The sequence below is a fragment of the Tasmannia lanceolata genome, unplaced genomic scaffold, assembly GCF_043159265.1.
Source record: "Tasmannia lanceolata isolate RefF3 unplaced genomic scaffold, GAP_Taslan_0.1 ptg000008l, whole genome shotgun sequence".
NCBI lineage: Eukaryota > Viridiplantae > Streptophyta > Magnoliopsida > Canellales > Winteraceae > Tasmannia > Tasmannia lanceolata.
The window spans coordinates 34,528,110-34,600,198 of record NW_027518685.1 but is presented as its reverse complement, the minus strand read 5'-3'; the positions used below and the strand labels follow the sequence as shown (position 1 = coordinate 34,600,198).

The 72,089-nt window shown below is 39.9% G+C and overlaps 2 protein-coding genes across 6 annotated transcripts; both read left to right on the top strand.

Annotated features, from left to right (window-relative positions):
- Nucleotides 1-26,869: 26,869 nt before the first annotated feature.
- Nucleotides 26,870-29,081, top strand: LOC143883588 (protein ROH1A-like). Its single transcript, XM_077386929.1, has 2 exons — nucleotides 26,870-27,391; nucleotides 28,292-29,081. Exons 1-2 carry the CDS (start codon nucleotides 26,930-26,932, stop codon nucleotides 29,015-29,017), a joined length of 1,188 nt encoding a protein of 395 aa, XP_077243044.1. The 5' UTR covers nucleotides 26,870-26,929; the 3' UTR covers nucleotides 29,018-29,081.
- Nucleotides 29,082-34,548: 5,467 nt separating this feature from the next.
- Nucleotides 34,549-56,400, top strand: LOC143885268 (glycolate oxidase 1-like). Of its 5 annotated transcripts, none has more exons than XM_077389345.1 (12): nucleotides 34,549-35,272; nucleotides 48,019-48,188; nucleotides 49,002-49,126; nucleotides 49,302-49,348; nucleotides 50,132-50,209; nucleotides 50,347-50,471; nucleotides 50,542-50,608; nucleotides 50,688-50,750; nucleotides 54,943-55,012; nucleotides 55,111-55,211; nucleotides 55,654-55,758; nucleotides 55,966-56,400. In XM_077389345.1, exons 2-12 carry the CDS (start codon nucleotides 48,052-48,054, stop codon nucleotides 56,149-56,151), a joined length of 1,104 nt encoding a protein of 367 aa, XP_077245460.1. In that variant the 5' UTR covers nucleotides 34,549-35,272; nucleotides 48,019-48,051; the 3' UTR covers nucleotides 56,152-56,400. The 5 variants fall into 5 exon arrangements, with proteins under 5 accessions (XP_077245460.1, XP_077245461.1, XP_077245463.1 ...); XM_077389346.1 differs by lacking the exon at nucleotides 34,549-35,272 and adding an exon at nucleotides 47,109-47,227; XM_077389348.1 differs by lacking the exon at nucleotides 34,549-35,272 and adding an exon at nucleotides 47,489-47,589.
- The last annotated feature ends 15,689 nt before the right edge of the window (nucleotides 56,401-72,089 follow it).

Below are 72,089 nucleotides of genomic sequence, written 5' to 3'. Positions count from 1 at the left end.
CTGTTACTATTCAAGCAGCCTTTACTATTCATTTATTTATACCTTTACTATTCCTATATTTTTGAAAAAGCATTTAAGAGAAGCATTTAAGAGGGTAGTTGTGAATTTAAGAATGTAGTATCTATAAATAGCGGCTCTCATTTTGTTATTTCGACAAACCTTAGTAGAGCTAAAAATTCAGAGAAGAAAGAGTAAGAGAGAGAGGGAAAAAGAGAGAGAGGAGAAAGAAAAGGAAATCCACTTCATCACTACCAAGGTAAGTCTTTCATATAGTATTTATTATGGGTAATATGGTTGGTTCTACCACCTATGTAAATAATAGGATAAAGCATGCATAAGAGGCGATAACTCGCTATAGATTATGCAAGTTTTATCATCTTATTTTAACGGTGAAATGCTAGCATAGTAACCGTAAAGTAAACTTTAATCAAAGAAAGGCGAACTGCTGAGCATAGTAGCCCATCTTATTTGAACGGTGAAATGCTAGCATAGTAACCGTAAAGTAAACTTTAATCAAAGAAAGGCGAACTGCTGAGCATAGTAGCCCATCTTATTTGAACGGTGAAATGCTAGCATAGTAACCGTAAAGTAAACTTTAATCAAAGAAAGGCGAACTGCTGAGCATAGTAGCCAAGAAATAAACTAAATCAAAGAATGGTGAACTGCTGAGCATAGTAACCTATGGGGTCCACATGAATAGTAACATGTGGGGTCAATATGAATAGTGCATGCTGGGCCCCATGATTTTAAAAATTTAATAGAAAGAACACTGAACACAGGGAACATTATTTTGGACATAGATGGACATTACCTGGACAGAAAGGACACTGCCTTAAAATATGAATTTGATAAAATTATAATATATTTACAGGTTATCCACTCCAAGGTGTAAGCTCAAACAAACCTGTGATCGAAAAACTATATGTAAGGGTTTTCGTCCATTGATTTTCTTTTGATATATGTAAGAGTTTTCTCCATTGATTCTCTTTTGATATACTGGATGTGAATATTTCATATTCTTTGATTCTCTTTATACGCAATTGCTATAAGAGTTTCTATCCTTCTAAGATCCACAACTGATGAGAATCCAAGGGGGATCCTTTCTTTCAGATCACATTCCTTTCAGATAAATAATTTTACTGATAAAGCTATAATTCTATTTTGTATCCTCGAAACTTGTTTCCGTGAGATATGTTTATGTTTAGGGTTTATCTTGTGATACCCTAATTCTGGATATGGACTGAGTTATGATATGATGACGGGTGGACGCGTTATAGTCCTCCATGTGCACGTGGGTAAAGACGACTCTAGAGAGTGTAAATCTAGAGGATTATGAGCCGAGGTATGGCTATGAATGGGCCGAGATATGGCTATGAATGAAAGCATCTATGCTTAATGAAGTCTATATATATAATTCTATATATATCAAGTTCTGTAAGTTTTCTCTATACGTTTGGAAAGTATGTTGTGCTTATTCTTTCTTTCCATGTTTATAATGTGAGATGTCCTATCTGCAAAATATCATGTTCTTATGAGCTTGACAATTCTACATCACTTGTTGTTTATACCCTACTGGGCTATTTGAGCTCACCCCTTTTTCCTTGTTTTATTGTTCCAACCCCCAGGTGAAGTATAGATGAGAGATTAGGAATGCTAGAGTTGAATGCAGAACTGTTCTAAAGGACAAATATGTTTAAATATGTATCAACTATGTCTTGAATTAAGATGTAATAAGTTAGACCTAATTTCTGTAAACCCTCTAAACGTAGTTGTTGTATTTGAGATCTTGGGAATAATGAAAGTTTTTGAGAAAGATGATGTAATACACCTAGGACACCTTAACAAAATGGGGTTGTAGAAAGAAAGAACCGAACCCTCCAAGAAATGGCTAGAACTATGTTGCATGAAAATGATCTCCTTAGATACTTTTGGGCGGAGGCGGTTAGCACCGCTTGCTATATCATAAATAGGGTATATATAAGGCCAATTTCTAAGAAAACACCTTATGAGCTTTGGAAAAACTTGAAACCAAATATAAGCTATTTTAGAATGTTTGGATGTATACTTTATCTTAAACATTAAAGATAATTTACACAAATTTGATAAGAAGTCGGATGATGGCATATTCTTAAGGTATTCTTCACATAGTAAGGCATATAGAGTATTTAATAGAAGAACCCTAGTTGTAGAAGAATCCATGCATGTGACATTTGATGAGAGAGAGCCAACACCTCAAGAAATGCCACATGATGAGGATGAACCTATTGAATACCTCTTACCTAAGTCAAATGCTCCTCCCCATGCATCTACAAGTAATACTTTACCTAGTGAGGAAGTAGAGAATGAAGATGATGACTCATTACCTAGGGATAGGAAAATATTGGTAGATCATCCTGAATCCCAAATCTTGGGTGATGCCACATCGCCAGTAAGAACTAGATCATACTATCATAGTGTGAGCAATAACTTGGCTTTCCTATCCGAATTAGAGCCTAAGTCCATCAAGGAAGCCGAAAAGGATGAATATTGGTTGATGGCTATGCAAGAAGAGTTGAGTCAATTCGAAAGGAACAAGGTGTGGAGGCTAGTTCCTAGACCTAGTGATCATCCAGTCATTGGCATGAGATGGGTGTATAGAAACAAATTGGATGAAAATTGAATTATCACTAGAAATAAAGCTAGGCTTGTAGCCCAATGGTACAATCAGGAGGAGGGAATAGACTATGATGAGACATTTGCTCATGTTGCCCGTATGGAAGCTATTAGGATACTCTTGGCATATGCATCTCATAAAGGATTTAAACTATATCAAATGGATGTCAAAAGTGCCTTCCTAAATGGCTATATCCAAGAGAAAGTGTATGTTGAGCAACCTCCAGGTTTTGAAGACTTCAAACATCCAAATCATGTCTTCAGGCTTGATAAAGCTTTATATGGATTAAAGCAAGCTCCTAGAGCTTGGTATGAGAGGCTTTGCACTTTCCTGGTGGAAAAAGGATTTGAGATGGGAAAGGTGGATAAAACTTTATTTATCAAAAGAGAAAATCAAGATATCCTCCTTGTACAAATCTATGTAGATGACACCATGTGTAGCTCAACTAATCAAAAAATGTGTGATGAATTTGTAACTCTAATGAAAAATAAATTTGAAATGAGCATGATGGGTGAGTTAACCTACTTCTTAGGACTCCAAATTAAACAATACCAAAATGGGATATTTATAAATCAAGAAAAATATACAAAGGAGTTACTAAAGAAGTATGGCATGGATAGCAGTAAGACATCAAGAATTCCCATGAGTACAACTGCTAAGCTAGAAAAGGATGAATTTGGCAAATCTATAGATCAAAAGATGTATAGGGGTATGATAGGTAGCTTACTCTATTTGACAGCCAGCAAACCAGACATTATGTTTACTGTCTGTCTCTGTGCTCGATTTCAATCGGATCCAAAAGAGTCTCACCTATCGGCAGTCAAGAAGATCTCCAAGTACTTACGAGGAACCCAAAGTCTGGGACTATGGTATGAAAGATCATCTGCCTTCACTCTCATTGGATATTCAGATGTAGACTTTGCTGGATGTAGAGTGGATAGGAAAAGTACTAGTGGGACTTGTCAATTCTTGGGAAAATCACTTGTTTCATGGTTTAGCAAGAAACAAAATTCAGTAGCTTTGTCCACAACAGAAGCAGAATATGTGGCAGCTGGAGCTTGCTGTGCACAAGTCCTATAGATGAAAAGCACATTGATGGACTATGTAATTAAAATGGAAAATATTCTCATCCATTGTGACAATACTAGTGCTATAAGTTTGACAAAGAACCCCATACAACACTCTAGAACAAAACATATTGAGATTAGGCACCACTTCATTAGAGATCACTCACAAAAAGGGGATATTTGCTTAAAATATATCAACACTGAGGATCAATTGGCGGATATCTTTACAAAACTCCTTAGTGATGATAGAATTTGTTATATCCGAAGTGCCTTAAACATTTAGAGTGCTGATCAAGTCAAAGAAATTGCCAAATAAATACTTTGTGCCTTTCACCAGCTTATCTATATAGTATTTATATATATATCATCTTTGTTTGGTAGTATCTGCATGAATGATATGTCAAATATTAATCTTAAAAATCACTCAATTGGTACTCTTAGCCTTCTTAGTTCTCTAAGATGGAGAGGTACCTTCACTTTAATTAAAAATACCTAACAATTTGACATTTGTCAACATCTCGATCATGAACAGGTATATGTACGTTTAGCCATAAGCAATGATTTAGGGGGAGTACCTAACTCAATCTTCATTTACTCCTAAATTGCTTTATATTTTAGTTCACCCTTTCTGTCGATGACAAAAGGGGGAGAAGATTGAAATTGATTATCTATTCAATTGACTATATGCACCATATGCTTTTAATTGTTATAATTTATCTGTGTTCATATATTGAGGGGGAGTTCCAGCATTCACTTGCCTACTATGTCACTCCACACACACCTCATAATCAATTTTGTTTGTCATCATCAAAAAAAGGGAGATTGTAAGCCCAAGGGTCTACTCTCCTATCTTGTTTTGATGATTCTAAACATATGTGCTATTGAATACTAATCAATTTGCCTAGAAGTGTTGTGTTTAAGATAGGATTGATCAATTGAAGAAACCAACACACTACATGGTCATGCTTGAAGACATACCAACACAAGAGTCAAAGAAGCTAAGTGGAGCTCACATCATCTCTCAAGCAAGCATACAAAAGATGGAAGATCAATTGAAGACCAAGACTAAACAAAAGTTGAAGGTTACATAGGTATCATTGTACATCATTTCTCTTTAGATTTCCAAGTCAAGGCAAAGTGTTTTAAAAAGAGTTTTTCAAACACACATAAGAACTTAAAATGGATTAGTGAATGGTTATGTGGTGGACCAACATGTTGGGACCATCATAAACATTCGAAAATTATCATAGGAGTTGAGTTCCAAAAGCCCAAAATCAGATAAGCAATAAAATCTCAAAATTCTGTTTGTTTTAGGCTTCTCGGAGCTCCGAGCTCGGAACTCCGAGAAATGGTCCAGTAGCTTCTGGCAATTTTCTCGGAACTCCGAGAAATTTCTCGGAACTCCGGGAAATGGTCCAGTAGAAAATTTCATCTTCTGGCCGTTCTCTCGGAACTCCGAGAATATGTCTCGGAGCTCCGAGAATGGTTCTCGAAACTCCGAGAACCTCGCGACAGCTTAGAAAATAGCTGTTGGAATTTGAATTAATTTGTGGCTTTTGATATCAACATCCCCAAACGGTCATTTTTTCTAAGGAAGCTATATATACAACATCAAGAGGATTATTTCCTCTCTCTTGAATTTTTTGAAAACTTCCTTAAGCCTTCAAACACATTTGCAACCCTTTCAAGCTTAAGAATTTGTTTTTCCCAAACTTGCCTTGCACTTGCAAATCTATTGAGTTTGGATTTAGAGCTTTCACTTGCAATCACTATTGAAGAGCAATCAAGGGACTTCAAAGAGCATCAAGCTTTCAAGAAGAAGCCAAGCTATTTATCTTCAATTTCTTGTAAAGGTGGCTAGGGCATCCGACCTTAATACCCTAGGGAGCATCGCTTAGAACTCGGCGAAGAAGGAGAGTCGGTGTAAAGGTGTAAGGGCATCCTTATTTAATATCCCTTGGAAGTGTAATCGCCTCGGAGCCGGGCATCATGGAGGTCTCCAATAGTGGAAATCCTTAAGGACGATCTTAAGAAGAGTGGAGTAGGGCTTTGCCCGAACTACTATATATCGGTGTGTTCTTTCTTATTCTTGCACTTTCATTCTTATATTTGGTTTGGTATTTCTATTTATGTTGATCTCATTTGAACTAACCAAAATCTAATTAAGAGAAGAAAATTCAAATTAGGGTTCACTAATTAATTTTCAAAATGGCTAATTTAGTGTTGAAATCAATTCACCCCCCCCTCTTGTTTATTTCAACGTCGTAGGTGGTCGTGGAGGAGGTGAAGGGGACCGATCTTTGTCTCGAACACGTTTTCCTTTGTTCCTTCTACGAGAGGATCCGCCGTGAGTGGTGCAAGAGCGAGGCATCATGAAGTAGAGAAGAATAGGAATGATAATGAAAAAGAAAGAGAATGAAGTGGAAGAACAAGACGGACGATGCGATTTTGCCGAAGGAACGAGATCACCGGAGGAAGGATGACGCCGGACGAAGTAAAAATGAAAAAGGAAAGGAGAGGTGAAAGAGACAAAGTGAAAAATGAGAAGTAAAGAAGGGTTTTTAAACCCATTCGTCCGCTGGGCGAGCGCCTCTACCGCGCGTCCCCAGATGTCCGTAAGATGGCGGACGTCCACCCGCCCAGAAATTGCGATTTTTGATGTTTTTCACAGATTTGATCAATTTCGGCCTAGAATATGCACATTTTGAGAGAGCTCATGGTACATAGAGGTGTAAGACATGAATGTTACTTAGATATATGCACATACACAATCGTTTATCATAAACAGTAGCCAAGGAGACTTGCTTACGCACATCATTCTTCATATTTTCATGATAAGGATGCCGACCCAAAGGTCAAAAATCTTAATGTTTTGATTTTAAGGTGATAGTGCCGTTACCACAAGTGGGCATGAGCACAAATTGATTGAATTTTAATTAATAGTTTAGGCATCTTTAGCATGATGAAGACTTTAGTGGTGACTATCAAATTCTAACACCTGAGACATGCTCAAAATGTTCAAACCGCTACAGATATCACAAAAACGATCTTCATTTAGGGGCTTTGTAAAAATACCTGCTAGTTGATCATTTGTGTGAATGTATTCAATTGATATATCTCTTTTTTGTGAATGATCTCTCAGAAAATGATGTCTAACTTCAATGTGTTTAGTTCTTGAATATTGAATTGGATTTTTGGTGAGATTGATAGCACTCGCATTATCACGGTGAATGGGTACACATTTGATGTTCAAACCATAATCCATGAGTGTGTTTTTCATCCAAAGAACTTGGGCACAACATGCTCCAGCCGCAATGTATTCGGCCTCAGTAGTAGATAGGGCAACAGAGTTTTGTTTCTTACTGAACCAGGAGACTAGTGATCTCCCAAGAAACTGACATGTTCCACTTGTGCTTTTCCTATCTACTCGACAACCGGCAAAATCGGCATCTGAGTAACCCTCTAAGTCAAATGAATCAGATTTTTCATACCATAGACCAAAAGAGGGGGTTCCTCTCAAATATTTGAAAATTCTTTTGACTGCAAACAGATGGGACTCTCTTGGGTCCGAATGAAATCTTACATACAAACAAACACTAAACATTATTCAGGTCTACTAGCAGTCAAGTACAAGAGACTACCTAACATACCTCTAAATTTCTTTTGATCTACCTTTGAACTACTTTCTTCTTTAGATAGTTTTGAAGAGGTGCTTATGGGAGTAGGTTTCACAGGAGAGGTATCCATGCTAAATCTTTTCAAAAGTTCATTTGTGTACTTTTCTTTATTAATGAAAATTCTATTGTTTAATTGATGTATTTGGAGTCCATGAAAAAATTTAAGTTCATCCATCATGCTCATTTCAAATTTATTTTTCATGCATTGGGAAAACTCTTCACACATGCTTTCATTTGTTGCACCAAAGATGGTGTCATCAACATAAATTTGCACAATCAAAATGTCATCTTTCTTTCTTTTAATAAAGAGAGTTTTATCAACTTTTCCAACCTTTGTTTAGCAAAAAAGATGTCAATCTTTCATACCAAGCTCTAGGAGCTTGTTTCAAACCATACAATGCTTTATCTAGTTTGTAAACATGATTAGGGTATTTAAAGTTTTCAAACCCAGGGGATTGTTCAACATACACTTCTTCTATTATATACCCATTCAAAAATGCACTTTTAACATTCATTTGATAAAGTTTAAATCCTCTATGACATACAAAGGCAGGGAGCATTCTTATAGCTTCTAGTCTAGCAAGCGGGGCAAATGTTTCATCATAATCAATGCCCTCTTCTTGGTTGTAGCCTTGAGCAACAGGCCTCACCTTGTTTCTTTGAATATTTCCATGTTCATCTAGTTTATTTCTATACACCCACCTTGTACCAATGACGGATTGATTGTTAGCCCTAGGAACCAACTTCCAAACTTTGTTTCTTTTGAATTGGTTGAGTTCCCCTTGCATAGCAATCATCCAAAATTCATCTTGTTCGGCTCCAGTTATGGTTTTAGGTTCAATATGTGATATAAATGCCAATTCTCCACATATAGTTCTATAATGAGATCTTGTTTTAATTCCATGAGAAGGATCACCTAATATTTGTGATTTGTCATGATCCTTTTTCCTTTGTTGTTTAGAGTTTCTTCTTCTTCTTCTTCTTCATTCATTTCTTCATTTTCAAGACTTGTTTTCTCTAGTTTCTTAGTTATATCATTAATTTCATTGTTTCCTAGATTTTTGGGAAACTTCTTCTTCTTCATCATTAATTGTTGATTTAGGATCTTGAGATTCATCAAATTTTACATGAATTACTTCTTCCACAATTAAGGTTCTCTTGTTATATACTCTATATGCTTTACTACGGTTAGAGTAATCTAGAAAGATTCCATCATCCGATTTTTGATCAAATTTATGGAGATTATCTTTAATATTTAGAATATAGCATTTACAACCAAAGACTTTAAAATGACTTATATTAGGTTTTCTTCCTTTCCAAAGTTCATATGGAGTCTTAAGAGTTTTTGGTCTTATAAGAACTCTGTTAATGACATAGCATGTTGTATTAACGGCTTCGGCCCAAAAATGTCTAGGAGTGCCATAGTCATTCAACATAGTTCTTGCTATTTCTTGAAGAACTCTATTCTTTCTTTCCACTACTCCATTTTGTTGGGGAGTTCTAGGTGCAGAGAAGTGTGGTCTATTCCATAATTTTTGCAATAATTTTCAAAGTCTATGTTTTCAAATTTTGTTCCATGATCACTTCTTATAGATGTGATAGAGATTCCCTTTTCATTTTGAACTTTATTACACAATTTGAAAAATATTTGAAAAGTCTCATCTTTGCTACTCAAAAACATAACCCATGTATATCTAGAAAAATCATCAATAATAACATATACATATTTCTTCCCACCGATGCTACAAGTTTTTGTAGGACCGAAAAGGTCCATATGAAGAAGTTATAGAGGTCTAGCGGTAGACATAATGCTTTTGGGTTTAAAAGAGTCTTTGGCTTATTTTTCTTTTTGGCAAGCTCTACAGACATGATCATTAGAGTACTTGAGCTTAGGCAAACCATTGATTATTTCTTTATTGCAAAGTTTAGACAACAATTTCATATGTGGATGTCCTAATCTTCTATGCCAAGTCCAAGAGTTATTATCAATAGAAGAAAGACATTTAACATTTTTGGCTTGTGAGTTCTTCTAGTGCAAGAGTGTAAACATTCTCATTTCTAGTGGCAGTGAAGCTAACCGTGTTACTGTGTGTGCCTTTGACAATGCATTTATCATTTCTAAATGTAACCTCGTTACGAACATCACAAAGTTGACTTATGCTAAACAAATTCATAGCCAAACCATCAACAAGCAAAACATTGGATAGAGTAATATCTTTAAAAGTAATTGTACCTTCACCGATGATCTTTCCTTTCTTGTCATCTCCGAAGGTGACTTTATCTTGATTCCCCATGGTAATCGACGAGAACTTTGAGGGGTCTCCGGTCATGTGTCTTGAGCACCCGCTATCCAAGTACCATTTGTCGATGTTGATTCCTCCTTTCAAACAAATCTACAAGGCAAAGTTCATGTTCTAGACTTAGGTACCCAAGTTCTCTTGGGTCCTTCAATGTTAGTATCATACAATTTATCTTTTCTAACCCATATTTACTTCAGATTTGTTTATTTTCTCATTCTACAGGCATAGTTGTGGTGTCCAAATTTTCCACAATAATGACAAGTAGGAACAAAAGTGTTAGATTTTGCATATGACTTGGGTATCTTCTTTTGTCTATGAGGTTGGGCAAACTTGTTCTTGTGAGACTTTTTCTTTTGGAATTTTTGGTATCCCAAACCGGCCATTCCATTGGAAAAGTTCCTCTCAAGTATTTCATCAAGTTTGGACTTTTCTCATGAAAACTTTAATTGGAGCTTATCGTTATCTTGTTTCAATTCTTTGTTTTCAAGATAGAGTTTTTCATTAGCTTCATATATCTTTTAATTTTCTTCTTTCATTTTCTTATTTTTCAAGACAAGATTATCAATTCTTTGATTCAACGAGTTATTTTCATTGGCGAGAAGATCTTGCTCCCTTTGTTACAATTCCAAACTCTTAGGTAATTTTCTCAACTGAACTCTTTAAGTTCTTGGTCCTCGAAACTTCAAGAAGAAGACCTTCTTGAAATTTTTCACACGCATCAAAGAGTTCATCATATGTAAATGGTTTGTTAGGGTCATTTTCATTTTCAATTAGCTCATTTTCGGAGTTAAGAGATTCGACATATACCTCTTCCTCAACGGATTCAAGTGCCATGAAGCATACATTTGGATCTTCTTCTTCGCTTGACTCACTTGCGGATGAGCAACTTAGGCCGTCCCAAGTTGCACTGAAACTCTTGTTCTTTTCCTTCTGCTTCCTTTTTGAGTTGTCCTCTTGTTTGTTTAGGAGACAATTAGGCCGGATGTGTCCGACTTTCTTGCATCTATAACATCATGGAGGATCATCTTCTTTTCCGTCTTTCTCTCTCCATGATGGCTTGTCCTTCTTGAAGTTTCCTTTCTTTCTCCTCGAAAAGTGGCGGAACTTCTTTGTGAGAAGAGCAAGACCTTCTCCTAGATTTTGAAAGTTTTCTCCTTCACTTTCGCTTTCACTATCCGCTTTGGCTTTGAAATCGACACCCTTCTTCTTTGTGTCATCTTTTTTACCTTGTTGATCCGCTCTCTTTTTTATCTTCATCTCATCGGTAATGGGAGATCCAACAAGCTCTTCTAGTAGGATAGTCAAGGTTCTTTGCCTCTTCAATAGCGGTAATCTTTGGATCCCATGAAGCGGGAAGTGATCGAAGTAGCTTGTTCACAATTTCTTCATTTGAGTAGACTTACCTAATCCTTCCAACTCATTGACAATGTTAGTGAAGCGGGTATACATTTCGAAAATTGTTTCATCATTTTTCATTTTCAAAACTTCAAACTCACTAACAAGAAGATTTATTTTGGTCTTTTTAACTTGAGTGGTTCCCTCGTGAGTAGTTTCGAGGGTGGTCCAAATTTCTTTGGCCAATTTGTAAGTAGAGACTCGATTGAACTCCTCGAGAGATAACGCATAAAAAATTGTGTTTACCCCTTTGGCGTTTAAGGCTGCTCTCTTCTTTTGAGCGGCCGTCCACTCACTTCTTTCGGTTGTGGGATTAATATATCCATCTTCAATTAGCTCCCACATCTCATAATCATGTGATTGAAGGAAAAAGGTCATTCTAGTTTTCTAATATCCATAGTTTGAGCCATTGAAATAAGGTGGTCTAGTCACGGATTCTCCTTTGATATTTCCTTAAGGGGTTGCCATGATCTTTTACTCTTGTAAGATTTTGAGATTTATGTTAAGAGTCCAAGCTCTGATACCAATTGAAAATAGACTTGGCAACCTAAGAGGGGGGGGTGAATTAGGTTTTATAAAAATTTGTTGCTTTGAAAACCTTGTTTTAAAATATTCTACCAATTAGTTTAAAGTTATCTAATCATGCACTTGTAAACAAAAAGGGATTAAGATATTACCAAGAGGATTGAGAGATGAAAGAGAGTAGAAGGCAAACCACAATGAACACGAAGATTTATAGTGGCTCGGTCTTCTCAAAAGACCTACTCCACTCTTCCAAGTTTGTCGTCCTTGGGTTTCATTACTATCCGGACACCACACTATGGCTGCGTCCAACGCCTCCTTACAAACATCGAGTCTTTAAACTCTCCAAGGGTCACAACCCTTCTTTACAATGGTGAAAAGAAGTAAAAGCTCACTAGCCTTTTGTTTAGGCAAATACAAATGTAAGAGCTCAAGCAATAACTCTTGTCTCACTCAAAATACAAACCCTAATAAGTCTCTCTTAGAGGAATGAATGTAATGGCACAAAAGAGAGATAAATGCAAGTTATTCTCACAATAAATGGCAAGAAGAGAGTAGGTGAGAGTTAGGGTTTTGAAAATGGTGGCTAAGACTTTTTAAGAGCACAAGAGTATCTTTAGGGTTTTCAAAATGATGCATATATAGCTAAGAGAACCAAAAAGCCTATTTTTTTGTCTTTCAAGGCGTCGTGGATGAAGCCTGGATGTCCGACAAATAGAGCCGTTTGAAATTCAAAGCGCACGCCAAAGTCTGTCCACGGACGTCCACAATATCCCGGACGACCACCATATTCTCAGTTATTTTAATTCAACCTTTCAGGTTTCAGATGGACGCCTGCCAATATCCCGAACGACCGCAATATTCTCAGTTATTTTGTTCAAACCCTCAGGTTTCAGATGGACGTCCGCCAATATCCCGGACGTCTGTAATTTCCTCAATTATCCAGCTTTAAATATTCGGGTTTCAAACAGACGTTCGTCAGAACCCCGGACGTTCATAATTCCTATAGACTCTTAAATTCATAATTCTTAAGGAAATTTTCTACGGACTTTGAGTCTAGTATAGGGAGTGTGAATCCTAGAGATGTCTTAGTTCATTTTAAACCTCCCTAAGTGCCAAGAACACTCAAACACCCAAGAGAGACTACATTCTAAACTACATGTACAATATCTTCTTCTCTAGACTTCTTGAGTCTTCGATCTTAGATTGTCTTCGAAGATTGTGTGCGTCAAGGTTCCATAGATCGCTTGTAGTGTCCAAATCGTCTTGCTTGACTACGATGTACTGAACCTATTCATTTCATAGGCAATCGACATTGGCGTGATCAATCAATATGGGTTTGGTTCCAATCAAAATGTTGGTGATCGATAGCCTTCCGGCTTACATTGATGACATCCTACTCATTGGGAATGATGTAGGAATGTTATCAAGTACAAAGTTGAGTCTTCGAAAGTATCATGTGATACGGGAGATCATTGACAGAGGGGATGTGGCTATTGCAAAGGTTGCCTCAGCGGATAACGTGGCAGACCCTTTTACCAAACCCCTTAGTCAAAAGGTGTTTGACAGGCATGTTGAGGGGATGGGTCTGAGATATATGCATAACTAGCTTTCAGGGCAAGTGTGAGACTGTTAGAGTTGGTGCCCTAAAATCTAGTATATTTCTGTGGACCCCGATCCGAGGACGATGCCGAGAGACGTGAGATCCCTCCTGCAATCCTCTAAGATCTCCACAAAGTGAAGGAGAGCTCTGCCAAGAAACTCTCGAAACGGATGCCACCCTCACAGCATAGCATGAGTGGCGATATAAAAGGAAAGAGATACATCCTGATCCGGAGCCAGGGCTTGAAACCAAGATATATCTAAAAATAACTCAGAGTCGTCATCCATGGATGCGCCATGGAACCAAAACAAATGCTCTGTTTGCAATGGAAAACCAGAGATACTAAAGGTCCGTGCCTGGTGACGAATGGAGAAGGTCCGAAGAGCGCCCCCAATTCGCCCGAGTGCGAACACTTGGTCTCTTATGCCATTTATTATTAACCTCGAAGAGTTTTGGGCAAAAATCATGTGAAATGAAACAATCCTCAGGAGTCGTCTACCTAAGCATGCATTTCCTGAGAATAGAAATAATAAGCACACAAAAATTAAATGAAAGAGGTGCCACCTAAACATTGCTAGGTTATGAGTGACATACCTAACTGGTGTCTAAGTTCTAATGGACAAACACATGCATGCTACAGCTAAAGGTATAGGTCTGCACAAGAAAGTAAGAAAACACAACAAAATATACAATATAACAACACAACAAATCCTAAGACTCTAAACGATTTAGCCCGAGTCCTCGGATGGTCTGATGTTCATCCAAAGAAGCCTATGTATCCCCGCCTCCACGAGAATCAAGACAACGTAGTTCTTCGCGCCTATTCTAAGCTAGGATGCCTAAGACACCTAGACCTCTATCTTAGACTTGATCTAAAAGACCGGACTAGTTATTAAAAGCTTCTTGTACGATTATTTAAATTCCAGTGAATTGTGAATTTTAGGACACCCTATATGCCCTAACTATATGCTAGTTAGCCCTAAGCTAATGCAGGTGGTTCCTACAACCTATGTGTAACTAAGCTGTGCGTCCTAAGGAAAACATTGGGATCACTAACGTATCCAAGACCTAGTCATCAGTCGGCGATGTGAATCGCCAACTGACCGGACGGAGGCGCTCCTAGCTAGGACAAACTCCTAACTTTAACACAAACACACAACAAGCACACAACCAAAGACATAAAACTCTCTATCTAGGACAAAATCCTAACTCTAGAGGAAGATCTTTTCGAAAAACAATATTTTTGAAGATTTTTATATTTTTTAAAAGGGTTAAAAGATTTATTTACAAAGTTTGGCTGGACCTGGGATAAGAATCCCAAGCTGCACTACGTACCTCGTGGAAGAGGATCAAGCCAACGTAGTTCGAAACGAACTCTCAAACTACGCTTCTAAAAGAAACACTTTAGATTTTATTTTTTTAAGGTTTTCAAATGTTTTTGAAATGCTTTTATAATTTTGACGATTAAAAAGTGTGTTAACACCCTTCAGCTAAAGGGGATCCGATAGAAGAGCCTCTTTACCCACCATATCGCGGTAGAGTAATTTAGAGGGAAACGGGATCCCTAAAGCCTAAGGGGAAAGAAATCAAAATAGGGGGGACTAAAATACCAAAGAAAAAAACAATCTCGAAGAGACAAAAACAAAACTAACGATAGATGAAAAGCTTCCTAAACAAAAAGGGACAGACAAAAACTCTATAAGAAGATCTATTAAACGATCAGAATCCCGAAACTCGAAAAGGATCCCGAGGAACGTGCAAAGAATAGTCCCGGAAAGAAAGGAAATCCCTCAAACTCTGTAAGAAGCAACTGGGATAAGAGAGTGACATGAAAGGCCAAGGGTTGGCTCAAGAGGTTGCCGTCCGTCGTAGCCTAACCCGAAGGGGAGATTTCCAAAAATGAACCCTAGACAAGTAGAAGACCCTAAAAATGAAACATATACAGAGTAATCCCGAAGACATGAAATAGATTGTGGAAGTTAAGGATGATCCCGAACACCCTAAGGAACCACGATATGCAAAGTTCAAATTACAGAACATGATCCAAATATTTTCTTAAATCACGCAAAAGTTAACATGGCTTGAATAGCAGAAATATGCTAAAATAATGCAAATGACAAAGCACGGGTCCTTAATATGATATCTAAACGAAAATCATTCACATGTTTCAGACCCTAGCCAAGATTGCAGACAACAGCACAACACCATTTAGCCTTTGCTAGTTACACTAGCTCTTTTTATCCTCTAGCATTCAAATGGATGACCAAACTACCCAAAAGAAATTCTTGCAAACTAAACTGGGAAGTTATACCAATGCACCCTTTCCTTTTTGTTGGAATAGCCCCTAGATTACTACAGTCCTAAAGAAGTCTTTAACAAACGAATCAACAGAGGAAACACAAGGTGATGAAAGAGAAGATTTCTCAACAAGCTATCGCTGACATCAAAAGCCCTTCACAAGACAATTCTTAGAGGAAAACGAAGACCGAAAGAATGCATTATCGAATGTGATGGCAAGGACTTAACTTATTCCAAAAATATTGATACGATCATTACCTTGTCTTAGCATTTGTTTTGATCCCATCTTAATCCAAACCACTAAACCATCACAAAGCTATGCCCCGATTGGCAATTGAGTTTTTAGAATGACTTTTCTCAAGGAGAAGCTACACAGAGACTAAGCTTAAACAATGAAAACATGACATCAAACACTAACTCCCAACAGACACATGCTTAGGATATGAACTCAGACCCCTTTTGAATCGAAATACCAATCAAATATGATCCATATGAATACTAAACCAAACATGTCCTCATCAGACATAGTAACTCATGAGACATGTTAATGGACTTGTGAATTCATGCCCCCCCCCTGTAATAATTCCCACAAAATAATACGGGCTCGGATACGCTTTGGAGCTGAAATTATCATTTTAATAAAGAAAGGAAAATACAATGAGCATTCAGACCCTTTGAGTTAGAACCCGGGGTAAGCGACTCCAAACGACAATTAGAATGCAGGGAGCACATTGATCCAGACCCAATGATCAGCTCATAAAAATGAGATGAAGCAAACTAAACCAAAAAAATAAATAAATAAAAGTATTAAAGATGAATACCTTTCTATGATGATGTCTGCCAGCTTTCACCTCTTTATCCTTCTAGAATTCTGCAGGTCTTTAGAACAGTTGCCATGGAACGTCCAAGGGGAAGATATTTTGACCGAAAGAATGGCGAGGTTGGTCGGAGTTTAACTGGTTTCACAAAGGGTCACTGGAATTGGGTTGGGGTTAATCAGATCTGATTGGGGTTAGAGATTCGAAGTTAAGGTCATGGGTTAGGGCTGAAATGGATGGCCGAAATTCCGGTGGCTGAAGGAGATCATAGTGGATGATGAAGAAATGGGCGTGGGTTTGGGCTGATGTTAGAGGTAGAGCTGATGGTGGGTATGGAGGAATGAAGTGGGTTTGAAAAATTGAAGGAGGTGAAAATGGGGGTTAGATCTAAAAGATGGTTGTGGGGTCGGATTTAATGGAGTTTGTCGGATTTTGGCAAAGTTGCCGGAGATTATGGGTTCAGGTTTTGGTAGATATGGGCTTTAGAGTGCTGAGAAGAGGGTTAGCATAAAGATGGAGGTGACTACCATGATGGAGTGGTGAAGATGGAAAAGGGGGAAAATAAAAGAGGGTTTGAAAAGGAGTATATGGTTGGGGTAGTCGGATTTAATGGGGTCTTGGCCGGATTCCGGCGAGACGCCCGGAGAAGATCGGGATGGTGGCTGGAAATTGAGAGGTGAAGAAAGGGGGTATTGAAGTGGGTTTCAAATAAAAATGGAGGTTTGGTGGAGATGGGGAAGAGGTGGTGGATGGTGGTTGTGGGGATGGGATTCACCGGAGCTCCGGCTAAATGACCGGAGAAGAAGGAGACTCTCTCTTTCTCTCCCACTCTCTCTCTCAGCAAGTTTCTCTCCCCTTTCTCCTCTGTTTTTCTTGCAAAAAAATAAAATAAATGAGAACCCTCGTTGGGGAGAAGAAAATGGGTTTTAAAGGAATGGGTTGTTGGATCAAGGTGGGGAAAACGGTTGGAGCTCCGGCGGCCTCGCCGGATTCAATGGAGTTGGCCGAGGTAGGGGCCCTGGCCGAAGCTCGGTGTGGTGGCGGTGGGTGGAAGAAGAAGAAGAAGAAGAAGAAGGAGATGGTGGCTGGCCTCAAATCCTCTCTCGTTCTCTCCCTGGCCCAAAATGAGGCTCCCTCCCTTTCTTTTCTCTCGGTGGCGACCAAATGAGAAAATGAGGCGCCTCCTCTTCTAGCCCTAATTTGTTGGATTATATAGGGAGATGATAAATTCGAGCCTTCTTTTCCCCTTAGGACAACCCCCTATACAATTGATGCACCCCCCTTTTACAAACTCATCTCCTCCATGCTTCGTTATTTGCACCCCTTCTTGGATAGTTTACCCTCCTTCAAAGCTTCTAAAAAAAACATGATATATACTACCCCCCTTTTTCAACAGACAGCCCCTCCAATGTATTCGTAGCTACTCTTCTTACACTATTAAAGGGGTGGGCTGGATAGAAATTGGCTCCCTTCACCTTTGCTAAAAGAAATGATATTGGCACTACTACGCCTTGATAATAGCACTGACTCGACTCGTCTCGTCTCCCATTTTCCGCCTGTTCTACCTGAAATGCTTGGAAGTGGGAAAAGCTATGGGCAACCTTTTAGGCACTAAAAGCGAGTGCGGTCAACGGAGATTGATGGGGTTTTGGATCATTCAGGCTCCACAAAGGCTTCAACTAGGCTCTGCAAATGGGCACATTCGAGTTCTTTCGTAATTTAAGGCTCAAATCTTCAAAAGATTTTGGACTTTGATTTCAAAAATTTATTCATCTATGGGGGAAAGGGTTCGGTCAAAATGGGGTGTCTACAATTTCGCATGTTAATCAATAAAAGTTTCTTTTCATGATAATTAATGGGTAACTAAAAGTTAAATATGTGTGACATGCTACTTGTTATTGACACGTATTTATCCTTCAGTAGCAAAGTAGGAAACACATGCTCGTACAGATCCTAGGGAGCAATGAGATATGAGATTCTAGTTCTTTGCAGACTTTAATAGCTCCTAGTTGGGGTTGAGGTTGGACACCTCCTCTTGTATACAACTAGCATCTATCTTGCCAACATGCACGAGATGTGGAATGACTTATCTCAATCACTCAGGTAGTGGACCCTTAGCAAGATAAGATGGGTATGGCAATGAGACTGTATACTGAATAGGATCACATTAGAAGAGCTTGTGGACAGGAGATAGTTAAGTTATTGTACCAGACAAGACTCTTTACATGTCCTTTGACCTGAGGGCTCATATTGGTCTGTTGGCGAGTCTCTCATTCTTGGTCTATCTAACCGTGATTCTCTTTGAGTCACTAGAGGGTAGTACTGGAGTGTTGGACAAACCTTCGAGGTCAATAGTGACACCCGACATGAAATTCTTCACCTATTTCATGGGATAACATCTACGGTTTTGGTCGGAGCAGTAGACCTAGAAAAATACATGACCAGGTGGATTTGATAAAGCTTCACAAAATAAGTTTTTAAAATATTTTCAGCAAATGCATTTGCGGGCTAACACTGCTTGACTGAAAGGTATACCGTGAGTGATTCCAGGGGGTAGTTGATGTCCACCCCCGTAGGACTCAACTCAGTAGATGTGGACTTGGAGAAAGGACTTGTACATTTGATGTGATTAGGGGGGTATGATGATTTGACGGTTATCTTCAGGGTTACGTCTCGATGGAGGCCACTGACTCAATGCGATTGTAGCATTGCCTACAGAGCAATAATCGCAGTGGGGCCCACTTGTGGGTTCTGCAAGATCTACCGTTAAATCCCTGCTACGATCCCACTCACTACTCGATTGACCTATTATAGTCTATTAGATAGAGGTCCCACATTTATTTGGTTGCTTACACGAACTAGTTTTGTGGCATTGGATGCATTGAAATGATATATATAATGTATATAGTGTATATGCACTATGAGATACATTGGGAATACCAAAATAGTTAAGTATAAATCATAAGGGTATTTTGAGAATTATAGAAAAATATGCATTGATCTTTTATCCCATTGGATGGGAGGAATTATGTTTATTTAATTAAAATAAATAAAGAAGAATGACAAATACAAGGGAGCCCTTGCATAAACAGCCGCAAAAGGGCTCTTGATTGGATCCACATCATCAAATGTAACTGATTTTTTTTTCAACCAATTTTAAAATGTAACTGAAAATGAGGTGGATCCAATGACTGGTTTTATTAAATAAATAAACAAGGGCTCTTTATGCAAGGGCTCCCTTGCATGAAGGGTTGCATAAAGACCCTTCTATGGCTCTTTATGCAAGGGCTCCCTTGTATCTATCATTGCTCATAAATAAATAAACAATTGTAAGTTTAGCTTATAGACTGGCTTTATTAAAATAGTCATTACTTACTCATCTCTCTGCCAAAATTAATGTGGAAGTACTTGTTTCGAAGGATTTTGAAATATCTATAACTTTATAGTTTATGATTTTTTCTAATTCGGCCATTTACTTGTCCAAAAAGGAGGTCTAAATTTGACCTACAGGCGTATTGCAGGAATGTAGAAAAAGGAAAGAGTGTAAGAGATATTTTTAGGATTGTTTTTATCCAATAAAGCAACCCACGTTGTTTACTTTGAAAAAACCTCAATTTAGGGATTTCTAAAAGTCCAAGAGTTTCTAAAACATTCCTCACAATGTTTGGTTTCTATTTGGAAAAAGCAAACTAGCTTGTTTCCAAATTAGAGCTTCCAATTATGGCTAGTTTCCATTGTTTTTGGGATTTCTCTAGAAACTTTGGGTTGTACATATGGAAATCGAAATTTCACCTACTTATTTTTTATTTTTTATTTTTAAAAATTATATATATAATTAAAAAAGGAAACTGGGAAATTAAAAGATTAGACTAATTGTTGTAAATGATGCAGATCCAATGGGATGCCCTTTTCAAAGGGTTATTGAAAGGCACCCTTCAATTTATCATTCCTCTAATGGGATTTACTAGGTACCGTCGCAGAAGGCATTTTCACAGAACTGCTGTTGCATGAGTGTGAAGCCACATAGGCTCAGATTTTGCCTTGTTCATTTAATTCTAGGGCGGGGCCAGATGTTGCATTCTCAGTCCCCGCCCCGGCCGGAAGGACCATTCCCCGTCCCTGCTTCGGGGATGGCGGGGAAGACCTAATCCCCATCCCCGCCTCACACAAAAAACCTCACCTCAAAAAAAACTTTTTAACACCCAAAAAAAGAAAAAGACAAGCCGTGTTTGTGCACTTATCAAAATCTGGTAGTGCCAATATCACTAGCATAAAAAAATATTTACTGTTAACTTAAAAAACATTAAAACAATACTAAAATAAGAGGATATTAATAATGGCTTGCATATTAAAACGGGTCGGGGCGGGTCCATCTCCATCCCCATCCCCGTCCCGTCCCGTCCCCGCTTCGGGGAATTTTTCAACTCCCCGTCCCCGCTCCAAGCCGGGGAATCCCCGCCCCGTTCATGGCGGATCCTCGTTTTAACGGGTGAAATTGCCAGCCCTATTTAATTCATCTAAGGTGGCTCCGCTGTCATGCAACGGCCATCCCACCAAACACCTTCTGCGATGGTCCCTAGCAAATCCCTTCCTCTAATAATAATAATAATACTCTTACTAGAGGAATGCTAAATTGAGGAGCGCCCTTGCAAAAATCAGATGAATGGGAGCTAAATTGAGGGGCGTCCTTCCTCCATTTTGATCACGTTCCACCAATGGAGGTGCTCTTTCATCAAGTTTTTGCAAGGCCGCCCTTAAGTTTACCATTCCTCTATTCATAATTGAAGGGAGGTGATTAAGATTTGTTCTAAATTCAAGAGTTAGAACCTTTTCCTGACGAAATTTTGTGGGTGGCCTATCCATCGTTGGGTTAACCCCGATGAGATCATTGAACTAAAGGGTCTATCGCATTGGTGGAACGTGATCAAAATGGAGGAAGGGGCCCCTTAATTTACAGTCAAGTCCGTCTAGAAAAGAATTAAAAAATAACAGAGTAGTCCCTCCCCCCTCCCACATAAACCCAAAGAGATTCTATCCTGTTTTGACTTTTGACCATCTCTGAGATGATGACGTGGCACCTACAAGGCCAGCTAAGCAGGGCCCACCACGTGGACTTCAACTAAGGGAGCAGATGACGGCCGGCAACGGCGAATATGAAACGGACGTGGGGCGCGTCACTCTTGGATCGAGACACCTCGGTCAAACCTTTGACTGATCATGGTCAATTCCAGCTTTCAATGACAAAAACCTTCCTTCTCGAAGGAGAACTCGTCCCCTGCTGGGTCGTACTGACTCGGACTCTTATCCTACGTGGCACTACCAGTAAAATGCCCTAACCTTTTGCAAGTAACTACAGGAGTGCCATTTAACAGAGAATTTTGGCATCCTTTTCTGCCTAGCAAACGGGAAATTCATTAGTTCTGGTTCAAAATTACCCTTTTGTGAAGGGTGAATTTTCATAGTGAAAACAGGAAAAATGTAAGAACATAAATTTTATGATCTAATGATGAATTATAGAAAGCTTTAAAAATAAGGGCCATGATAAATTCACACCCCCTGAAGGCTGTAGGATAATTTGCACCCCTTTAAAGGAGCGTATGTGGCAGCCTTTAACGTCAATTCACATTAAAGGGGTGTGAATCATCCTACAGGGGTGCAAGTTTATCATTATCCTAAAAAAAATGATTGAAGAATTATAAGCAAATCAAGAACTATATTGTAAATAAGTAAATAAAATGGTTTAAAACCCCCCCAATGCGTGATTTGTTTGTCCCAATATTGACAACAGATTTGATGCGAGCCGAAGAAAAATGAGTGGGCCCCGGGAGCCTGTGTGAAGATCAAAATGGATCTGAGATCCTAAGTATTGCCCCGATTTGAAATAGTTGAAGCATGAGAAGATGAAAAGTTGTAAAAGTGAATGACTTTAGCCTCTATGTCTCTTTTGTCAAGAGAAAATGAGTGGACATAAGATGAGAGAAGAGAAAGGTGCCGTTGCCAAGTGTACATGAGATAAGTAGAGTAATGTTGCCATGTCTTGTGGTAAAAAGACGTTTTTGTCTCTTTTTCATATCTATCTATATATAATAAAGAGGAAAGGATTAACTTTAGCAAAATTAGAATAGTATTTTATGAGGCAAATGATTTCAGCGCTCCATAACATGTGCTCCACTTGTTTGTCGTGTAGTAGTTAAAGGTATTTAAGAGCTTGTTTTTTTGTTTTTGAAATGGGGTATTTAAGAGCTTTTTGAAAATGGATTATTGCCGATTAGACCCTACATGGCAAAATAATTGTTTACTAGTCCCTAAGAAAAGCATATTAGCTGGAAAATACTAGTTGCAGACCCGTGCGTTGCACGGGGCAACAAAAAAATTTTGATTAGAGAAGAAACGAACAATGGAAGAGTGAAAAAAAATAGTCAAATCAACCATATAATGGCGTAAAGTTCCTGGTAGCACTCTTATTTCCATGTTCTAAATAAAGAAAAGAAATACATGATCTGAAACTTACAACCAGAAAACTCTTTTCGTTTTGTGGAATAATGACAACTCGGAACACCCAAATCACCTACAGAACGTAGGATCAAACTGACCTTCTCTCTTTCCTTCATCTCCCTCGATCAGCAACTGCTGATAAAGAATGAAGATAATGTGAGAGGTCATCTATTCGAGTAGCATTAGAGTCTATCATGGAGGTAAGTAAGATCTAATAATTATAACTATAATTGAAGTAAGTAAGATCTAATAATTAGAAACCTAATAAAATCTGCTAATTCGAAACCTGATAAAGTTATCTATCTCAGTTGCATCGAAAACCATTGGATATAGATGCCAGAAAGCTAATAGTTGCAAAATGTGAAATTCTCTAAAATTTTAGACAATACCAGTGTTTTAAGATGGTCTTGGAATTTCAAGGAAAAAAATGAATGCCTCCTTATTTTTGGACTCTGATCAATTATAAAACCAGCTATCCACTATAAAATTTACAAATTTATGAACACGTACCAATTATCTACCATAAAACAATTTAAAATCTCTTAAAAGTTTATTTTAGCACCCAAACGACCCAAGTGACCATTGTGAAGATCAAAAAATGCGAATAATCACAATGAGGCAACCATCTGAAAAAAAATAATAAAGCCTCACAGTGGAAAGATAAAAGGGAATTGAGTGCTCAGAAACATGAGAAGATCTAAAGTAGAAAATTGATGTTTTAGTACCAAAACACAAAAGAATAAACAAAAATAACCCAAAAGCCAAAACACAATAAAAACTGATATATGATCTGAAACAGTCAAATTTGTAGATTTTACAAAACTTTAAAAAAATGAATAAATATAAAAAAAGAGTAGAAAATTCCCTTTCTTCATCAAACAATGAACAATACATTAACTATAAAATAAGGAAATGTAAACCATGGATGCCATTGATTTCAACGCTTACATGAAGGCTTAACAAATGCATTCAGTGAAAAAAAAAACATAAAGCGGTAGGAATCATTCTTGAGTTTAAGCATACCAGAAAAATATTAATTTTCCTTTCAACATCCCTAGACAGTTCCACATCACACCAATAGACAGACAAAGAGAGAAACAAAACAAAACAATGTAATAGAAGGCAAATAAAGCAGTGAAAGAACAAATAGGAAAAAAAAAAACAAAACAAAACAGATGAAGAGGCCAACTGACCTGTTGAAGAGGGGTTGTGTGTAAAGATGTTGCCAGTGAAGCCAACTCTTAAACAGCAGTATGGTTCATGCCGTTTGGCATTGAAAAGACGGAAGCCTTTGATTTGATGATAAGTATTCGTAACGTTAGGATATAGTCAAAGATAATTTTATGCATTTATTGTTAGAAACGTTGTTAATTGGGTTTGTTTGGAGACGTAATCAATAATAGAATTCGAAGAGATATCGTTAATTACGGGATATAGATATATAGGGCAAGATTTTTTTTAGGATCCAAATCGTTTTCTAAATATGAATCGTTTTGGAAACTGATAATCATGCCATTTACAAAAATCAAAAGACACGGGATTTAAGGAGATGCTCCTGAAATGCCTTCTTTTGCAAATTTGAAGGGAATTTTGATAGAGGGAGAGATATTATAGGAGATTTAATTGCCGAGTTAGGAGAGAGAAAGAGATATAATAGGAGAATCAATAGCTTTTAATAGGAGATTTAATAGCTTTCTTCCATATAAAAGATGGCTTCTTAAAATTGCGTGATAGAGGAGGAGCTGACACGTGGCACCACCTCGGCTTAGAGGATTCCGCTTTACTTATATATATAGGATTTGCTAAAAGGTCCCTAAAACTCACGAGCTTCAATTTTCTTCTTTAAAAATTCTAAAATGGCAAATTTACCCCCAACCCATTTAATCAGTTTTAGCGTTTTTTATTTCCCTTCCAATATTTTTGGAAAAAAACTAGGAAATAAGCAACAATATTATATCTTCCAATATTCTCCTCAAAAAACCTTCAACAAAAAGAAATCATTTTAGGAATTAAATATATTGAAATTCCCTCTATAATAAATTAAATAGGGTCGGTTTGAATTATCTTTTCTTCATAGATAAATAAAGTAAGAAATTTTAGGAATATTTTTCGTTTCTAACTTTTCTAAGAAATTCCTATCGTAGTTGGATTACAAGAAAATATCTCTGATGGAAAATTATTTCTATGGAAATATTTTTCATTGAGGAATTTTGGCTAATTAATTTAGAGGGATAACATCATAAACCGAAGGTCCCTAGCTGAAAGATTGAATAGGGTTGGTTTACCTTACCTTTTTTTTATGTGTAAGAAATAAGAAATTTTAGATTTTTTTCCTTTCCGAACTATTGTTTTGGGAATAAGAACTAGGATTTGGCTTTTAATCTTAGGGGAAGAAGAAGGGAGAATGTCAAAGGGAAAGTCAATATTGGAAGAGATAATATTGTTGCTTATTTCCTAGTTTTTTCTGAAAATATTGGAAGGGAAATAAATAAATGCTAAAACGGATTAAATGGGGGAGGGGGGGGGGGGGGGGTTGTAAATTTGCCATTTTAAAATTTTTAGTGGAGAAAAATGGTGTTCGTGAGTTTTAAGGACCTTTTAGCAAATATTTTCTCAAAGTAGGAATGTTCAGATAATATGCTTTTCTTAGGGACTAATTAGCAATTATTTTGCCATGTAGAGACTAATAAGCAAAATTCCCTTTTGAAAACTATAATATTCCTATGACAGCCCTTTAAATACTACACGATAAAAATTGGAGTGTCTGTTTATCAAAACATTAGAGTGCGAAAATCATTTCCCTTTTATAAATGTAATAATTCTAAATTAGTTATTTAAAGAAATGAATTCATTTAAAATTACTAAAACTACTAAAAACCCTCTAGATCAATACTAGGCATTTTCCGGTGACCAAATGCACCTAACGGCCACCGAGGCATCACCATGTGGAGAATTTGACGACAAAGAAAACAAAAACAAAATCTACGTTAGGTTTTGGATCAGTTTTTCAGCCGCCAACAAACCACCTTTCATAAGCCGAATATTTCTCCGACAACATATTCTTTGGGCAGAGAGATCCCAATAGACAGTGGCTGCGTCCGAATGCTGGGACAGCTATCGTAGTAATGGTATTAGAAAGAAAATTTAACCCTTTAAAAAGGGTGGTTTGGTCATTTGTAGCATTGATTGATTAAATTACCGACCATCTCATAAGCCAATTACTCAGTAACCCTTTTTAATATTCTATATATTTGTTGGGAAATGATATATAAACTCTCTTGTCTTTAGGGGTGGCAATGGTTCGATTTCGGTTCGGTTCGACCCCCAAACCGAACCAAACCGAAATTTGAATCGGTTTGGTTTTGCCAAACCGAAACCGAACCAAAACCAAATTTTCGGTTCAGTTCCTCCAATTTTTCCACCTCTTACTCATAATCATTGAAAATATTCGGTTTCGGTTTGGTTTGCCCAAACCGAACCAAACTGAAATTTGAATTGGTTTGGTTTAACCAAACCGAAACCGAATTTTCGGTTCGGTTTCAGCTCGGTGCCGGTTCGGTTCGGCCAATTTTGCCACCCCTACTTGTCTTCCTAGCTTCTTGGAGATTATAACAGCCTTTAATTAGTAGCTTATTAAGACTGTAAAATAAGAAAAGGCTACTGATATTCAAACTGTCATGTTTTAATAATTGCACAAACTCAGCTTTTATTTTCCTTTTTAATTGGCTTTTTCGACCTTTTTGGGAAGTGTAATTACCTCCTCCTGCTATTGAAATAATAAAAGGCAAAATAAGTTAGTGCAATTATTAAAACATGGTAGTTCCAATATCAGTAACCTAAGAAAAAAGAGTATTCATTGCATTAACACAAGAGAGTGTAGATACCATTACTTTTTAGTTGGCATTTGTCCTGCTCACCGAGCAAGCAAAATCCCATTTACGTAATTATACTAACAATCAGGGACATTTCAGTAGTCTTGAGATAACGTAACGCACATAAAATCCAACCTTTGTTCTTTCCAAATCCCCTCTCTCTCAACATTTCAAACTCTCTTCCTCTCTCTCCCAAAAGCCAAAGAAGAAGAAAGAGCAGAGAAAAACAATGCCGGTAACAGAATTTCAGGGATCTTCCGTTCCTTTGGCCCTCCGCTGCCGTTCAATCCTCACCATCCGTCGAAACCACGTCGTCTCCATCGACGGCAACCGCGAACAAGAGCTCGAAGACTTCGAACTTTTCCAAAAACACGTCACCGATCGCTTCCTCGACCTCTCCTCGCCGGAATCTGGCCTCCTCTCCCTCCCATGGCTCCGAAAACTCCTCGAAACCTTCCTCCTCATTGAGGAAGAATTTAAATCCATGCTCATACTCGGCCGCAATTCCTCCTCCATCGCCAAACCTCCCTACGATCGCCTCATCTCCGAATTGCTAGACCGTGCGGTAAAAGCTCTCGATATTTGTAATGCCATTACCGACGGCGTAGATTCCATCTCCCACTGGCAGAAACAGGCCGTCTCCGCCCTCAAGCAAAACTCATTAGAAGGACAATTCCGACGCACAAAGAAGGTGTTGTAACCAAACCAATTACTCCAAGAGCTTAAGCCATTAGAGACTTAAGAGTGTTAATACTAAACTCAAGGCTTGCAAAGATCAGATGAAAGGGAGCGCCCATTGATTGCTCCTTACCAAAGTGCAGTTAATGTTCTTTGACTTTTACATTTTAAAAATGCGTTTTGGTGACGGGCAGACAATTATCGCCCTTCCATCTGATTTTTGCAAGGGCACCCTTTAGTTTAGCGTGATTTTATATGATGTAAGCCTGCATATATATAGTCTAGTATTTGTCAAAAAGACACCATGGGATGATCCAAACCGTCCATCTGATGGCCATTGCGTAAATAGTTTCTGCCCCAAGAATCGTATCCATAGGATGATCCCAACCCTCCAATCTATAGATATTTCCAGAATTTGCAGTTCCTCTTTTGATCGGAGGTCTAGGAATATCTTATGTGAATGATTTTTTGGGCACAGCCTATTTATTTTGTGGGTCATCAAATGGACGGTTTGGATCATCCTATGGTGTAAGCCGTACAGTACTATTAAAAAATACTAGACTATACGGGCTTACACCGTATAAAAACTCTACTTTAGCATTCCTCTTTGACCATTTATATACTTCAACACCCCGCTTGTGGAGGAACTGGAGGAACTTCCTCCAAACTGTTCTGAATCCAAGTTCTGTTCTGCTGTACGCATTCGCCCCCATTTTAACGTGATTTGTCTTCAAAAAGCATTAAAGTTGCCCACTGTTGAAAATCTCGTCTCCCAATTTTTATATCAAAGTTGTTGGGTTTGAACCCAGGATTTGGGGTGAGGCAGTCACGCACTGATACCAAGTGAAAAAACCAGTTTCTCCAAAGCTAAAGCTGTTAAGACTGTTATTTAATCATTTACATACTTCAACAGGTGTTGGCCGCGGTTGTGGCAGGGATGACCCTTGATGACAGGCAGAGCAGTAGCAGAACAACAGAGAGGAATTGGTCGTTCGGCCTGAAAACTAGCACCACCTCCACCGCCACTGAAGGCAGCATGATCAAGGATCATGAGAGCAGGCATTCGAGATCATTATCTTGGAGCGTATCAAGACATTGGTCTGCCACGAAGCAGCTGCAGGCTATGACAAGTAGTCTGGTTGCTCCTCGCGGAGCAGAGCTGAATGGGCTGGCATTACCAATTTACACAATGAATTCAATTTTGGTGCTTGTGATGTGGGTTCTTGTTGCTGCCATTCCTTGCCAGGATCGTGCTGGATTGATGATGCATTTTCCGGTCCCACCCAGACAATTGGCGTGGGCGGGTCCAATGATTAGCTTACAGGAGAGAATTGTAGAGGAGTGGAAGAAGAAGGAGAAGACTAATTCGGCGGGGTTGTTGGAGGAATTGCAGAGATTGGAGAAATGTGGAAATGTGTTGATTAAAATGGAGGATTCTTATCAACAGATGGACGCAGAAAGGAGAGATGAAGTTGGAATTCAAGCTGATGATTTGGAGAAGGTATGTACAAGTATGGAAGAAGGGATGGTTCCTTTTCGGCGACAAGTTAGAGAGGTTTTTCATAGGATTGTTCGTAGTCGAACCGAGGTTCTTGATTGCCTGGATCGAGCTAGTCGATCCTCGACACTGGTTTTGTAGGATAGTTTCTTTCTGGCTTTGGTTTTAAATCCATGTTTTACTACTGTAGGTAAGGACATTTGTTCAATATTATCTTATCCTTGATTATAAAGCTTTGGGATTTCTCTGTTTTTTATCTGTAGATTCAGCTTTAGATCTAACAATTTCCTTTGGTGGGTTGACTCTGTTTTTTCTGCCTATAATCTGCAGTGCAAAAGACAGCCACAATGAAGACAGTCGAAAGAGGGTGTTTGATCTGCAGGAATTCGATTAAATTTTCTGAATTAAACACGAATTTTACGCTGTGACTGGTTAATTTCTCAAAATTTATTTATAAATCTGGTGAAAAATTCAAAATTTTATGGATAGAAAAACACATAAAAATAGAAAAACATAAAGGTTTTTTCTTCTGAAAAAGAGTGCTAACAAGACACGAGGAGGGCCATATCTTTAGGACTGCCAATGTCAATAAGGCTCTTTTAGGGGGTGCAACTTGGGTCGGTTTGGAACGATTGACGCCAACCCTAACCCAAAGCGAGATAGCATTCCCTCAACCCAGTCCAACCCAACCCGAGCCTCAGGAAGAGGATGGTCAACTCTAACCCGACCCAGTTGAGGATGGACAACCCTAACCCAACCCAACTAACCCGAAATCTGGTTGGGTTGAGTCTGGCTGGGTTCAGGTTCACCTAGGGCCAAACAGAAAAATATAATAACCCAAAGAAAATCAAGACAAAATTAGAAGACAAAGGTCGGGTTGCCTAAGGCCACAACCGTGACCTAGCTTGAGCCAAAATCAGGTTGAACCCGTTGGGTTTGGGTTGAGCCTGACCCAAGTTGCACCCCTGCTCTTTTAGTCTCAACCTCAAATGGATATAAAACAAAATTTACCCCTACTTTTCACTTCAAATGGACATAAAATTTGTTTTACACCTGTTTTACGTCGGAAGAAACAGAGTCTAAATAAATTTTCACATTCTATATCATCAAGAGAAAACTGTCCCTTGGTATGCCTTTAATGGCTGTCTCGAACTAACTTATGTAACCCAACTTCTAGTTGTGTTAGAACGTTTTTGTTCACTGCCCTGTGACAAACAATCCGCTAAAAAAATGAGCTAATTTTACATGATTCTTATCTCTAGATTGGGACTGCAGGGTATTACTTCAATGGAATTCGATGTAAATTCGTTCGGTAAGGATCATTCAATTAGGTGAAAACTTTTTTTCCAGTTGCACTCTTAGTTTACCCTGTTCTAGTAAACTTTAACAGAACGAAGGGCTCCATTAGCTGCAAGTGGAACTAACAGTAAATAATAAAAGGATGTGGATTATCGCTAAATTTGTGTGAAACAATATATGACATGGTTGAAAATATCCAAGAACCAGATATACTAGGAATTGCATTCGAAAATCAGAGAGAATTTGATGTTGATTGAAATGTACTATCAAAGTGAAGCAGGTGAAATCATTCTAAGCATAATAAATACTAAATTATGCAAGTATACTTATGATACATCTATTATCTATATATTTGATTGCAAAACAGAGAGAGATAAATCTTTCCCATAACTAATTTTGATCCTATCACTATAAAGTGATTTAGTTATGATAAATCTATATACAATATAAACATTATAACATATAAGCAGGTGAAGTATATGAGGATATGGAAAGGGAGCTGATATATTCACGCATTTTCTTCCCTGGGCCACCCCTTTACCTAGGGGTGTTCATTGTTCGGTTATAACCAGGGACGGAGCCGGGAGGGGGGGGGGGGGGGGGGGGGGGGCAATTTTCCCCCTTGGGATTTTTTCGATATTGTTAGTTCTATGGGATTTTTTGGTATTGGAATTAGTAGTTTTTTTTTTCGACAAATGCCTTGTGAGTTTTCATTGGTTTGGACTTTAGATGTGCTAAATTTTTTTTCAACAAATGCCTTGTGAGTTTTCATTGGTTTGGACTTTAGGTGTTGCATGTGGGCAGCATTTTTCATTGGGAAAGCCCACAATTTTCAGTGGGACTGTTGGGCGTTAGATGGAAACCTAACCAAAGAAGAGGAAGAGAGAGAGAGAGAGAGAGAGATTTTGACTACTCAGGCATGAAACATAGAAAAGCAAGGTGGAGAGAGAGAGAGTGGCTGAGATTTTATATGAAAGAGAGAGAGAGAGAGAGAGAGAGAGAGAGAGGCTGCAATTTTATAGGGTAAGTGCCCATAAAGTCTAGTGTTTTTCACAAATTACAATGGGCCTACTTCACAGGATGATCTAAACCGTTCATTTGTTGGGCCACAACATAAATAGGCTGTACAATGTAGACAATCTCCATAGGATGATCCTAACCCTCCAATCTATAGAGGTTTATATAATGTGCAAACCCTTTACAGATCAAAGGTTTGGGTCATCTCAGCACTCACCATATAAAATCTCTAGGTTCATATTTCTTTCAACGAGGTGAAAGTTGTGAGTCGAAAATTGATAATTGGACTCAAAATTTGTTAATTTAGTTTTGACTGCAATTATCAGTTTTAGACGATCGGTTCTCAAATCCAAAAACTCTATAAATACATAAGATAAAAGATACATAAAAAGGTAGAACGAGAATTTTCCATTAATGTTTTGAAAATACATAAGATATAAGAGATATATTGTTGGCATTTATAGATTGCAAATTACCATTTCAAAAAAAAAGAAAGAATTATAGATTTTAAATCTATGTTCATGTCTGTTTAGTTTGTGTAACTATCTTGCTCATAAACAAAGAAAAAATCAGGGTTGATTGTAAAAATCCCATGAGTTTTCTTTGCAGCATGAGCTTTTAATAAATGCGAATGATTTTTTAAGATTAAAAGCAAATTGAATTGAAATTTGTGTAATAATTTGAATTTTTGATTTTAGAATAATTTATTGATTACGGTTACGGTATAAAAATCCTTCTTTGCCCCATCTAGAGCAAATTTCTAGCTCCGCCCTGGTTATAACCGAATAACTGAACCGAACCGAATTGGTTTGGTCGGTTTGGTTCGGTTTCGGTTATTTTTTTTTGGAAATTCGGTTATTCAGTTTCGGTTTCGGTTATCTCAAAAAAAATTCCATTAACTGAATAACCAAAATTATGGATAAAAACCATTATCTTTCCAAAAAAAGTGCTATATGGTCACTTCGTAGGATGATTAAAACCATCCATTTGATTTATCGCAACTTAATTAGTTTGTGCTCAAAAAATCATTTCGATAGGATGACACTAGCCCTCCTATCAAAAACAAGATTTTGCTTTTTTTCCTCTTTTTCTCCCACTATTCGGTTATAACTGAATAACAGAATTTTTAATCGGTTCGGTTTCAGTTCGGTTTTTGGAAATTTCGGTTCGGTATCGGTTATCAAAATTTGATAACTGAAATTATTTCGGTTATCAAATTTCGGTCTATTCGGTTCGGTTATAACCGAACGAACACCCCTACCTTTACCTCCTTTGCAAAGATTTTTTATAAGCTTAGATGGCAGCCAGTAAAAGCTAAAGTCATATTATTTCTATGGCGGTAGAGAATTTTCATTAGCTAGAGGCTTATTTTTTTCCGCAGAATATTTTCCGGGCCCAGCATGCCTTTTGCTCATGGTCGACCTCACTTCTGGGCCCACTCGTAAGAGAGGGAGATACTGCCTCAACTGGGCCAAGCTTTCAAAAGAACATGTTTGGGCCTCGTTGGTTGGTAGGGAATATAGTTCATAATTTAACGACTCATCTGGGTGTTTGTTTTTCTCTATTGGAATGATGTCTAGTACCTAAGTCTGATGGCCATTATTCTTCTTTTAAACCATAATAATTGGTTGGTCATGGTTGGTATGGCTAATAATAGGGCCCTACTTTTCTTTTTATTTTTTGATACGTAACGTGGGGTTTGGCGGGGACCCCTACCGGTTTATTTATATGAGAAAGATGAAACAGTCAGCATACACAGACTCTAACCCTATCCTAAGAATAGAGGTACAAACCATAAGAAAATAGCAACAAGACCTATCCTTAGAAGCAGAATCTAAGGAAAGGAAGAAACAAAGAATCTTGAAAACACCTAACAACCAAGAGCTTCTATCATCTTCTGACTGTACTTCCTGTATCTCTGGCTCTTCCGCAAATTCTGATGGTTCTTTCTACTTCCCTCCTGCCACTTTTCATTTTTTTGGGGTTTCTTTTGTGATGAGGTTCTATCTTGGGTTGGAGACTTTGAATTTGATCTCTTTCTTCCATTTCGGATTGAGGGTCTTCTTCCATTTCTTCATTTTCATCAATTGTGATGCCTTGTTCATTATCCTTTAGAAGCCTAAAGGAGTTGGATATAGTGAACCCCTCAATAGGGCCCTACTTTGGGTCCCCTCACAACTATTGCAATTCAATTTGTTTGGCCAGACTTTAACCTGAAGCACCAAATCTACTACGCAATCTTTCTTGTATTTGAAGAATCGATGGCTATTAGTCACCAATTTGGTCATTGTCTCACTCCTGCAATTACACAAACTAGGGCTTCCCTTCTATGGATTACCTCTAGAGTACAATTGTTGAAAATCACCCTCAATTGTTTTAGAGATTTCTAAAACCTTGATTTCTTACTTAAAATCCAAGATTCTAAAGAGAAGCGAAACAGACGCTCTCTTCTTCTCTTGTCTCCCACACAAAATTTTGAGGAAATCGAAGATTCTAAAATCCGCGAATCCGAACAGCCCCTAGATAAACATGCAAATGCTGAAATTCCTCTTTGCTCTCCCGCTTGCATGTCGAGGGGAAAGATAACATTAAAACTTGAAATCATAAATTGGTTGATCAGGAGATTAGGTGATCAAGGGATGCCCTCTTTGCCGTGAGGGTTCTACTATTTATAAGCCATCTAGGGAGAGCCCAACAATGACAATGTGCCATTGTGTGCAATTTTTTTTTTACTTTTTGCAAATTTTCCTATTCTTAAGGGCTAGGCTTTCATCACTTTGATGTTGTAGCGAAAGCCTATTTTTAACTTCTGTCCCTTTCTCGGTCGTAGTCTCAGTCTCCTTAGCATTACTCACGATTTTATTATAATTTAATCCGTAACTTCAAGAATTTCTTCTTTTCCTAGAATTTATAAGTGGGATTTGCTAGCATCCATGGCATAAGGCATTTTGCGGATGGCCTATTGCACGTGAGAGCAGATACCTCATGAATGGAGACAAAATCTGCTGAAAAGTGAACCCATGTGGCTGCTATAACAAACAAGCAACAATTGAGCAAGAGTCAAACCAAGACACGGAAGAGGTGGAGGTCGATCTCATTGAAGAGGATTTGGGTAATCAACAAAAGCATGAGGAAAGAAACAGAGAGCACAGGATGAGGAATAAACCTGCGTAGATGGAGGATTATATCAGTAATTAGGAATAAGCAGATGATGATTAGTTAGTGGTTGTTAAACGCATTTGTTACAATCCTACATTTTGTCTTTTTGTGTGTTAAAAGAGAGTATGATGTTTGTTACGATTGGATGCTAGGTGTATAAAACCGTTAGTGACAGCCCTTTTATAGGAGTGGTCACAACGAATGAAGAATCACGAATGAAAAATCTTTTTCTCTCTCTCTACTCTCTTCTTTTTCTTTCCCCTTCATTCGCCAGTTTCAGTGAACTTTAGAATTCCGATCTGGGTTCATGACATTGGTGCTTTCATCGAGTCTTCGTCTTCCATTTTACTCTGTATTCAAGCAATGGCGGACAACACACGAGCTCAATCGAAGATCGACGAACAATTCAAACAACATCAGTAACAACTCAACGAATTGCGTCTCCTCCAATCGCAAAAACACGAGGAGCTGGTGACCATGATCAAATAGTTGAAGATCAAACCTCAGACAACCTATTTACAGCGAACCAATGGCGACGATCACTCATCTAGTAGCTCTGAGGATGGAATAGTTCCATTCCAAACAAATTTTAGCAAATTCATTCCGATGGATGTACCAAAATTTGATGGGACCGATCCAATCGGATGGGCATTCAAGATCGAACAATTCTTCAGTTATTACAGCACACCTGAAGATCAGCGAATGGCCATTACTTCTTTTCACCTCGAAGGTCCTGCTCTCTCCTGGATCCAATGGGCCAAAGCAAACAATCTCTTGCATTCATCGAAGGGCTTCCTTGACGCTATCCAACTCCGATTTTGACCAACTCTCTATGAGGACCACGAAGGAGACTTAGCGAAACTTCATCAAACGTCATTAGTGGAGGATTATCAAACCAGATTTGAAGAATTATATAATAAGGTCAGTGGACTTTCCGAATCATTTCTTATTAGTTTTTTTATTTCCGGGCTTAAACCAGATCTGAAGAGAGAATTACTAGTTTTACATCCTAGTTCTCTATTACAAACAATTTCCTTAGCACGGATTTATGAACAAAAATATGAAGACATGAGGAAATCATGGAAGCTAGCTTGGCCTAAACCTGTAGGAGGACCTGGTATACTACCAACACCTTCTATCCCCCTGTTAAGGCACTTCCTGCCCCTCCACTGAAACAAATTCCAGTAAGAACAAGACAATTAACAAAGGATGAAATGAAATTTAAGAGGGAAAAAGAAGTTTGCTATTACTGTGATGAGAAATATGTCCCCGGACATGATTGTCGACGAAGATTATATCATCTTGATGCGCCGGAAGAGGAATCAGAGCATCTCTTTGAAGAAGGCAATGACGATACCCAAATTGATCATACTGAAGAGTTAACAGTAGAAAAGTCAGCCGAAATTAGCTTTCGTGCTATGGTGGGACAACAAAATCCAAGTACAATTCGAGTAACTGGGGTAAGTGCTACGAATTCCATTCATGTACTGATAGACAGTGGTTCTACCCATAACTTTGTCAAAGAAAAGGTTGCCAAATCACTGAATTGGCCTATCATGACTACTACACCCTTCAAAGTCCTCTTTGGTAATGGTGATTATCACTTTTGCAATAAAAAAAATGTGTTAATGTCAAGCTTGCTTTCCAGAATCATGAGTTTCCATTAGATCTATTCATACTGCCTATCAAAGGAGCGGATGTCGTTTTGGGCATACAATGGTTAGCAGAACTGGGGCCTATTCTAGGTGTCAACAATGGAATTTACTTGGCAGGGGAAACCTGTAAAAATTGCTGGCGAGGCAGAATTGAACCCTTGTCCCCTCAAGGCTACTCAACTGAAGGGTTTGACCAAGGCAAATTCAATTGCTTCATGTTTCCAATAGATCTGCATTGATAATTCAGTTGCAAATTCTACTATGGCCGAACCCCAATCCATTGAAATTCCTGAGGGTTTACCAGTTGCAGTAACCATTGTTTTGAACCAGCTCCCAAAAGTGTTCTAACTACCAACAGGACTCCCACCTCCTAGAGACAGGGATCATCAGATTCACTTATTACCTGGTTCAACCCCGGTGCATATTAAACATATAGATACCCACACTTCTAAAAGAATGAAATTGAGAAATTGGTCCAAGAAATGTTGAAGACTAGAATCATTGTTCCCAGTCACATCCCTTACTCTTCCCTTACTCTTCCCCTGTTCTTTTGGTAAAGAAAAAAGACAACACGTGGCGTTTTTGTGTAGACTACAGAGCTCCAAATTCTATTAAAATCAAAGACAAATTTCCAATACCGACCATTGATGAGCTTATGGGTGAATTACATGGAGCAGTGGTGTTCTCTAGACTGGATTTACAATTAGGTTACCATCAAATTCGAATGAGAAATAAAGATTGTGCTAAGACTGCTTTTCGAACCCATGAGGGCCACTACGAGGTTTCGATCATGCCATTTGGCCTCATTAACGCCCCCTCAACCTTTCAAAGCACCATGAACACGATCTTCAAGCCCTTTCTAAGTAGGTATGTCATTGTTTTCTTTGATGACATCTTAGTTTACAGTCACTCTATGGATGATCATGTGCATTACCTAACCTATGTTTTGGATTGTTTGCATACTAACAAATTATTCGTTAAATTGAGTAAATGCCATTTTTGTGAACACCAGATTGAATAGTTAGATCATCTGGTTTTGGGCGATGGTGTATAACCTGATCCTGACAAAATTCAAGCAATTCAAGCTTGGCATTGATTCTCTCCCAATTGGTTGGATCGTAGGTGCGATGATTTACTTCACGGGCGTCTCTGGTTCAAGTCCAGGATGGCCCAGCTGCGCCAGGGAAAAGAATCGAAGAAGCATCTAACTCCTTCATGCATGCTCCACTTGGCTTGGGGGGATATAGCTCAATTGGTGGAGCTCCACTCTTGCAATTGGGTTGTTACAATTATGGGTTGGATGTCTAATTGTCCAGGCGGTAATGATAGTATCTTGTACTTGAACCACCTACTAACCTGAAGCAATTGAGAGGTTTCTAGGTCTTATAGGTTACTATAGGAGATTCATCCATCATTATGCTACCATCGCATCTTCTCTTACCAATTTCTTAAAGAAAGATGCTTTCAACTGGTCTTCCAAAGCTCAATTAGCCTTCGACAAATTGAAATTATTAATGACATAGCTTCCAGTGCTCGCATTACTGAATTCAATGGTTTCAATAAATTCCCTGTAATAGTTCCTCTTGGCCTAGATCTAGAACTACCCTCAATGGTTTGTGTAGCCATAAATCCTATTGCATTGGTTGAGATCTGTTGACTTTGTACACTATTCTGTTGTAAATAAATGATCTTCTCATAACGTAGATCAGTCGTAGTCTTTACCAAAATTTTCACAAGATTTTATTCTGGAGATAGATGCATCCAGCATTGCAATTGGAGCAGTTCTAATGCAAAACAAGCACCCAATTGCTTACTTCAGTAAGAAAATGTCACCCGCCATGTGAGCTTCAGCTTATGTGAACGAATTGTTTGTTATCACGGAAGCAGTGAAAAAGTGGCGACAATACGTACTCGGGAGAAGGTTTATTATATATATATATATATATATATATATATATATATATAGAGAGAACATTTCCTACACACTTGTGTAGGTAAGTTACCTACACACTAGCTTAAAATACAGTGGAGGCCCACATTGTTTGGGTGATCCAAACAATTCATTTGAATGGTCCTCACATAGATAGGGTGTCCACAAAAAATCGGATCCATAGGATCATCCCAACCCTACGATTTGTGGAGGTAAAATGGACGTGTATAAACCTTCACAAATTAGTCCATTTTTTGCCTCCATAGTTTGAATGGTTAGGATGATCCTATGGATCTGATTTTTTGTGGACACCCTATCTATGTGAGGATCATTCAAATGAATTGTTTGGATCACCCAAATAATGTGGGCCCCCACTGTATTTTAAGCTAGTGTGTAGGTAACTTACCTACACAAGTGTGTAGGAAATGTTCTCTCATATATATATATATATATTGATCATTGAAGCTTGAAGAATTTGATGGCACAAGTCATACAGACTCCAGAGCAACAACAATATCTTTGCAAGTTGTTAGGATACAACTACACCATTGTGTATAAGGCAGGCAAAGAAAACCAGGCCGTTGATACTTTATCGAGATTCGAGGAAACCCTTCCTATCTTAACCACAGTTTCTTCCTGCCAGATGCAATTGGCAGGATCTAAGCCAGTCTTCGACATTTCTGCGCAGACGAGAGAATGTTACCGACCTTGAATTACTCTAGATACATGATCAAATTGGCAAAGGAATTGCTACTTCCAACTTCACGAGGCGGAATGGGCTCATCTTCCATAACCACATATTATTCATGGGCTCTAATTCTCCATTACGATCCCAAATAATATATGAATTTCACAGTACAGCTCAGGGATGTCATTCTGGGGGTACTATGAACGATTAAGAAAATCTCTGCCAGTTTTTTCTAGTTCAAAATGTGAGCTGATGTTAAACAATTTGTGAAAGATTGTCTCATATGCCAGCAAAGCAAATATTCCACTACTCCACCGCTGGGATTGTGACAACGTTTACCCATACCTAACAGGATCTGGGAGGATATAACAATCATTACTAGATTGCCTCTTTCTAATGGGTTCACTACGATACTAGCAGTCATTGACTGGTTTTCCAAATACATATAGGGGCTCTACCAACAAGTTTCAACGCTGTCAAGGTGGCTAAACTCTTCACAGAGATGGTGGTTAATCTCCATGGAATGCCAGAGTCCATTGTATTTGACAGAGAGCACATCTTCATCAATAAGTTCTAGTCAGAATTTTTCAAATTGAGCGGAACCTCTTTAGACATTTCCGCAACATATCACCCCTAAACGGATGGACAATCCGAAGTCTTAAACCGATGTGTTGAGAAATATTTAAGAGCTTTCTCACAAGACAACCCGGAGCATTGCATGCTTATTTGTTATGGGCTGAATACTCTTACAACATTTCATTCCACACTGCCATACAATGACCCCTTTGAAGTGTTGTATGGAAGACCACCTCCAACATTACCAACATATATTCCAAGCTCATCTCACATTGAAGCAGTTGATATATAATTGAGGCAACGAGATGCTATTTTGGTTCGACTCAAGACTAATTTGGCTCAAGCCAAATCTAGAATGAAATGCACAGCGGATCAAAAGCGCATGGACAAACAATTGGATGCAGGCACCTGGGTTTTACTCAAACTCCAACCTTACCAACAACAATCTGTTGCTAATAGATCATCTCAGAAATTGAGTAAGAGATTCGATGGGCCTTACGAGATTATTGCCAAAGTGGGAAAGGTTGCTTACAAGTTGAAATTGCTGGAAGGAAGCCAAATTCACCCTGTTTTTCACATTTCCCAGCTTAAACATTTTCATGGGCCAACACCACAATCACCTTGCAATTTACCTGCTCAAAGTGTTAACAATCAACTACGCATTTCTCCTTTAGCCATTTTGGGAGCAAGAACTGTGCTCCAGCAAGATAAATCAGTGACCCAAGTACTTGTCCAATGGAGTAGGCTTCTACCAAAGGACACATCTTGGGAAAATTTGACGGACCTACAGTTGGAGTATCCGCACTTAAACCTTGAGGACAAGGTTAATTTTCAAGGGATGGGCAATGATAGCAAACAAGCAACAACTGAGCAAGAGTCAAACCAAGACACGGAATAGGTGGAGGCTGATTGCATTGAAGAGGATTTGGGTAATTGTTAGGTCTAAAATTGGTAACAGGTTATGGTAGGGCCTGAAGGGCTGATCTGGGCCTGAAGGGCTGATCTGTGCCTGAAGGGCTGATCTGGGCCTGAAGGGCTGATCTGGGCCTGAAGGGCTGATGGAGTCCTGCGCTGCACAAGAGCACAGACAAGAAGACAAAGGGTCAAAAGACCAACCCGGAGTGGTGCTCCGGACGGGCGCTTCGACACTCAAGTCAGTATGAGCAGGAGTGCAAAGCAATGTCAGAGCAAAAGCTTAGGGTTTTGATTTTCAGATCCCTCACCTTAGCACAAGTGAAGGCTATTTATAGTGATTCTGAGCCACCTGTAGAGGACAGGTGGTAGTTCTGAGCCACCTGTCCAGGACAGGTGGTGGCCTCTGTATGGACCACGTCTCATACCTAGGAAGGGTAGGTGGAAGTCCCTGATTGGTCCAGGTGTCACACCTAGCAGGGACAGGTGTTGGCTTTGCAACGGTCCCTGTGAAGGCCACGTGTCAACAGCCAGTTGGTTGCTGAGTTCGGACCTCATCAGTGCTGAGTTCGGACCCATCAGTGCTGAGTCCGGACCCCATCAGTTGCCCCCTGGTTCTCCGAGTCGTGATAGCGGCTAGGGGAAGCAAAAAGGGGTTAAAACAGCATCTGGCCGGCCTTAAGGCCTCTGGGCAGCTGAGGCAGGCCTCAGGCAGGGGCCAGAAAAAACCGCGGCGGCCAGGGGCCTCTGGGCGGCCTGGTCTGAAGGAGCACGGCCGGGCAGGAGCCCTTGTGCAATCCAGTCCGACCGAAATTTGAACCAGAAGTCTGGCCGACCAAACTTCCTGAGCGTCGTGTCCGGGCAGATCTCCTGGACGGGGGCGGCTAGGCAGGACAGGTCCTCTGTCGCCTAGTGAGTGCGCCGTATCCTGTCCGGCTTCGGCTAAGCCTTCTGGGCGGCTAGGCCGGGCAGAATTTGCACTGGAGGTCTGTCCGGCCGAGCCCTTCTGGGCGGCTCGGCCGGGCAGAAGTTGCACTGGAGGTCTGTCCGGCCGAGCCCTTCTGGGCGGCTCGGCCGGGCAGAATTTTGTCTTCTAGCGAACGCGTCATATCCTGTCCGGCTAAGCCTTCTGGGCGGCTAGGCTGGGCAGGTCTTTTGTCGCGTAGCGGTTGCGCCATATCCTGTCCGGCTTCGGCGAAGACGTTGGACGGCCAGGCCGGACAGGTCTTTTGTCTTCTGGCGAACGCGTCATATCCTGTCCGGCTAAGCCTTCTGAACGGCTAGGCCGGGCAGGTCTTTTGTCGCGTAGCGGTTGCGCCATATCCTGTCCGGCTTCGGCGAAGACGTTGGACGGCCAGGCCGGACAGGTCTTTTGTCTTCTGGCGAACGCGTCTTATCCTGTCCGGCTAAGCCTTCTGGACGGCTAGGCCGGGCAGGTCTTTTGTCGCGTAGCGGTTGCGCCATATCCTGTCCGGCTTCGGCGAAGACGTTGGACGGCCAGGCCGGACAGGTCTTTTGTCTTCTGGCGAACGCGTCATATCCTGTCCGGCTAAGCCTTCTGGACGGCTAGGCCGGGCAGGTCTTTTGTCGCGTAGCGGTTGCGCCATATCCTGTCCGGCTTCGGCGAAGACGTTGGACGGCCAGGCCGGACAGGTCTTTTGTCTTCTACAGAACGCGTCATATCCTGTCCGGCTAAGCCTTCTGGGCGGCTAGGCCGGGTAGGTCTTTTGTCGCGTAGCGGTTGCGCCATATCCTGTCCGGCTTCGGCGAAGACGTTGGACGGCCAGGTCGGACAGGTCTTTTGTCTTCTGGCGAACGCGTCATATCCTGTCCGGCTAAGCCTTCTGGGCGGCTAGGCCGGGCAGGTCTTTTGTCGCGTAGCGGTTGCGCCATATCCTGTCCGGCTTCGGCGAAGACGTTGGACGGCCAGGCCGGACAGGTCTTTTGTCTTCTACAGATGACCAGATTTTCTGGTCGGCCTGAGATGACCTCATTTTCTGGTCGGCCTGAGATGACCTCATTTCCTGGTCGGCCTGAGATGACCTCATTTTCTGGTCGGCCTGTGATGACCTCATTTTCTGGTCGGCCTGAGATGACCTCATTTTCTGGTCGGCCTGAGACCTCATTTTCTGGTCGGCCTGAGATGACCTCATTTTCTGGTCGGCCTGTGATGACCTCAGTTTCTGGTCGGCCTGAGATGACCTCATTTCCTGGTCGGCCTGAGACCTCATTTTCTGGTCGGTCCAAGATGACCAGGAAAAATATCCTGTCCGGCCATAGTATTGGACCGGAGTGAACCAAGCGGCTCCTTAACCCCAGTTTAAGAACTTGGATTTCATTGTGGGTGGTTTTTGGCCCCCGTACTCTCCTGGCCGGGAGTTAGCTCACAGCCATTTAGAGGCGAACCGAGGTGAACCACCAATGCAGGATCCCATTTTTCTGAACTCGGATTTCAGGTGGTTTTCCACGGGTGGTCCCTGGCCGGAATTGGGTTCCAAGCCATTTCGGGAAGGACCGGAGTGAACCACTGCTTGGATCCAAGTCTTCAGAACTTGGGCTTTATAAGGTGGTTTTTCACTGGGTGTCCTTGGCCGGAACTGGTCTCCAAGCCATTGCGGACGTGCCGGAGTGTACCACCGCTGAGCTACAGAGGTCTAAGTCTGCAAACACTGCAAACACTTAGAGCTGAGCTGAGGAGGTCTAAGTCTGCAAACACTTAGACTGAGAGCTAAGTCTGCAAACACTTAGAATCTTCAAGGTGGGTTTCCACTGGGGCGGGTCCTTGGTTGGAACTGATCTCCAAGCCATTGTGGACGTGCCGGAGTGTACCACCGCTGGGCTGCAGAGGTCTAAGTCTGCAGACAGGTTCTACACTCGGGGGGCCCGTGGCTGGAACTGACCTCCAAGCCATTGCGGACCGGCCGGAGTGAACCTCTGCACCGCTGCTGAGTCTGCGCTGCAAACAGGTTCTACACTCGGGGGGCCCTTGGCTGGAACTGACCTCCAAGCCATTGCGGACCGGCCGGAGTGAACCTCTGCACCGCTGCTGAGTCCGCGCTGCAAACAGGTTCTACACTCGGGGGGGCCCTTGGCTGGAACTGACCTCCAAGCCATTGCGGACCGGCCGGAGTGAACCTCTGCACCGCTGCTGAGTCCGCGCTGCAAACAGGTTCTACACTCGGGGGGCCCTTGGCTGGAACTGACCTCCAAGCCATTGCGGACCGGCCAGAGTGAACCTCTGCACCGCTGCTGAGTCCGCGCTGCAAACAGGTTCTACACTCGGGGGGGCCCTTGGCTGGAACTGACCTCCAAGCCATTGCGGACCGGCCGGAGTGAACCTCTGTACCGCTGCTGAGTCTCTGCAAACAGGTTCTACACTCGGGGGGCCCTTGGCTGGAACTGACCTCCAAGCCATTGCGGACCGGCCGGAGTGAACCTCTGCACCACTGCTGCTCTCTAAGTCTGCAAACACTTAGGCTGAGAGCTAAGTCTGCAAACACTTAGAGTTTGATTGGAGGAGCTGGCATATATTAGTGACTCAAAAGTGAGGGACACAGTTTAGTGACAACTCCACTTTATTTCTTTTTGAAATTTCATTACAGAGATTCTTTACAGGCCTTCAAGCATTGGCTCTGAGGAACTCAACAAGATTCTGCTGCGCGGCCTCTGACAAGGCAGAGCCGATCCGGACAAGCCTCTGGTCGTCATCGCTGTAGAAAGGGATCTGGGCTTCATCCCTTAGATCAAACAGTTCGATTGGCAGAGACTCGGACGCATTCTTCCCTTTCAGTGCCGCTGCATAGCACCGCCTCGACTGGGGCTGATCCCCTCTGATTTCCCCTATGCCTCCTGGTGTAGTAAACTTCATCTTCTGATGATAGGCGGAGGGAACAGCTCGGAGGAGATTCTGGCCGGGGCGTCCCAGGATCGCATTGTAGGCCGACTTGGTCCTTACCACCAAGAAGTTCACCATGGCGAAGGACTGGAAGGGCGGCTCCCCGATAAGAACTGGAAGCTCGATCTGCCCTTCAACTTTGACAACTTCTCCGGAGAACCCGAACAGATCAGAGTTGGCCGGCTTCAGACGGTCAGTTCCGATCAGCATCCGCTCGAAGGCGTGATAATAGAGGATGTCTGCGGAGCTCCCGTTGTCGACCAAGATCTTCTTCATTTCCCAGTTCGCCACCAGCATGGTGATGACCAGGGCATCATCATGCGGGAGGATCAGGCCGTCGAGATCTGCATCTGAAAAGGATATCACGTTCTCTAGCCTGGCCTTATTGCTGCAGGTATGGACGGCGTTGACCTGCCGGGCATAAGTCCTGCGGGCTGATGAAGAGGTTCCTCCTGCGGTCGGCCCTCCTGAAATGGTACCAATAACACCATGAGGTTGAGGTTGAGGTACCTGAGGAGGGGGGCTGGCCAGGGCAGGAGCTTGGATGTGGTCGCCCAGAGGTTGAGCGCCCCGGGGGCTTCTGCCTCTGGGCCTCGGCTTGTCCTTGCGTTCTCTTCTGTTGTCATCATTTTTTAAATACCTTCCGAGGTACCCTCTGCTGATCAACTGCTCGATCTCCTCCTTCAAATGAAGGCACGCATTGGTGTCGTGACCGTGATCCTTGTGGAACCTGCAGTACTGGGACATGTTTCTTTTCGCCGACGAGGTCTGCCTCTCCGGCCACCGGATGAAATCCTCTTCCCGAATGGCTGCCAGGATACGTGCTCTGGACGCGGTCAGCCGCGTGTAATGCTCTCTCGGGTGGGGGCTTCTCTCCTTCTTCTGAGATTTATCATCCCTACGCTACTTGGTAGGGTTCTTCTCCTCAGGCCTTCTCTTGCTAGCAGAGTCCAGGGCGGCGAGAGTTTCCTCCACCGAGATGTACTCCTCCGCCCCGGCCATCAGGTCTGCGAGGGACTGCGGATTGCGCCGGGCCACTGCTCGTCTGAAGTCAGTTGATCGAACGCCGGCCAGAAGGGCGTTCGTGGCCGCGGAGGGATCCAGGTTGGGAACCTGAAGAGCTTCCCTGTTAAAGCGACCGACGAACACTTTCAAGGCCTCATCATCTCCCTACCTGAGGGCCATCAGCGAAGCGGTCGTCTTCCTGGGTCTTCTGCTGCTCATGAAATGGCGGGCCAGGTCATCCCCAAAATCATCAAAATTGTCCACTGACCTGGGTTTAAGCCGCGAGTACCAGTCCCGCGCTGCTCCGGTCAACGTGGTGGGGAACGCCCGGCAAAGGAATCCATCCGACGCCTCGTGGAGGAGCATTGTGGTCCTGAAAGTCTCCAGGTGGTCCACGGGGTCGGTGGTCCCGTCATACTGCGGAATCTGCGGCATCTTCCAGCCCGCAGGGGCCTCTGCGCTGAGCACTCTGTCCGAAAATGGTTGAGCACTTGTGAAGATCCGGGAGGCAGGTCGGCCCTGCTCTCTGGTGAGCTCTTCGATCTGGTGGTCGATCTGCTGGATCCTTCGCAACACCGGGTCCTCTCTTTCCTCAGCCCGGTGGACGGGCCTCTCTCTCCTTGCTGGCGGGCTCATAGCCGATCCGGACTGACTGGCCGGACTCCTTCGCCGGTGCCGCGATCCCTCTCCGTGCGTGGCGTCTCTCTTGCTGCCATGCCTTTGTACGGAGGGAGATCGTGACCGGTGATGTAGGCGAGGCTCGGGGCGCACATGCTTGTCCCGGGAGAGGTGATCTCGTCTTGTAGAGTGACGAGTCTGCTCCCGGGGCGGAGGCGTGTGCTCTCTGCGGGAGCTTCCCCTCCTCTGGGCGGGCTGAGAGGCCTCGGCTGGGTGCTGCTAGAGTGCGGTGGCCGGATTCCTGAACTGCGCAATCACAGCAGTCATTTCTTGGAAAAGGGCCCGCATCTCCCTCGGGGTCGGGGTAGGGTCTGAACGGTCCGAGCGAGTCGGACTGCGCTCCCCTGGCGCCCCGACCTCTATCTGCGAGGCCAATCACTCGCTTCTTCCTTCGCGGGGGGCTGTAGCCCGGGTCGTCCGGGAGGTTGGCACATGCTTTCCGTTTTTTCCTACCATTGCTTAAGTGAGGTTCCGAACAGCTTTTTGTTGCGGGGTCCCACGGATGGCGCCAAATCTGTTAGGTCTAAAATTGGTAACAGGTTATGGTAGGGCCGGAAAGGCTGATCTGTGCCTGAAGGGCTTCAGGCTGATCTGGGCCTGAAGGGCTGATCTGGGCCTGAAGGGCTGATGGAGTCCTGCGCTGCACAAGAGCACAGACAAGAAGACAAAGGGTCAAAAGACCAACCCGGAGTGGTGCTCCGAACGGGCGCTTCGACACTCAAGTCAGTATGAGCAGGAGTGCAGAGCAATGTCAGAGCAAAAGCTTAGGGTTTTGATTTTCAGATCCCTCACCTTAGCACAAGTGAAGGCTATTTATAGTGATTCTGAGCCACCTGTCGAGGACAGGTGGTAGTTCTGAGCCACCTGTCCAGGACAGGTGGTGGCCTCTGTATGGACCAGGTCTCATACCTAGGAAGGGTAGGTGGAAGTCCCTGATTGGTCCAGGTGTCACACCTAGCAGGGACAGGTGTTGGCTTTGCAACGGTCCCTGTGAGGGCCACGTGTCAACAGCCAGTTGGTTGCTGAGTTCGGACCTCATCAGTGCTGAGTTCGGACCCATCAGTGCTGAGTCCGGACCCCATCAGTAATCAACAAAAGCATGAGGAAAGAAACAGAGAGCGTAGGATGAGGAATAAACCTGCGTGGATGGAGGATTATATCAGTAATAAGGAATAAGCAGGGGATGATTAGTTAGTGGTTATAGCAGTAATAAGGAATAAGCAGAGGATGATTAGTTAGTGGTTGTTAAATCCATTTGTTACAATTCTACATTTTGTCTTTTTGTGTGTTAAAAGAGAGAGTATGATGTTTGTTACGATTGGATGCCAAGTGTACAAAACCATTAGTGACAAGTGGTCATTACGAATGAAGAATAAGGAAGGAAATATCTTTTTCTCTCTCTCTCTCTCTCCTCTCTTGTTTTTCTTTCCCTTTCATTCGCCAGTTTCACTGAACCATAGAATTCCGATCTACGTCCATAACAGCTGCCCTCACATGCAAAAGGCCATCCGCGAAATGCCTTCTGCTATGGATGCTAGTAAATCCCTTTATAAGGAGCTTCAATTTTACTCTCTCGATTTTGTGCCATAGTATTGGATTGTTTCAAAGAATGCTAAACTGAAGGCTGTTGTTGCAAAAACCCAGATGCAAGAGTGCCCTGGTTGGACCATCTCACCCACGTGCAGGCGCCTTGCAGCTGGTTTTTTTTTTTCGAAGGGCGCCCTTCACTCTAGCACTCTCTTCTTTCTTTTGTCCTTTTCTTTTTCTTCTTAGAATCCTCACCAAAGACTAAAAACAGTATGAAAATGACCAAATCGTCGGTCATTTTCACTTTCATCTTTATTTTCAACAAAGAAGTTCCGTTTTGATTTGTCTTCCAATTTTACACGAGACAAATTGGTTGTGTTTTATTTTATGTCTATTTAACTATTTAAGCTGATTTTCGATGTTAGCATGTGTGCTTTTCAATGTGCTGTTTTAGTAGAACTTGAACCGCACGGTATATTTCTGTTCTTGTGCAAGCAAAATTTATCAGAAATTTGATCTGGGCTTTTTCTTTCTTTTTTATGATTTAGACTTTGATCTGAGACTCTATTTATCTTTTGCTCCTGCTGGGTTTAATGAAGAATTTGATCATATATTGTGTGTTTCTGTTTGAGAAAAAGTTTTATTTTTATTTTTTGGGAATGGTTGAGCAAGATTTGATTTTAAAATGGATTTTTTGGTTATTATGCTTTAGAAGATTTTGAACTGAGATTGAATTCTTTTTTCTGTCTTAGGGTGTTTGAGAAGAATTTGATTTGTGTGATTCTGAAACTGATTGTGTAGATTGTCTGGGAGAGCAAATAGTTACTTGTGAATATGGAGATAACCAATGTTACAGAGTATGAGGCCATTGCAAAGGAAAAGCTCCCAAAGATGGTGTATGATTACTTTGCATCAGGTGCAGAGGACCAATGGACTCTCAAGGAGAACATAAATGCTTTTTCAAGGATTCTGTCAGTTTTCTATTTATCTCTATTTTACCCTACTTCTGTATTTTCTATTGATAATGTTGCCGCTGATATCTGACATAAGGTTGAATGGGTCCCACTTGGAAGTAGGCCTAGGGTGGTGACCTGAGCTCACGGGCAAACAGTAGAAAACCACCCGGAGTTTGGACTCCAGAGGGGCTCTCCGATGCTCAAGTCAGAACTGACAACAGTAATATGAGCTCTCTGACGAGAACCCTGGAACTGACTGAATGCTAAAATGAACCCTGGAACTGACTGAATGCTAAAATGGTTAAAGTCCCATACTTTGGAGATTGTACCTCTATTCATCGGAAAGATCTGAGTCCTTACTTGACATTGGTTAGATGCCTGCCATGTGTCCACTCTTGATTGGTGGCATGTGTCCTATCCTGATTGGTGCCAAGTGTTCACTTCCGGTGGCGAATTTTACCCCCAATAGATAGAGTAGCAAAACTGAAAGTAACTTATTGATAGAATCTTATTTTTCTATTTTTCAAACATATGGGCTCATGGATAAAAAAAAATCTTGTATTTTCTCTTGATAGAATAACAAAAATGCAAGTAAAATATTGATAGAATCTTGATGTATCCATTTTTCAAACACATGGGGTTCATTAATAAAACTTGGAATCATATGAAATCCTCTTTTTCATGCTTTAGGTCTATCAAATGATACGGAGAATGGTAAAGATAACTTTTCCAAGCATTTTTAATTTGCCCCTAGGACTTCTTGTTCATATTGCAGTTGTCCTATGATTAAATCTTTCAGTACATGTTTTTTTCCCTATTGTGAAATAGGTTTCGGCCTCGAATACTCATTGATGTAACCCACATAGACTTGGCCACCACTGTCTTGGGTCATAAGATATCGATGCCCATTATGATTGCTGCAACTGCTATGCAGAAAATGGCTCACCCAGAAGGTAAGCCTTTTACTTTAACCTTGTTCTTATCATGGTTGAACGAAGACCTAAAAATTTAAAATTCATTTGGACTCCTAAACTTCGAGTCCACTTGGCAAGTTCTACAAATATTTGATTTATTGAAAAGAAAATATGAGTTGGATGTCAAAACTGAAGCTCTAATTTCACGCTACAGGGGAGTATGCAACAGCAAGAGCCGCGTCAGCAGCAGGCACAATTATGGTGTGTCATCTCATCTCTTAGTTTTTTTACTTTCCTTCTTCTTGTCTAATTATTATCTCTATCCGTCAAGCCTGTGGAATGGGAATAGTCTTTGCCTCTTATCTAGAGATAGTAAACAAACATTCATCCCCTATCTGTCAGATAACCACAACATTTTTGCCTGCAAGACAGGGCTATCTTTAACAATATGCTAACTTAACTTTGAAATTGTCCACAGTATTCTACTAAAGGGTTAAAATTGACTCAAGCAAGTGTACTCATGGGCAGTTTCCTAAGGGATCGTCTGACATATATACCACATAAAACCTGGTACAGTGTTACTGGAACATCTAAATTAAATGGACAGTGTCCACTATGAAGGTTATAATCAACTTTTGTGGTGCCCCCACTGGGATGAAACAAGACTGTCATAATGGATGGAAATATGTACAATGTTGCACTGATATTCTTTTAGCTGTAAGTGTCCTGGATGGTCAAGAAACCTACACTAGAGATAGACTTATAATATTTGCCACCGTAATGAGCTATCTAAGCACTATATATGGAAATATTTATGATCCAATTCTTGCCATTTATATGATTCTTAATATTCATCAATAACTTACTTTTTTGAGTAATGTTTTCATGTTCTATCTGACTCCCACCATAAATTTTGTTTACAAATCTCAACAGGTCTAGTCATTAATCACTAAAATCCAACATGGATTGCTGTTCTTCTCTTCATGGGTGATTATTACATGCAATGAATTATGTTTCTTATTCATTCATACATGGTTATTACAGACATTGTCATCAATGGCTACCTCTAGCATCGAAGAGGTTGCCTCGACAGGTCCTGGCATTTGGTTTTTCCAGCTCTACGTAAGTGTTTGATCTCATTTTGTTTCTCCTTTCTACTCAGTGTGTGTGATATGGGTTCAAAATGAAAATTTCCATGCATGTATATACTACTTGTGCACATCATTTCCCCTTTCATCAAAGAATGTTCTTCCTTTTAGGTCATCAAGGATAGGAATATAGTTACCCAGCTTGTTAGAAGAGCTGAAAATGCTGGCTTTAAGGCGATTGCCCTCACAGTCGATACTCCATTGCTTGGCCGTAGGGAAGCTGATATTAAAAACAGGTGTGTTCTTACTGGCACAAATGTTTGATTCATGCATCTCCAAACTTTCTCTTAATGGATTAAATTTCAGATTTAGTTTACCTCCACATTTGACACTGAAGAACTTGGAGGGATTGGACTTTGGCAAAATGGATCCGGTCAGTAACGAATAGACTTGGTGAATAACTGAATTGTCGTGTCGTATTGCTTTCAATATGCTTTTTTTATGTGATGCAGACAAATGAGTCTGGACTGGCCTCATATTTTGCTACACAAATCGATCAATCTCTAAGCTGGAAGGTATGCTTCATGGGCTCAAGGTTTGAAAGATCTTACACAGACTCGACTAGTTTGGCAAGAAAATTCATTAGTTAAGCCACCTCGTGAATTTAGTATAATTTAGTATATTTTTCTACTCATGTTTAAATTTAGTATAAATATATATCTAAAAAGAAATTCAAAACTTAATTTAATGTACTTTAGACCAATTATTATCTTTTTATCTTTTTGTACTTCTATAGTGACCTTGTTAGTATCCAATTCAGTTAATAGATTCATCAGGAGAATTATCTGAACCTGCGGATTTAAGGCCAATTTAATGCAATTCTTTTCTGAATATGTTCCATTACTTTCTACGGCTGGGTGTCATGGTAGAGTTGGGCAATTCCCTTGTGAACCTGGATCTCTTTTTAGCCATGGATGAGACTATATATATATATATATATATATATATATATATATATATATATTTATTTATTTGCAAAAGATAACTATATTAAGAGAGAGAAAAGATTACTAGTGCAAGTCAGCGGGCAAAGATTGCCCAATGTACAAGGAATCCCACAAGACCGCTGATTTGGCCAATCGATCTGCAAGATCGTTGGCACTTCTAGGATTATGGATAGAAGAAATAAATCTATCATCGTACTTGTAGAAATTTCATCCAAAAACTTAACTAATTTCCAAGGACCTACACTCTTACCTTGAATCCAAGAAATAACATTATATGAAACACCTCCACCTCTATTTTACCTTCCATCTTCTCCCTAAATATGCTCATGCCAAGTTGGATAGCCTGAACCTTGGCCTCCGTGGAGTCTGTTAATCCAATAGGACCTGAAAACACAAGTTTGATGACACCGTTGCAATCTCTGACACATCCCCAATTCCTACTTTGCCGGAGTTGCCAAGGGAGCAACTATATCAACATTGACCTAATAATGCACTCAACAGAGTTGTTCGCAACAAATTTCGCATGCATGAAAAAAGAGAATCACACACACAAAACAAATTAGGATCAAATTTCCCTCTTGCGAGAAGAGGTTTTATTAATTTTGGTAGGGATCGTACACTTCCGGTTCTATCGGCCGTTAATTACTTTTCTTGAAGAAGAAAACACCTCTGATTATCCATCAAGAGGTTCCCTATCTAAATACAACTTTTGATTATCATCCCAAAAAATGTCCTGGAGAGAGAATTTGACTGATGATTTTTGTTTTTGAGTTATTGACTCTTTTGTATAAGATTCTCCAGGAAGAGAGAAACCTTTGAGTCATCTCCGATGATTTTATTTAGACTCTTTTGTAAGAGAGTCCTCTGGAAGAGGAACTCCCTTGAGTCATTTCATCTTTCTCCTGGATCTCGAAAGAGAAAGGTAAATTTTTAATTTAGACTCTTTTGTAAGAGAGCCCTCCTGGAGAGGAACTCCCTTGAGTCATTTCATCTTTCTCCAGGAATCCCGACAGAGAAAGGTCTTCTGTCATCTTTCTCCCTGATCCTGGTAGAGAAAGGTCCTCTGTCATCTTTTGAGCCTTTTGGAAGAGACTTAAAAGATTTTCTTTCTTTTCATCTTTCTCTCCTGACCCGGTAGAGAAAGGTCTTCTTTGCTTTTTTAGCTTCCTAGACGAGATGAGTTTTTTATCACCTTCCTCCCAGAATCCTAGTAGAGGAAGGACCCCGGTAGAGAAAGGTCTTCGAGTTTCTTTATCATCTTTCTCCCCGGACCCGGTAGAGAAAGGTCTTCTTCACCTTTTGAGTCTCCTGGAAGAGACTCAAAAGGACTTCTCTCATTTTTAGATGAAGTCTGCAAAAATGGAAAGAGAACTGTTAGTTCTGGAAATCTTTACCTTTCTTTTCTTTCTCTGCTTCCTTCTTCTTGCTCTTCCTTTTCGTAACATTTTTCCTCTAAAGGATGCGATCCCTTTTCTCAAAGATCGGATATCTATTTATAGGACTCTCTTGAAGTGGTTGGCAACTGCCACCTCACCCCTTATCCCTCAACTTCACGATCTCCAGTTCCCCTTTTGTGGGGAGTTACGTACCTTTTTAAAAAAAAAAAGTGAACTACTCATTTCTTCCTTCGCGAAAGTTACTTTATTCCCTAAAGTTTAGGGGTTTCTCTTCCCTTAGTCGTAGGCTCCCTTTTTTTTCTCTTTATTAAAGTATTTTGAATTTATACTTATCCTTTTTCACTTTAGGGAATAAATTAACGTGTAGTCACCCGTCTTTTCTCTCTTCTTGATTTACTAAGGGATTTTATTACATTCCCTATTATAAAATTTCAAGTCCAACAAGAGTAATCCTAAAAATCTTGATGAGGACTAGCCCATGTAACCACATTGTATTTGATCTTCTAAGCTAGAAGGTAGGAGGAAATACACTCATCCTAAAAAATTTGAGTGTTTCTTTCTTGCCAGATCTCCCACATTATTTAAAAATAAAATAAAAAATCTCCCTCATTATTGAAAAGGGATGAGGCACCAAAGAATCTTTTATATAGAGCCTAAACCAACAATCTTCCAACTTAACAGGAGGAGGTTTTTGATTGAGTGCGATCCCACATATTGGTAGCCAAACCATTCATAAACTTGGATCCAAATCTTGTAGGATTCTCTACAATGTATCAATATGTGGTTGCAAGACTCTTCTTCCATCAAGCATAGAATGCACATGTTCGGCATGTTAATGCCTCGTTTCTTGATTCTGTCCAACGTGTTGATTTTGTTCCATACCACCGTCCAACAAAAAGGCTTGGATGTTTGTAGGCACCAAAGGGTTCCAAACCTTATTCTAGGGAAAGGAAGCAGCCAAAGGGCGGCCAAGGAACCTAGAAAACGACTTGACCAAGAAGGAACCTCTCGGGTACGGGGTCCAAATCCATCGATTCTGTTTAGCCTGAGAAATGAAACAATCTTCCAATGTAGAGAGATGGTTAATAAAACAATCAATATAAAGGCCTCTAAGATTCCTATTGAAGGTAATGTCCCAATCTATTCTAACCCCCACTCATTTATGGGATTCAAATACTGTTGCATTTTTTATTGGAAGCAAACCTACAGAGGCTGGCGAAAGCATGGGACAAAGGACAGACCCCTAACCATATGTCACTCCAAAATCCCACTCCCTTCCCAACCCGCCACCCTAAACCTAATCTCTTGATTAAAATCATTAGGCCCCATAGAAATTGATTTCTTGCTCCCGAGACTTGACCTCTACTTATTCTACCCACCAGCCGCCCCTCCTTGGACTCCTCATATTTGCTAGAAATAGTCTTCCTTAAAAGAGCATCTCTCTCTTTTCCAAAGCGCTAGAGCCACTTCCCCATTAAAGCTTTATTTTTTTTACTAGATTTCCAAGTCCCAGGCTGCCCTCAACTTTTGGGAGGCACACTGGTCGATGTTTTGTACTCTCAGGAACCATTGTCATCATAGATTACAAAATATAAGATGGTTTACGTCATCTTTGAAAGTTTACAACTTATGAAGTACCTCCCAATTCAGAGATTTCTTACTTCCAAACAGCATCAGCATCATGCTTTTTCCACAACGATTTAAAACATGGAAACGCATTGTCCATCAGGCACTGTAAAACTTGTTTGTTATTCAGACAACAAAATTTTTTTACTCTGAAAATAGAGATTTGATAAAAATCATCGACTCACCTGACTCAACTTTGTTTTACCTTGGCTGAATTGTCATTTGAGGCTTGAGTTTTCCCTACCAAGTCAATCAAAAGTCAAAACTCCTTTTTCTCACCCAAGTTAATGCATACTGTGTAAATCATTGAATTGCCCTAGTCAAATCCCTTATATCCATCCAAGTTCTCATCTGATCCTGAGTTTCCAAGCACTTTCTGATACAGATCAGGAGATACATAATAATAGAGGATGGTACTTAAATAAAATCGTGTATAAAATCGCAACCCCGATGGTTTGGGGACATCTTGTCCCCCCACTTTGTATTCTCGGATATTTTTGGAATTTAATAAAATCCTTATTTGCAGTCATTTGGAACAAATGTAAGGCGATCTACATTTCATTTTGACAAAATTGAATTAATCTACCAAGTTTATGTAAATATTATATGTTAATAAAAACAAAAAAGAAATATCCCATATCAAGTGGTGGTTTGAATTTTAAACACGAGCCATAACAGCTGGGAACAGAGATGACATGAACATCCTTCTGAGATGGATTCTTTTGGGGTTTGGACAGGATGTGAAGTGGCTGCAGTCAATAACGAAACTACCAATCCTGCTGAAGGGTGTTGTGACAGCTGAGGATAGTAAGAATTTATATGTTTAATTGAATTACTTTGGTCTAATAGATAAGCTTCTCAACGATCTTCTATGACATAACCTTTGTCCTATACTGACCGTGCAGCTAGAATAGCGATACAAGCCGGAGCAGCTGGTATCATCGTGTCCAATCATGGAGCACGACAGCTTGATTATGTTCCAGCAACTATCAGCTGTCTGGAAGAGGTAAATATCCTTCTAATTAGATTGCATAGTGTATACTTTTTCCTTTATCTGGCAATATAACTAGTATCAGGACTAGCCTTTTTGGATAGTTTAGCTACTCTCTGGTTTCTCATAAACTGCTAGTACTTCCCTCAAGCTCAATCATAGTACTATATAACTTTTTTACCAAGGCTTTAATCTAACAAGTATACCTTACTTATTTTTGTTTACCTAATTTGAAAATGGGGCATTAAGGCCTCTTTGGAAGCCTTTTTTTTTTTTTGAATGGTCAAAACTAGTATAACCATTATTTGCAAATATATTTAACTTCAAAATCATTACATATAAGATTATAGCCAAATAATTTTTAGACTTATCTGAAAAAGCCCTTTACCCATGAAGCTTATATGGTGTATTTGTCTAGGTTAGAAGTTTATTGATTCTCAAGAAATCTTTACTTCAGGTTGTTAAAGCTGCACAAGGCCGAGTTCCTGTGTTTCTTGATGGAGGGGTTCGTCGAGGAACAGATGTCTTCAAAGCATTGGCTCTAGGAGCATCTGGTGTATTCGTAAGTAACAGTCGAACTCTTCGACCACGTCTTCCTTTTGTCACCCTCTTAACTGTATAGGTTCACAAATATTTGTTTAATATGTCTTGATTATTGGGCTCCTCTATTCATATTAAAAGAGCTTATTTTCTGATGTTTGATGATGCTTCACTCCCTCCCTCATTCCTATCTATCTGGCACTAAATTTGACCCTGATCTGAATCTCAGATTGGAAGGCCAGTGGTGTTCGCTTTGGCTGCCGAAGGCGAAGCTGGTGTGAGAAAGGTCCTCCAAATTCTCCGAGATGAATTCGAGTTGACAATGGCTTTAAGCGGATGCTGCTCTCTTAAGGATATTACTCGCAATCACATAGTGACCAAGGGAGACATGCTTCGCGCCGTAGCCAGGTTATGAAGAACTTTGACTTGAAGATTGTCGCGGCGGAAGCATTCGGAAAAGGTGAATGTCACCTTCTTCAACCTGATAGAAGAAGAACACCGTCTTCTTTGATAAAAACCCTCGAATCTACAAGGAAAACATAGGAAAACTGAAACTGTATTATTATTATTCCATCAAAGATCTGCTTTCTACATACTGTACATCCATATTTATAGATTTTCAAACAATATCTTTAACTATAATTAGGATAAATTTTCTTCCTAATCCAACTCTATCTCATGCTAACTAATTAAAGAGACCCAAAATAATAATAAAAACTTCCTACATGTCCTACATCAGATCCCCGTCACTTGAAAGAAACATGTCCGGGTGATAGAACTGTTTCGCCATGGAAACAATTCAATATATCCTTGATTTTCTTCTCTTTAGATCAAAAGAGTGCTCTGGCTTTAGTTTTACATACATGTTTCACTGTTGTAGATAAAGAAATTTGTTCAATATTATCTTCTCTCTTGATTATAAACATTTGGGTTTTCTCTGTTTTTTCTCCCTATGTATTCAACTTCAGATATAACAAATTCCTTGGTTGGTTGCCTCTTTTTTCTTTCTCCTAATCTGCAATGCGAAAGACACCCACAATGAAGACAGTTAAAGAGGTTATTTGGTCTGCAGTAATTCGATCCAATTTTCAGAATTAAGCACAAATTGTACATTTTGATTGGTTAATTTCTCAAAACATATTTATAAATCTTGTGAGAAATTCAAAATTATATGGATAGATAAAAATGGAAAAAAATGGGCTTTTTTCTGAAAAGGAGTGCTAACCAAGTTGCGAGGAGGGCCGTATCTTTGGGACTGCCAATGTCAATAAGGCTCTGTTACTCTCGACGTTAAATAGATAAAAAAACAAATTATGCCCATCTAATGGGCGTAAAATTTGTTTTACTGTCATTTTACATCGAAAAAAACAGAACCTAAATAAATTTTCACACTATAAATCATCTAGAGGAAACTGTTCCTTTGTATGACTTTAATGTGGGTCTTGAACTAACTTATGCAACACAACTTGTAGTTGTGTTAGAAAGTTTTTGTTGACTGCTCTGTGACATACAATCTGCGAAAAGATGACCTAATTTTACATTATTCTTATCTCTAAATTGGGATTGAAGGGTATTACTTCAATGGAATTCTATGACAAACAGTTTGGTAAGGATCATTAAATAAATTAAATAGAAGATGGGGAAAATCATTCAAAGAATAATAAATAGTAAATTATGCAAGCATACTTATGATGCATCTATATATTTGAGGGATTTGCTAGGGACCATCACATAAGGCATTTCGCAGGCCGGCTGTAGCATGAGAGAGCAGCCGTATACGCTAACTTTTCAACGGATTGTCTTATTCATTTAATTCATCTTACGTTGTCCCTAGCAAATCCCTATACTTGATTTTAGAAAAAAGGGTAAATCTTTACCATCACTAATTTTGATCCTTTCACTAAAAGGGATTTAGTTATGATAAATCTATATAAAACTGTGAAACGACCAGCTACTCCAAAAGCTTAAGCTGTTGGAGATGGCGTTAATTAATCTTTTATACTTTAACACTCCCTGTCACGTGTGGCCCCTCCTTTTTTAGGGTTGGCCTACACGCGGCACATGTGAACCTTCTTTTGGGTTTGGCCATTCCATGTGGATTTTTACTATCAAGGAGGTTTGTACTCAAGACCTTTGCTCTGATACCATGTGAAACAACCAATTACTCCAAAAGCTTAAGCTGTTGGAGATGGCGTTAATTGTAACATATAAGCAAATGAAGTAGGGGAGTGATATTTACGCCCCTTTTGATTACTAGGGACACCCAGCGCCAGTGTATCAATGACTAAAGGGGGGCTAATGTACTTGACGTCAGAAGAATCCAATGGGTTTGATTGCCACATACACTGGCGCTGGGTGTCCCTAGTGATCAAAAGGGGCGTAAATATCACTTCCCATGAAGTATGATGAAGATATGGAAAGGGAGCTGATATATTCACCCCTTTTTCTTACCCGAGCCACCCCATTTACCTCCTTTACAAAATAATAATTCTAATGAAAAATCTTGAAACCATTGCTAACAGCGGGTAACCCAGGCTGACAGTTCATAAAGGTCCTCAAACTCTTGACCTTGGAATTTCTTATGAAGTTCAATATTAAGCCCCTTCTGATCCAGCTTGATAAACTTTGGCTCAAGAAGCATTATTAGGCACCTATTGGGACACAGGTAGAAATCAGTCAATCACCCTTAAAAGCTAGCAGTTAAGGAGAGGGTGCCCAAGTCCTTATAAGTCCATTCACATCCCTTCACTTTTCCTACGTGGGATCATTGGTTTCGCATGGGTTGGAATCCTTCCCCAAATAAGAGAGTGAACTCTGGTATCTAACAAACTCTAGCGAACTCACAGTCCCTATCCACCAAAGCTAGGGCTTTCAATAGGTTGGCCAAGACATACATTGAGGATAGGTATGATCGATGACTTCTTATATTCAATTGACCATGTTTTTCTTATTCATCACAGGGGGCTGCAAAAGTACCTGCCCCTGAGACTTAATTGCTGGAGCAGTGTAAGGCATTTGTTGGGCAAACCCGGGCTCAACATGTCTTTGTTCATGGTCAACCTCACTTCGAGGCGGACTCATAGTGATATTGGACACTATGAGCATTAGTAGTGTCGAAAAGAGAACACGTTAATGTCGCACTTTCATGTAACATAACACGTACATTTTTTGTATCTAAACATTTCGAGATTTTTCGTATAGTCTAGTATTTTTCAAAAAGTACTGTAAGATCCACACCATAGGATGATCCAAATCATCCATTTAATGGGCCACAACGTTAATAGGTTGTGGATCAAAAATCATTTCTATAGGATGAACCCAGCCCTCTTAACTATCAAGGTTTCCATAATACATATGGAGTTCCTCTATAGATGCACGGGGTAGGATCATCCTATTGAAATGATATTTTGGGCACAACCTATTTACTTTGTGGCCCATCAAATGGACGGTTTAGATCATCCTATGGTTTGGGTAGTCTAGTACTATCTTTTGAAAAATACTGGACTATATGGGCTTACACAGGGATAAAAACTCCTAAATGAAAAGTAATGTTTCTATTGATTAAAACAGTACCGAATTCTCTACTACAACAATGAGAAAATGCATAAATTCCAAAGATATGATTAGGATAACTTGGACCGTCCATCTGGTATAGCGCCTACTATCATTAATCTCTAGTGTCCAATAGGTTCTCATGCTCGTTGATCCAATATCACTTTATAGAACATGTTTGGGCCTCATTGGTTGCCGTGGAATGTTGAAAACAAAGATCAAAGCACACAGTTCTGATACCACTTTTTGAAAACAAAGATCAAAGCAGCAGAAGCAAAACCCACCAAATGCAAATTACAAGAGAGAGAGAGAGAGAGAGAGAGAGATATTTTCTCTTTTAAATATATTATTTAAAACTTACAACCATAAACAGCTTCTCTCTACCAATTCACGTTTTCACACTTCCGCATTTACTTTCAATTAAGTTTTCTTTTATGAAGATTTAATTAATGGGTGAGGAAAGCTAAACAAATGTTGATTCTTTGCCTTTCAATATGCCTGCAGAAAGACACTAGCTTAGGGTTTTTCTGATTCGTATTTTTTGAAATAAGGAGTTGGTACCTATGTTTATTATTTCAATTTCCACTTCGAGGGGTCTGGTTCGGCGTTCCTCCTCTTGTTTAAGCATTTGCCTCATCCGAGGATGGACGTTCAATTTGATTATTGTCATTATTATAAAAAAGAAACAGAGTCCTATTCAAATTCTAACAAACCATATTACAAACTTTACTTTCCTTGAACCCTCTACCAGTCTTGAACCCTACACCTCATGACAACAGAGCATCTATTGGCTCAAACCACTGGATCATGTAGGAGATTATACCAGTTTCCAAAAAACCTTCTCTAATTATGCCACTTTCTAAAACCTAATTTTATTCTCCTTAGAATTCTAGAAACCAAATATGTTTCCTAAAAAACACACTAAGACTAATAGCAACCCAACAAAATCAAAATTAGTTACTAAACCTAAACAAAATTAGAAACGTCCAAATTATAAACATCCATGTGGGACCGCGTCCTCCCGGCCCCTCTGACATCACGGAGGTCGGCATTGACTCTCAACATGGAATATACTTCATAATTTAACGACTCCTCGTGGTGTTCGTTTTATCTACTGGAATGATGCCCTGTACCTCAGTCTGATCGCTATCATTCTTGTTTTAAACTATAATAACTATTTAGTCATGGTTGGTTTGGCTGATAATCGGGCCATATTGGGGTACCAAAGAATATGTTCTCCCTCTTTTGTTCGGCAGTGTCATGCGGGAGCGTGACAAAACTATTGCAGTTCAATTTGTTTGGCAGACTTTGACCAGAAGCATCAAATCTACCGTTCAATCTTTCTTGCAACTGAAGAAACGATGGTTATCAGCCACCGATTCATTCATTGTATCACTCAAGCGATTATGAAGGTATGGGCTACCTCTAGAGTGTAGTTGTTGGAAGTCACTCGGACAATTGTTTTAGGGGAGTCATAAATCGACCCCATATAGTGCAATGCTGAGAGTGAGAGAGAGAGATAAAAAGCAAATGTGCACTTGAAAGTAAATGATAAATAAAAAAAAAGCTGAAATGTAAATGATTAACTTAAATAGTAGAAATGTGAATTACTGAACATTATCATAATTGAAAGTACTGGTAATAACAGACCCAAATGCATGAGTACCAAATTTGGAGGTCTTCTTTGTTAGAGTAATTAGGTCAAGCAAGAGGTTGCTAAAAGCATTACACCCAAGGTATCTAATTTGGAATACCAAGTTTGTTGCCTCCAGCCCCTATATATAGAGATACACTAGGGTTTTAATAGGTTAATGGGCTCTAACCCAAGTAGGCTCACTACATCGGTCCATTATCTTATTGGGCTTATATTAGAACATAATAGAGTTATATTATATACCCAACAATCTCCTCCTATGTTCTACATATAGCACAATCCAATAGATAGTTAATGTGATGTCCAAACAAAATGATTGAATCATCCATATCACCATATGAATAAAGATCTGTAATCCAACTGAAAACAAGAATATTTTATGATTAACCAAGAGTTTGAGATACAATCTAAACTCAACCAAATGTAGTTTCACATATAAGTGAACCCCACTAATCTAAGAGGAATTCATTCATGGGGTATGATTCTCATCGAGATCCAAAATAAAGTTCCACAAAAAAGTGATCTCTATACGTACTGAAATGAAAACATAGTCTTTATGACTTTAGAAGATTTAAGTAAGTCATCTTCATCAAAGTCCAAATCAAGACAAGCTCCTCCTTTTTGGCTAATCCCTGTGAATTACCAAATATGAATTTCATGAAAATGAATCTAATCATTTGTGTAAAACACTAAAGTATCTAGTTCTACCTGAAGAAGAACTTAGTACAATTCCATAATTCAAAAAAGTATCTAGTTCTACCTGAAGAAGAACTTAATACAATTCCAAAATGGCTGAAAAATTATCAGTATCACTCTCACCATAAGCATCATTGTCAAGTTTCAATAAAGAACAAGACCTAAACAGCTTCTTTTGCAAATAACCATTCTGAATTGTCAAGTTTCAATAAAGAACAAGACCAAATAGTTTCTTTTGCAAAGAACCATTTCATGTTTCCATTTGGAATGTTACAGGCATCATATCCAAATTGAGTTAAGCTGTATCATTAAGTTTGGAATGAAACAACCTTTCCCAAGAAGGACATGTCATCAAATGTGGAATGACATAAAGACAACTGTAAACATCATTGAAACATATCAATTGCTTATCTTGGCCAAGATAGGGAGATTCAAAAAATTCAAAATAATATGAATGTAGGTTAAGACACGTCTTCATAGTCTTTAACCCCATCTCCCCCACAGTTTTGAATATTCGATCTTTGTTCAGTCCCTTCGTAAGAGCATCGGCCATATTATCCTTCGATCTCACATCAACCAAAGTGATAATACCCCGTTCTATAAGATAATTCAGCGCGGCATGTTTCAGCCTGACATGTCTCCTCTTACCATTAAAGAGTGAGTTTTTCACAACCGTAACTGTAGCTTGATTATCACAAAACAAACTTAAAGAGTTAATCTTTAAATGGTTCCATGGAATGTCCAGGATCAGATCTCTTATCCACTCTGCTTCATCTCCTGTAGAAGCTAAAGCATAAAGTTCTGATTCCATAGATGACAGAGCAATACAAGTCTGTCTCTTTGACTTCCATGCAACAGCGGCTCCACCTAGTGTGAAAACATAACCACTGATAGATTTACCGTCTCCTAATTCTGAGCCCCATGATGCATCAGAATATCCTTCCAGGATAGGAGGATGGCCATTATAACATAAAGCATATCCGTGAGTACCCTTAAGGTATCTCATCAGCCTCATAAGGGCATCCCAGTGCTTATGTCCAGGATTACTAGTGAAACGACTCAGCATGCCAACTGTAAAAGCGATGTCTGGCCTAGTGCAACTCATAGCATACATGAGACTACCAATCAGTTTAGAATAGTCTAATTGATTCACATTGTCTCCTTCATTAGAGATCAACTTCTTGCTATAATCAAATGGTGTCTCAATTGGTTTACACTCACTGTATCCCTATGTAGAAAGTAGTTTTTCAATATAGTGGGCTTGGCTACGAGTAATCCCTTGCCTTTCAAAACTTACTTTCATACCAATAATGGTGTCAACCTCACCAAGATCTTTCATGTCGAATTCTTTAGCCAAAGTAGTTTTCACGTCACTCACTACAGATAGATCGAAACCAAGAATCAACATATCGTCGACATACAAGCAAATAATTGCAACCTGATTCGACACAGAACAAAAGTAAAGGCATTTATCTGAGTAACTAGTCTGAAAACCAAAGCTCTTTACTACCTTGTCAAATTTTTTATGCCACAATTTAGGTGCTTGTTTAAGACCATACAAAGATTTGTGTAACTTACAAACTTTGTTCTCGAAACCTTTCATGATAAACCCTTTAGGTTGGTTCATGTAGATTTCCTCTGTGAGGTCTCCATTAAGGAAAGCTGTTTTTACATCCATTTGATGCACAACATACTTCTCAATAGAAGCCAAAGCAAGAAGAATTCTTCTCGTTGCCAAATTACAGACCAGTGAGTAAACATCAAAGTAGTCTATCCCACTTACTTGAGTATAGCCCTTAGCTACTAAACGTGCTTTATACCGAGCTATGGATCCATCAGGATTACGTTTCTTCTTCAAAATTCACTTACAGCCCACAATCTTAGCCCCTTTTGGTAAATCGACTAGCTGCCAAGTTTGATTTTGTAACAGAGAGCTCATTTCATCATCAATGGCTTCTGCCCACAACAAAGAGTCCCTATATCTCATCGCTTCCTTATAGGTGACGGATCATTCTCTACATGGTAGGTCACAAAGTCCTCACCAATTCTTGGGTATTCTATCTCTTGTAGAAACACTTAAAGGTTCTGATTTAGAAATCAATGTAGGACGGGTGTCAGAAATATGTTGTTCAGACTCTACATGCGATTCTATAACCATCTCAGTATCGCCAGCCGCCAGGTAGGTTCAAACCATGATCTCTAAGAAATTTGTTCTCAAAGAATACTGCATCTCTAGATTCTATAACCAAATTGGTAGATAGATCTAAAAACCGATCAGCAGTACTATCTTCTGCACCACCTAGATAAACACAAGTGTTGGTTCTAGGTCCTACCTTAGGTCTCCTAGGGTCGTGTATCCTCACATAAGCAATACAGCCCCAAGTCTTAAGAGTGTCATAGCTACAAGAATGGTTATGCCATAACTCATAAGGAGTAGAGGTCAACTTAGAGCGTGGTACGCTATTCAGGATGTGATTTGCAGTTAAAGCTGCTTCTCCCCAATACCTAGTAGGCATGCCAGCTGTCAATAACATAGAGTTTAACATTTCAGTTAACGTCCTGTTCTTACGTTCAGCTATGCCATTAGATTGAGGTGAGTAAGGAGTAATAGTTTCAAGTATTATGCCCTGAGAGGCACAGAATTCCTTGAACTCTGTCAAAGTGTATTCTCCTCCTCTACCACTCCTAAATCGCTTAATTTTCAAGTTCAATTGATTTTCAACACGATTCTTGAAATTTTTAAATTTATCAAAAGCATCATCTTTCAATTTTAGGAGATAAATATGACAATATCTAGAAAAATTGTCTATAAAAGTGATTAAATACTTCCGACCACCTCTAGTAGTGAAACTTTTAAAATCACAGAGGTCAGAATGTATTAACTCAAGAAGTTGTGTGCTCCTAGAAATCGAACGAAAAAGTTTTCTAGTGATCTTGGTTTGTGCACACACTTCACATCTGTCAAATCTAATCGATGTATCTAAAGGTATATTATAAGTTTTAGCAAGTGTGACCATTTTCCTATAGTTCACATGTCCCAATCTAGTGTGTAATAACTTAGGATCAATCAAAGTGGAACTAACCTGACTAAATGTTTCATTTGCTAAACTCAATCTATACATACCATCGATTAAGAAAGCATAACCAAAATAAGAAGAGTTAACAGTTAAAATTACTCTACCACCCAAAAAAGATGAACACATGTCAGCATTGTCTAAAAGACTAATAGAAATTAAATTCTTTTGAATAGCAGGAACTACTTTAATATTTTTTGAAGTTAGTATTTTACCTGAAGAAAGGACCAAGGTCGCAGTTCCAGTGTGAGTCACTTCTGCCTCGGCTCCACTAGCCACTGTAACGGTCTCTTTCACGCCAACAGCATCCGTAAGTAGTTTCTTCGAGTTGCAAACATGGCAGGTGGCTCCTGTATCTAACCACCAGTCTGAAGAAGTACTGGCCTTACCATTGCCTAACATGGCAACAAAACGCTTAGGCTCAGCACTGCCCACCATCATATGAGCTTCCTTTTGTGGTGTGTCAGATTTAGCCTTCTTAGGTTGTTTACACTCTGCAGCAAAGTGACCCCATTTCTCACAGTTGTGGCACTTGCCCTTCTTTTTCTGAAAGATAGTCTTTTTGGCCTCCAACTTGGGATGTTCACTTTTAGGTGACTTGGATTTTCGAGGAAATTTCTTGGGATATATTACCGCGTTAGCAGCAGACTGTTGCTGTCTAACCATCTCCAAGTTATTCCTAGCTCGATTCTCATCTTCGATTCGAATGAATCGTTTGAGATCATCCAGTCCCACTTGCACCTTTTTCGATACATCTTGATTTTGAAAGAGTGCCATGCAGACGGTAACTTGTATATAATTGCAGCCACAAGAAATGAATCACAGACAACTATTTTTTCATTATGCAACTTAGATCTCAAATTCTCTAGATCAGTAACTTGAGGAGTGATTTCCTTGTCCTCTTGAAACTTGAAATCCATGAATTTGTCCACCAGATGGGTCTTGGACAATTCCTCCTCCTTTTTGAATTGAGCATATAAGTTGTCCCATATTGATTTAGCAGTGTTATATTTACTAGAGGTTTCTGCAAGACGATCTAAAAGACAATTCAACGAGTAGTCTTTGCAGAAATCCTCATCTCTAAGCCATTGAGATTCGTCAACTTCTTCATCTGTCTCAGCAAAGGTACTCAAAATGGTGTAAAAGCAATTCATATATTTTAGACCGAATTGAGTCTTTCGCTTCCATGAATTAAACTCAGATCCACCAAAGGATTGAAGTTTGACCATCTCAAAAGGCCTACCATTCTTTTCCATAATATAATATAGATGAGACGAAAAATTAGCTAGAGTGCACCTGATTGGCGAATCGCAAGAACCCAATCTGAGAACCAATCGAACCGCGAAGAATTCGACCAATAACAAGGTTTGATCCCTCTTAACGAAAAGCAATTCGGCTCCAATAGATTCACTAGCAAGAGGCGGCACAAAGAAAGAGTCCACCTTTTCCGTGTAGTTCACCTAAGTTTTTGTTCGAAGAAGTGGCCCCACAAATAATTGGATACAAAGAGTTTCGGCTCCAAAAAATTAAGCCACAAGAAAATCCTTCGGCAATAGAGATCCGTGCACATCCAAAGGGAGGATGTGTATGCTCGGTCACACCAAAACAGGAAAGCGTTTGAACTAGTATTTGGGCGATGCACACACTAAACAATAGAAAGGAGGGTCTTAGATCAGAAACCCACCCAAACTAGGATCGTATTTCTCCCCCTTGCCCAAAACAGCAGGTAGGAGAGAGAAAGGAAAGTTGCCTGGTTGAAAGGAGAGATAGAAACGTTGCCTTACCGAGTGCACCTTGAAACCAATAAAGCAAAATTTGCATTGGGTAGTTGCTAAAAGTAAAATTCGGCAATAGATGTTGCACTTTTCCACCAACTTGATGAGAGAGAAAGAAACTTCAACCTTTGAATTGAGGAGAGAGAGTGATACCCATGCCCTAAAAATCTTGTCGAATGGATTGAATTTTGGGAAGCAGTAATCACACAAGTCGATTGTTCCTCTTGATAAAATTTAGTGGAAAGTGCATGATTTTGTCAAGAACCGATCATCAAGGGCATCTTACTTTGTAATATAAAACAGAGCATAAAACCTAAGCCAATCAACGAGAAGGGCAAAACTTACACGAGCAGGTTTAGAAAAGACCAGGTGGGTCAAATTTTCTTCTCTGATTCACTTTTCTTAAACCCACGTTAAACAATCCCAGTAGAAACGATCCCACGTTAGAAACGCCCAAATCGATTTTGTTTTTCCGTTTCAATGGCCTACAGATGGGAAAGTTGTAGACGATCCCTCTTTTCTCCTTGATCCCAACGAATTGAAAAAACAAAACCCAATAAAAATAAAAAAATGTGAGAGAGGGGATTAATGCTTCAAGATTGTTAGAGTAATTAGGTCAAGCAAGAGGTTGCTTGAAGCATTACACCCAAGGTATCTAATTTGGAATACCAAGTTTGTTGCCTCCAGCCCCTATATATATAGATACACTAGGGTTTTAATAGGTCAATGGGCTCTAGCCCAAGTAGGCCCACTACACCGGTCCATTATCTTATTGGGCTTATATTAGAACATAATAGGGTTATATTATATACCCAACATTCTTTATCCCGAGTTCGTACGACCCGTACTCCAGTCTTCATATTTGTCCCCAGACTAGAAATCAGCGTCAATTTTCTTGCCAAACAGATACAAGAATGTTTTCAGTTTTTTTTTTCTTTTCAAATGATTTTAGGAAATGATATGGAGACCAAGAGTACCCGACGGGAGAGTCCAACAATGAGAATGTGCCATGTGTGCAAAACAATTTACTTTTTTGTGGATGTTCCTATTAAGGGCTGGGTTTATGTCACTTGGGGAAAACCCATTTTTACAGTCCCCTTCAAAGTTCTACTCTCTGTCTCACTAGCATTGCTCATGATATTATTATGTCATTACTCATGAGACATGCAACAGCCCATCCACAAAATGCCTTTTGCGATGGATGCCAGCAAGAATTTCTTTTTTGTTTCCTGTAATTTTTAAAAGGAGTTTCAAATTTTGGCGGATTGTTTCAAAGAATGCTAAACTGAGGGGCTGTTGTTGCAAAAATCCAGCTGCAAGAGCACCCTCATTGAACCAGCTCATCAAAGTGCCATTATCCAACAGCAGGCGACTTGCATCTGGTTTTTTGGAAGGGTCCTCTAATTTTGAAGTGTCCTTTAATTTTATACGAGACAAACTGTTTATGTTTTATTTTAAGTCTATTTGACCATTTAAGCTGATTTTTTATGTTTTCCTTTGTGTTTTTCCATGTATTCTTCGAGTAGAACTTGAACCGCACAGTATGTTTCTGTTTATCTTTTGCTCTGCTGGCTTTGAGACAATTTTATTTCAGATTCTATTATGTTTGATATGATAAGATTTTGGGTTCATTTTATTTTCTTGTTTGCTTGGCACATTTGATCTTATACTATATGTGTTGGTTTGAGCAAGATACGATATGAAAATGGATTTTTTGGGGGGTAATTCTTCTTTAGACTATTTTGAACTTAGACTGTAGTCTTGTTTCTGTTTTGGCGGTTTGAGAATAATTTGATTTGTTTAATTCTGTAACTGATTGTGTAGATTGTCTTGGAGAGCAAACAGTTACCTGTGGAGATCGAGATAAAAACTTTTTTTTTCTGGGTTATTCTGCATTTGGCTATTTTGAACTGAGACTGAGCTATTTTTCCGTTTTGGGGGTTTGAGTAGAATTTGATTTGTTTAATTCTGAAACTGATTGTGTAGATTGTGTGGGAGAGCAAATAGTTACCTGTGAATATGGAGATAGCCAATGTTACAGAGTATGAGGCAATTGCAAAGGAAAAACTCCCAAAGATGGTGTATGACTACTTTGCATCAAGTGCAGAGGACCAATGGAAGGAGAACATAAATTCTTTTTCAAGGATTCTGTAAGTTTTCTATTTTTCTCTATGCTACCCAACTTCTGTATTTCTCTTGATAGAATAATAGAAATGCAATTATGCAAGTAAATTATAGATTTATTCATTTTTCAAATACATGAAGCAAAAAAAAACTTATGTATTTCCTCTTGATAGAATAACAGAAATGCAAGTAAATTATTGCTAGAATCTTGATTTATTCATTTTTCAAACACAAGGGCTCATGGATAAAACTGGGAATCATATGAAATCCGCCTTCTGCATACTTTAGGTCTATCAACTGATATGGAGAATGCTAGACATAACTTTTCTAACAGTTTTCGTTTTCCCCAGGCACTGCCTGCTCATATTGCACTAATCCTATGCTTAAACCTTTTCGTACATGTTTTTTCCGTATTGTGAAATAGGTTTCTGTTCATATTGCAGTAATCCTTTGCTTAAACCTTTAGTACATGTTTTTTCCCTATTGTGAAATAGGTTTTGGCCTCGAATCTGTTGAGGAATTGGGGCTCAAAACAGCCCTCCGCGGTGATAAGTTAACAATCCGAACACGAAAGTGTGTTTCTGGTATTACGAGTTAACAGTAGGCAACGTATCCGAAGTAAATTTGCAAGAACAAATAAATAAAAGTGCAAGCCAAACCACAAGTCAAACACACAAGAATACCAAGATTTTACGTGGTTCACCACACGATGTGTGTAGCTACATCCACGGGAGAAGACTTCAAAAGATTTCACTATGTGAAAAATAATTGGGTTACAAGAAGCACACACAGGACTACAAAAGCCCAAAGCTTTCTCTGGATTACAAAAGAAATAATCTATCTGCCATCTAGGATCCAAGCGCATTCGCTCCCTAGATGGATGTGCTTCACCTTCTTCTTCAAGAGATTCAAATCTCTTCTTCAAGTCCTTCGCAAGTGCCAAGAATACACTTTTCTTGAAGCTTTACATGAACCTCTCTTGTTCCCTTTTTTTTCCCCCAAGCCGTATATCGCTACTCAACTCTAATACGTTTTCCTGTTGTTTATTTGTTGAAGCCGTACACTAAGGTAATTCCTCCTTTTTCGTTTAAGGATAAGTTCACCAAAAACTGATTTCAAGGATTGCCACAACGAGTAGGAAATTGGTATGTGTAAACCGATTAAGGAATCCTCTTAATATAAGAGTCCAAAGGCCACACGTCACTTGGCTACCTTGCCAAATTCAAGGCAACGTCAACATTCTCCACCTTGGCTTGAATTTGGTTCATCCACCATCTGTAAATATCTTTCATAACAAAGTCTTCTCCACCACACCCCGAATGTGCTAGTTCGACCCAAGATGTCGAATGCTAATCAAGTCCAAGTAATGCTTGAACTTCTCCGTCGTCACAGGCTTAGTCAACATATCTGCTGCATTGTTCTTCGTGTCGACCTTTTCCAAAGAAATTTCATCTTCGTCAATAACTTCTGGAACGAAATGGTACCTCATGTCTATGTGTTTTGTCCTCGCATGAAAAACTTGATTCCTTGCCAAGTCCAATGCACTCTGGCTGTCGCAATACACACAAGTGTTTCCTTACTCGACCTCAAGTTCACTTACGAGTCCTCTCATCCATATAGCTTCTTTCACTGCTTCCGTTGCTACCATATACTCTGCCTCAATAGTAGACAAAGCCATAGTCGTCTGTAAAGTGGACCTGCAACTGATATGTCCTCCAGCAAGTGTAAAAGCATAACCTGTAGTGGACCTTCTCTTGTCCAAATCTCTAGCATAATCGGAATCCACATAACCCATGATATTTCCTTTTCCAACACTGCTCCTGTCAAACAAAATCCCAAGGGACGACTTACCCTTCAAATACCGAAGTATCAATTTGACTGCCTGCCAGTGTTCTTTTCCTGGATCTGTCATGTACCTACCAACAACACCCACTGCCTGTGCAATATCCGGTCTAGTACAGACCATAGCATACATCATGCTGCCAACAGCATTCGCATATGGTACCCGAGACATGTACCTCCTTTCTTTATCTGTAGTAGGTGACAACTTAGAGGAAAGTTTAAAATGAGCACCAAGTGGGGTAGCAACCGTCTTTGCTTTATCCATCTCGTACCTTGAGAGCATTTTCTCAATACTTCTTTTGAGATAGCCACAACTTTCCCTTTTCCCTGTCTCGACGAATCTCCATACCCAAAATCTTCCTTGCAGTGTCTAGGTCCTTCATTTCAAACTCCTTGCTCAACCTGGCTTTCAACTTATTGATTTCCAACATATTTTTAGCAGCTATAAGCATGTCATCAACATATAAGATCAAAATAATGATAGAGCCATCACCAAGGTTTTTGAAATAAACACATGAGTCATACTCACTTCTATGGAAACCCTGTCCAATCATGAAAGTATCAAACCTCTTGTACCACTGCCTAGGAGATTGATTCAAGCTATACAATGACTTTTTCAACTTGCAAACATGGTCTTTCTATCCTTCTACCTTGAAACCTTTTAGTTGATGCATATAGATTTCCTCTTCTAGACTTGCGTGCAAAAATACCGTTTTCACATCAAGTTGCTCAAGCTCAAGATCAAATAGTGCTGTCATGGAAAGCAATAGTCTTATCGAAGTATGCTTTACTACAGGTGAATATATCTCATTGTAGTCCACTCCTTCCTTCTGAGCATAGCCCTTTGCTACTAAACGTGCTTTGTATTTTTCTCCACCATTTTCTGAGCTTCCTTCTTTTTTTCTATAAAGCCACTTGCACCCAATCGCCCTTGTGCCCTTTGGTAACTCCACCAAATCCCATGTCTGGTTCTTCTGAAGAGATTCCATTTCTTTACCCATTGCATCCTCCCAATTCTTGGAGTTTTCGCATGCAACTGCTTCTTGAAATGTACCTGGATCTCCACTTTCTGTTATCAATGCAAAAGCAAACATATCCTCATAGCTATAACGTACAGGTGACTTATGAGTTCTTTGAGATCTTCTAATCTGTGATTCTAACTGGTGCATTTGCTGATCCTACTCATGTAGTCTTGCTTCAGGAAATTCAACTTGAATATTTTCTTTCTGCACTTCTCTTGGAGTGTCAACCTCCACCTCAATGGTCTCACCTGTGTCCTGTTTTCCTTCTTTACTAATCTGTTTATGTGACTTTAACATAGAAGATTCATCGAAAATAACATCTCGACTAATGGTTAGCCTGTTAGAAGAAGGATCCCACACTCTAAATCCCTTAACCCCACTTGCATATCCAAGAAAGATACACTTTTTTGGACTTTGGGTCAAGTTTAGAGCGTTGATCATTTTTAACATGAATATAAGCAGGACAACCAAATATTCTCAAAATAGAATAATCACTAGGTTTACCAGACCATACCTCTTCTGGAGTCTTGCAAGAAATTGCTGTCGAAGATGACCTGTTGACCAAGTAACATGCTATATTAACCGCTTGTGCCCAGAGGTCCTCTAATCTAGCA

What these genes read in the sequence shown, in the direction of transcription:
- LOC143883588 (XM_077386929.1), top strand. Translation starts at nt 26,930, where the DNA reads ATGCCGGTAACAGAATTTCAGGGATCTTCCGTTCCTTTGGCCCTCCGC. An exon ending in AATTCCGACGCACAAAGAAG is followed by an intron (nt 27,392 to 28,291) that starts GTGTTGTAACCA and finishes ATACTTCAACAG; the next exon opens with GTGTTGGCCGCGGTTGTGGC.
- LOC143885268 (XM_077389345.1), top strand. Translation starts at nt 48,052, where the DNA reads ATGGAGATAACCAATGTTACAGAGTATGAGGCCATTGCAAAGGAAAAG. An exon ending in ATCAATCTCTAAGCTGGAAG is followed by an intron (nt 50,751 to 54,942) that starts GTATGCTTCATG and finishes GGGTTTGGACAG; the next exon opens with GATGTGAAGTGGCTGCAGTC. An exon ending in TAGGAGCATCTGGTGTATTC is followed by an intron (nt 55,759 to 55,965) that starts GTAAGTAACAGT and finishes TCTGAATCTCAG; the next exon opens with ATTGGAAGGCCAGTGGTGTT.